Source organism: Falco biarmicus, chromosome 8, assembly GCF_023638135.1.
Source record: "Falco biarmicus isolate bFalBia1 chromosome 8, bFalBia1.pri, whole genome shotgun sequence".
In the NCBI taxonomy this organism is placed as follows: Eukaryota; Metazoa; Chordata; class Aves; order Falconiformes; family Falconidae; genus Falco; species Falco biarmicus.
This window is the reverse complement of record NC_079295.1, coordinates 36,711,333-36,782,459: the sequence shown is the minus strand read 5'-3', so window position 1 is coordinate 36,782,459 and position 71,127 is coordinate 36,711,333. Positions and strand designations below refer to the sequence as shown.

Here is a 71,127-nt window from a genome sequence, read left to right as displayed (position 1 = left end):
TTGTCACAATTTAGAAAATGTTACAGTGCTTGAAAAATTTCCCAGATTACTTAGTAGGTGCCAGTAACTGCCAGTTACTTAACTGCAACCTAAGCAGGTATTGGTATCTAACTCTTGACAGCTCTTATGAAGCTGCAGAAATTCACTTTGTGCCTGTTGCAGATCTTGCCTTGGAATTCCTAGCATTAATTCTGGTCAGAAGATACTTGCTCAACCTGTATCTTCATGCAGTGCAGGGTTGCTATAGGAGAAAAGGGAACTTTAAGTCATCACCTTGCTGTAAGACTTAAGAGAGTAGGTTGTCTCCCTGCCTCTTCTCTTCCCATTTTTCTCTTGGACTTGTACCTTCCTCTGCATTTGTTCGAGTGTATGAATTTAATGTATGTATTTTATCTAGAGGTAGAACAAGCTCTTGTAATTGTTTAGATAATGCTTTTGAATTGGGCAGGCTTGTTGGTTAGGTTTGGGGTTTTGTGCGTTTTGTAGGTTGGTATTTTTTGTCGGGGTTTTTCACCTTGGAAAAGTTTGTGAAGTAGTGTGAACTAGCTGAGAGCTGAGTTTGTGAAATAGCTGAGGGTACACATTTGGAGAGATGCAGCACCATTCATTTAATGGCTTAACTAAATGTCCATCAAATAATTTCCTTTGTCCTTCATCCAGTCCCAAAGATTTGATGAAGAAGCTTGCATGGGCTGGAAACATTTTAAGTTCCCTAGATGCTACTTTAGTTAAGAATGTACATACTAAATAATTTAAAATACCTACAAGAAATTCATACCAAAGGTAGCATTTAATGTTTAGAAAATGTAAATATTCTGAACAGAATTTACTGGTTTTGACTGGGGACTTGGAGTTCTCATTGTCTTTACATGCAGTAGCATTAACTAAGTGACTCCAAAATGGGAAAAAAATCAAGTTCATTTTCTAATACTTTAGCTAATACAATTGTAGGGGAGAGGGAATGTCTATTTCTTTTTCAAAACAAATGACAGCTCTGGAAAGCAGCTTTGTAAAATCAGTCTGACATAAATAATTCTTAGTCATGAAGCAGCAAAAACACTACTGTTTCTGAAAGAAAAAAAAATTGAGGATGCACTTGTTGCCTTGAAAATGTCACTTAAGATTACAATTAATATAGTACTAAACCAAAGCAGCAATTCGGTTTTACAATGCAAGTTCTTCGGTAATGCTAACAAACTGAAAATACATTTTTAGAATAATTGGCATACTTACTTCCAAGTTCAAATCAAATTTATTTTTTGTAGTTGGTATCTGCAGAAATGAAGTCCACTATTTTTCCTTTCATTGATTCAATAAATCCATAACTTAAATTTATAGTAAACAATTTGTAAGTATTGGTTTGTCTGTGATATTTACTATTAATTTCTACTTTTTTCCCCTCTCTTTTTGTTTCTTATTTAGGTGTATGATTGCTGATGAGGTAAGAGATGTTCCTGTTGCTTTAACGCCATTTTTCTTGTGTTAATGTACTCCATGCAGATGTGACTTTGTTCATTTGAGAGATGTGGGCAGAAAGGGTGGTAATGAAAGAAGCCTAATTTCTGTGATACTCAGCAGGTATTCTGAAAATATCTAAGTGGAGGAAAAAAAATGAAACCTGACATAAGCTTAAAGGAATCCTTAAAAAAAAAGGTTACTTTAAATTATATTTAGGTAGGTTAAATCTCCTGTATCATTAAATTTTAAAAATATTAACTCAGTAGATATTTTTTTTTTTAGCACTTCATAATTATATGGCTAGCTAATTTTAATGGATTAAGAGACATTCCTAGCCCAAAGAGTTGAATTTTGAACAGATATGCCTTCCAAAGATGAATTTTCTTAAATGCACTGGTCATGGTAATAGTGAAATTCATTACTTCCATACATTTTTAAATTTATATTTTATTTCATATTAGGGAAATTTGACTCCAGCATTTCTTCCCACAGATAACACATTTTTGTAATAGACTATAATGTTCTAGATGTATTGTCAGTATAAAACCTTACTGAAAAAGAGATAATGTTTGAGGGTTGGTATAGTCTTCCAGTTCTAATTTGGGTTTTCTTAAAACACTAGGGGGGGGGTATGCATTACTGGGATTAAAACATCTTCTCATACTATAAAAATCTTATTACAGCTGGAGATAAATATCTTGGCGTAAAATGTGAAATTTCTGGAAACTGTAGAATACAAAAGCATTTCGGGGAGAAGAAAAGGGAAGCTTGGGAAAAATCAAAATACCAGCAGTAGCTATTTGTTTATTAAAACAATGTTTCTTATTTCCTTCCCTGAATGCAAAAATAAACTGTGTATAATTATATTAGCAATAAAAAGTACTGCAAGTTATATTTATTCTGAGATAAGTAATGTATATTTCATAATGACAGTAGGTCTGGCTCTGGAGGACGTACTGTGTGCTGGTGCATATCTTGCACTTGCTGACATTATCTCTACAATAAGAAAAAAATGTTAGTAAAAGAAAGCATCCATATTGGGAACTTGTATGCAAAAAGAATTTATGTCTGAAAACTAGAGATCGTATCATTATTGTACATATACCTGGATAATGTAATTATGTAAGGATTAAAGTATAATAATAGTAATAACATCTTTTTGAAAGGTATTCTAAAAATATGTTGCCATTCTTTCTTGGAGTGGGGCCAAACAACATTTTTCTCCAAAAATTTCAGGTTTTCCATGTCAACCATTTCCATGACTGAGAAAGATGTGTTTAAATCGAAAACCAAGACCATAATATTTTCTACAGGTTTTCTTATCTCTCAGCATTCTTATGATCCAGACTGGTGATTAGCTATACGGGATCTAGATTCAGTTACAGGTGTGCTGCTGCCAAGACACTTGCCTTTTATTCCCTGCTCATTTCAGCTCAGTTGCCTGGATCATCACCAGTGAGTGACTGGGCAGTCTGAGTTAGGGAGACAACGGTGGCAACAAACAAAAAATGAATGTTTTGGCGTTTTTTTTTTTACTTGAATTTGGTTTTAGCTGGCTCAAGTACTAGTGGTGACATAAGTGGGGCTTGCAGGAAAATGTTAATGAAAACTGCAGTTTTAAATGAAAACTTAGTTATCACAGTAGTTTTCTAACTATTTTTCTTTCTAGTAATAGTAGAAATATTTATATCCTCAGTACTGAGTTTAAATGGACTGGTATCACGAGATTTCCCAGGCATAGAAGAAAATGTAACAAATAAGTTCTTCATTAGATCTGTACCATGAGTAGTTAGACAGCAGCAAATCAACTCAAAAGTCCACTGGACTCTGTGGAAAACATGAACAGACTATTCTAAGGCCAGTCTCTGCTTTAGTGCTTAACAGCAGTCTGGAACTCTCTCTTGCCATGTGAACAAGTAGAGAAAATAGCTACAGTCTTTGGTAAGATCTCAGGGGGGTTATTTTTTAAACAAACCCCTGAATTCTGAATCTTCTATTCTTCTGTTGTTATCTTAATTCGTAACTCATTAAATGGGAGCGTTCCTTCCTCAACAACATAAAGCAAATACTTTCTTGTTAAATATATATCTTATAAATTGTATCTTTACCCACCACCTTGTATGTAATTCTGAATTCTCTGCTAGGTGGACTTCCTCTTCTCTGTTACAGAACAAAGAGAAACTATTAGCTATGGTGAATGAAAGCAGTAGGTTTTTTTATTGACCTACTGAGTCAAAAGCAGAGTTCTTGATATAGGTCTTCCTTTGTTCTTCAGTTGCCTGTGTAGCTTAGGATAAAGCTGTCATTTTTATGTTAAGACGAAATCCCATATTTCTCTTTCCATTGCATAGTCTTTTTAAGATGTTTTTGGTAGCTTAAAAAGTTAAAAAGTTTGATCTTTATGGTCTACCCTACTAAGGCCTGGAACAGAAGATCTTCTGAAATGAATGGAAATACTGCTTTTAGTTTTAATGAGTTCACTACATATAACATATGTATTAATCCATTTAAAGATAAGAATATTCTCTCATAAAAGATGGTCTGTGGTAACACATGGATAATGAAATAGATACTGTCTAACTAAAGCACTTTGGTTTTGTTTCCTTTATCTGGTTCTGTCTTTGCAAAATATTTTTGGTTTTCTGAATGGAATAGGCTTTCTGAGCAGAGACTTCTGTTTTTAATGTTTTTCTTTTCTTTTTCTTTTCTTTTCCCAGATGGGACTAGGTAAAACAATTCAAGCAATTGCCGTTTCCTATTACTATAAAAACGAATGGCCTCTCTTAATTGTAGTGCCGTCATCTCTGAGATACCCTTGGGTTGATGAGATGGAGAAGTGGATTCCAGAACTCTCTCCAGATGATATTAGTATCATTCAGAACAAAACTGATATTGGGTGAGTAAAGTTTGTTATTTTTCTACAGAAAGGCTTGTTCAACATCCCCTGTTAAAGCAGGGCCACCTAGAGCCGGTTGCCCAGGTCTGTGTCCAAGCAGTTTTTTAATATGTCCAAGGATGGAGACCCCACAACCTCTTTGGGCAACCTGTGCCAGTGCTCAGTTATCCCTGCAGCAAAACCAAAAGTGTTTCCTGATGTTCAGAGGGAACCTCCTGTGTTTCAGTTTGTGCCCTTTGCCTCTGGTCCTGTCACTGGGCATGACAGAAGGGACCCTGGCTTCATCCTCTTTGCACCCTCTCTTCAGATATTTATATACATTAATAAGGTCCCCCTTGGGCCTTCTCATCATTAGGCTAAACAGTCCCAGTCAGGCTTTCCTCGTAGAAGAGGTGCTCCAGTCCCTTAATCATCTTCATGGCCCTTTGTTGTACTCTTTCCAGTACATCTGTGTCCCTCTTGTACTGAGGAGCCCAGAACTGGACACAGCGCTCCAGGTGTGGCCTCACCAGTGCTGAGTGCAGGGGAGGGATCATACTGTTCACCACCTTTGCTGCAAAGGTACCGTGCTGGCTTGTCTTCGACTTGGTGTCTTCCAGGACCCCCAGGACATTTTCTGCTAAGCTGCTTTCCAGCTGGGTGGCCACCAGCCTATATTGGTGCACGAGGTCGTTACTCCCCACGTGCAAGACTGTGCACTTCTCAGTCTTGAACTTCCTGAGGTTCCTGTCAGCCCGTTTCTCCAGCCTGTCAAGGTCCCTCTGGATGGCAGTATGATCCTCTGGTGTATCAGCCATTCCTCCCAGTTTTGTATTATATGGTAGTTACTCATCTTTAAGAGGTCTGGTTTTTGCAAAGTAGCAAGTGCTTGTCTGCTGAAAATCAATTACTTCAGTGTGTCTCAAATTGAGCATATACAGTTATTTCTTGGTTCTGATGAATTAGCTTTACTCGTTAGCTTCTGTAGAACATCTTGAACACATTTTTGGAAAACTGGTATATGTTACAAAACAAGAAAGTAATTACTGTTAAAATCCTATTTAGCGCACTGAGAAAATCTGTAAGTTAGAGTAAGTATTCTCTAAATAACTGAAAAGGTCATCGTGACCTAGGCTTTCTATCTTTAGACTTAATAGCATGAATCCATCAAAGAGAGACTACAAGTCTTGTGTGTTATTAGAATAACTGCTATTACACTGAATTACGAGGGTATTTTTTAGTCTGCTTTACTGTAAGTGACTTGGTTGATTTCATGGTAATGTCTAGATGTTGTTTTAAAGCTTCTGGAAAAGGGAGACTGATCTTCGTGTTGTCTGGGGAGTATCAGAAAGTGACTTGACCACTAAGATGTGCAGATGGGACAGTAGCTTGGAACCTTCCTTATGGTACCCAGAGAAATTCAACTGAAAATGCATGAATCGCATGCGAATAATTAAAGTTTAATCAAGGGTAGCTGCTACTGATGGTCAAAATTTGTCATAGGAATATAGGAATTAAAATAAGGCTCCAATGACCCTTTTTTTCTTTTAAGCTATTTAGCTGAAGCGCACGCAAACTTAATGCTTATAGTGCTGAATACAGAAAGGAGAAATTTGGAGTAAGGGAAATGGTGGCAAAAGTAAATGGCAAACAGAATTCTGTTCATTTTATCTCTTAAGATTTTTAAAAGGAGTAGATCCTAACCATTATCACTTGCTTTTATTTAACCACAACAGAAGAGGAAAACTTGGGTTTCTGCTTGTTTCACTCCCAGGAGACTTCCTAGCTATAAGTGAACTAGCTGTTGAACTAATTAATATTTTAACATTAAAAAGTGTTTTATGAATTTGCAAGAAAATGCAAATGCAAAAATACGGCTGCCAGACTTGGTTTAGCATTTTGTTAAATTCTGCTTCCATATGTTCAGCTTTAATTTCTCTCAGTTCAATACGTTGCTTTTCTTCAAAACTTCAGCAATGAAATGTATTGCTTGAATGTTGTTTAACTTCTTAATTTAAACAGGTTAAAATATATTTATGCATCAGTTCAGGTTCTTACAGTTTCTGACTGCATTTGAAATCGGATGTTTCTTGAATAAATTGGTTCCACTAAAAATAATTTTATTTGTAATTTTTGTTATCCACCCATCACAAAGGGGCAGGGGAAATTTTTGTTTTCCTGGATGCTACATTTATCTGTATAGTAACAGCCGTAGTCTGTAGTGCATTGACCACAGTGCCGGTGCTCTCTCTAACCGTTACCTCTTCTTCTGTGTCCAGAAGCATGAATGTGCACATCCCCATACTTTCTTTCTCTTAAATACTGAAGGAAGCTTCAACTTAGCGGTTATTGGTTGTTTTTATCTGTTGCTACTGGAGAACAAATAAAGACAGACTACAGCAGAGCGGTCGTGTTGGACAGACGGATAGACCAGCTATGACTCTCATTCTGGTGACTTGTCTAACAACTTTAAGAGTTCCTGTGCTTCTCAAAGGCTCCTGAAAGGCCACAGTGCTCTCTAGTGATTTTAAAATCAGTTTGTGCCTCCGGCCTATATATGTCTTTAAATTTATTGTAAAAAGTTCCTTTCCAATTAAGTACCAGTTTTTCATCTTGTGCCTTGTTGATTCCCTGCTTCCAGTTTTTTGTTTTCTTTATATTATGTTTGAGGAAAAAAGCTGGATATATAGCTCTGATACAAATTTTTTTTCAGGTGGTGAGGTTCAGCCTGGACTGTACTTTTTTTTACAGTACCCAAATACTCAGAGACAGTATAGTTAGTCATCTTAGTCTGCTGGTGAGGTAACTCAGTACACAGAGCAGTGATAGCTTGTATAGAGACATTATTACCTCAGGTGTTTGAGTGCTGTTTACAGAGCATGCTCACAGATCTGACTTGTGTGGGTAACTTTTTATCCAGAAGGTGGATTTTTCCCCTGTGATACTCCTGCAAAGGAGCATAAGTTGAAGCAATGCAACCAGATAAATTAACTTCCTTTTAAATGCAGTGTGTCTTTGGAAAATGGTTATGAAATGTGTGTGATGTATGAATGTGAGCTGCTAGAATGTTTTAAACATCAAAACCTGTTATTATTAGCCTGACAGCCCACTAATTAATCAATCCAAAAGGCGTCATGCTCACTTTCTCAAAAAAATTCATTTGGTATTAGTTTGCTATATTAATTTTCGTACAATAAAAATTCACTGAGAAAACTTCTGTATTTTCTCTTTTAGGAGAATATCAACCAGCAAAGTAACGATTCTGGGATATGGCCTGTTAACTTCTGATGCACAGACTTTAGTAGACACTTTGTACAGGCAGAACTTTAAGGTAGTTGTGATTGACGAATCACACTATATGAAATCCAGAAATGCGACCCGCAGCAAGATTTTGTTGCCAATTGTGCAGAAAGCTCTTAGAGCTATTCTTCTTACTGGAACTCCTGCTTTAGGAAGACCTGAAGAGGTATTTGACATATTGTGTTCTGTTTTCATTTTTTGTAAGGATGGTATCAGTAATAAATGAAGAATTTTGTAGTTTTCTTGAATGTATATAATTACATTTATTAATTAGGAACCACAAGTAGTAAGAAACAAAACCAATGTCTTTGAGTTGATTATATTGATGTTTTACAAACTTGTTTCAAACTCATGTGCAGGTGACTTGAGACAATGTTTCTTATAAGAAAATAATCTCGCATGTGACAGACTGACTGTTGGGGGAAATAGAAAATGAAGGAGCCTCAGTAAAGAACTATTTGTTTGTACTGCGTAGGAGAGTCCTTGGTAGACAAGAACTTGCACGTAATCTTATACTTCATCATCTAATACAGGAAGTCCTTTGTTTATTGCTGATCTTTTGAATATTGTATTCTTGCATAAGTGTTGTATTGCGTAAGTGGAAAAAATATATCCTGTGCTTGTTGCCGTCCAGAAAGACAAATTTTCCTTTGAAGGAATTTCAAATTGTGGAATTGGGGAGGAACAGAGAGGAAACAAAAAACCACTTGGGTTTTTTACTGAACTCAAGAAAACTGCTTTTATTTATCAAATGTAGAAATAAATGGAATGTAAGAGCTGATTTATATCCAGGGAATTTATAAGGGTTATATAAGTAATACCTTACGCTTTACAGTTTCTTGTTGTGTAAATAGAACTTATGCCCAAACCCTTTGAATAATTTAATTTTTTCAGAGAAGTTACAACTTGAGAAGAATATCTACTGTATGAAAAAGGGCTTGGTGTATCATAAATGTTTACTCAAAACTTTAAAATAAATATTTGTATCTATGGGTGTGGATCATTATGAAACTTCCTGCTCATGTACCAAAGACATTGCAACCAACCCTGGAAGAAGAATTGAAGTTAGAAAGCATTATACTTTTATACAGTGCATTGATACCAAGACCGGTAAGCAACAATGCTAAAGGTCTTCAAAGGAAATTCCATACAAACTGTCCTTGATCACAGTAATGGGGTCAAAATTCATGAACAAATGGAAAATAATTTGAGACATTTTTGTAGTGATACCAAGTTCTGCCATGGCTTATGAGGCAGAGTGTAGAAAGCATTACATCTCTTTAATCAGTTTGTGTCAGAAGCTTTCTGTGAAGTCTTTAAATGGGATATGTATAGAAAAGGAAAACAGTTACTCATTTATATTTATGTACATTTACAGCAAATAATTACAGGCCTTTCTTGTTTAGCCTAGATCTGTGTCAAAATACAGCATTTCACTTGGGCAATTAAATTGCTTTTGGTTTGGGGTTGGTTTTTGTTAATGCTGCTTTTGAGTTCTCTGACTGCTGTCTTGAAAGAAGCCTGTGAAGAATAAAATTAGGCTGTAGTAATTCTCAGGAGAGGTCACTAACATGAGATTAGGTAATAGGAAAGCTTAAAAATGGCAGCAGTGATGTACAGTAGACTTAAATGCATTTCCCTGCTATTCTCTTAGGAGACAGCCTTTGATATTACTCCTTGTCTCTATGCTGCCCCTGCTACCCCTCAACACTGCATCTTGAATCTAGTAGTGATCTTGGAATCTGGGAATTTTTGACAGTAAAATAGCTTGTGAAGCAAGATTCCTTCTGGCTAAGCTTGTCTAAACTGGTATTTACCTCCTGCTACTCAGCTGAGAAGAAAGGTGTGAAATTTCTGGTCTGCATTGACATTGTCTATTTTCTGAAATAAAGGCTAAGGATTAGCAGGTTTTTCATGTATTTTAAGCATCAGACTATTCATGGAATACCTGCAGTGGAGCTTTGTAGAAGCCCATGTACCCAGCAAATGACAAAAATCGTATTTTTAGGAATAACATCTTCTCATCTGTGTTTTCTTATTCAGTGTAAATCTTTTCCAAGTCATCAGCACTGTCATGTTGTTCAGGGTGCTCTGTTCTTTGAGGCCCTCCTACAACTGTCCTGTCTCAAGACAAGTGCATGCTTCTATGGAATGTCTTTTCCATGTGTGCCAAGCTGTGTATTTTTTGTGCAACTATTGAATGTAAACTTAATACAATAATCGTATAATTATTATTTCTGAATAGTGTTATATTTGCAAGCAATTTTTCACTATTGTTGTTTTTTTTATACAGCTTTTCATGCAGATTGAGGCACTGTTTCCAGGAAGACTTGGAACTTGGAGTCAATATGCCAAAAAATACTGCGATGCTCGTGTCAGGTATTACTGTGCTTGCTTATTTATTTTCCTATGAGTGTCTTTGATTTTCTCATGTGAAGTGAGAGAATCAGTAAGTGGTACTTCTATTGCTGTATGTAAATACATCTTGCTTGGAAACCCAGGGTCAGATGCAGTCTCCTCCATCAAAGAAGGTTGGGAAAAAAATTAAATTGACAGGAGACTCTATTTGAGGACAAAATTGGAAGCTATTAAAGTTTGAAATAAAGTTTAAGTGCCATCATTCTGTTCAGTAAAATGAAATTTACTGTCATTAATGTGAAATGTATAGGTTTTACCTTTAAAGCTGGAGTTTCAGCTACAGCTGAAACTTGGGAGTTTCTGACTGTATTATGGGACCCGCTCTTTATGCTATCCCTCCATACTTGGGTGGAAAAAAAGTCCAATGCTTGTTTCTATATTTTAAAGATGGACTAAGTAAAAGAGGAAAAAAGTCCCAAAAGCACAGTAGTGTGTAATCCTCTTTGAGGGACTGAATATAGGCATTGTAAATTCTTGTCCGCCGCCTTGCCTCCAATTTGCTAGGTAACATTGCTCATTACACATGTTTTCACACAAGTGCCTAATGAATTTTAACCCATTTTTTTATGCCTTGCATCTTTCATGAATTTGCATGTTTCATGAAGTTGTTAACTTAAGGATGATTCATTTCCCTCTGAATTGCTTCCTTAAGTTTACTTTAATTATTGGTTTCTCTAGCTATATTAAAACAGAGGGAGTAGAAGCAGCTCTGATTTAAAATGCTCGATTTAACTCATCTCAATCTATATTACAATCTGGAATGAAAGAAATTGTGGGAAGGGAAGAATCTTTGGAAAAAATTTTTAGCTAAAAAATTTCTTAGCTCCAACTTTGCATATATTTGAAACAATGGATTTTGTCAGCTAAATTGGCTAGCATTTAGATTTAATTTTTACAGTAATAATTACATGGTTTCATATAACTTGGTTTTCTCCCTCCATCATACGCATTTTATCAGCATTTAACTTCAAATAACATGGAAGAGTGCTGTCTTAATTTTCAGACAGAGAAATGCTATTTTTTCCGTGGTGTTTTGACTGAATGCATCTGTAATTTTCACGCCACAAGTGTGCGTGGGTACAGCATGGTTAGCTACTCAATCATAGATGATTATCTTATTTTTGGAATACCATAAATGTAATAAAAATCAAGTTCAGGGTTTGGCAAGCTTTCAATAAATAACTTGGTCTTCATGACTTGGCTGAAACAAAACATCCTGTGGTAATGAACTCGATAGGATTTTTTTTATGCAGCACTTTCTGTGAAAACGTTGTGGGGTTTTTTACTGAGGTGTTCATAGACACCTGTTTCTAAAGATGAAGCCCAAAGTATTTTTGTGAGGTTTTGCCTACCATTTCTTTTGTCCTCAGTGCTCAAGCGGGAGGGAGGAAACCTTTCTAAGGACAGCTATATAAATAGACCAAGGAAGGGATATGAGGGCAAGGTGTTGCTGTCTTCCATCTACATAGCATTTGGACTGTGTTATGCCAGTACTTCACCAGCATAGAAGCGAGCCAACTAGAAAACTCTTGATAAGCTCAGTAAGGCTTCACCTTCTCTAAATGATGTATCGTGGGGGTTTTTTTGTAAAAAAAAAAAAAAAAAAAAAAAAAAAAAAAGTTACCAGGAAAATTGCATGCTTGCAACATACTCTCCTGGCCTTGGAAAATGTTACCTGGGCTTTTCTCCAAAGACAGCAAAATCTGTCATGCTCTTTATTTTGTTATCTCTTGGCAATGTTGACAGAGAAAAGCTGCTGTTCCTGCTGCAATGCTTCCTTAAAAACAACAAAGCAAAGAACAAGGAAGACTAAGTTAATAAATTCTTTCTCTTTACGACCTTTAGCTTTTAAACCTTGAACCTACTTCCTCGATTTAACCTTGCTCATTCAATAATATTACATTTAATGACGGTACCTTAAGCTTTAAATCCTGTCTCTGACTGTAACTAGGAGGGAATTCTTGGGGAGGGAAACAAAGGAATATTAATGGTGATATTTGCAGCTTTCATGATAGCTTCCCTGTCACTTGTTTCCCCCTATAATATAATAAAGAGCATTCTCATGGTGGTATATTCTTCTCACTAGTCCACTGAAACAAGAGTTATTATACCTGAAAATTTTGCTTCCTGTGGAAAGGGAAACGTAGCTGGGATGAGAGAGAAGACTATGCATCTGATGGGTAGTAATGCCTGCGGGCATCGGTATTAGCTGAGAAGCTGAAACAGCTTTGACCTTAGCGTTGGAAGGAATCACACAGGAAGCAATCATCTCTGGTGTAAACAGGCAAGCCAAGTGGTGTTATCCAGCATGCTTTTGTATCTAATAGTGTGTTTTAAAATTAATTATGTACTGAAGGTTTCCATTGAATTTGGAAGAGCTAGTTTTTACCGTCGGTGTTGATTTTTCATTTTCAGGTTTTTTGGTAAAAGAGCTCATTGGGACTGTAGAGGAGCTTCAAATTTAGAAGAACTACATCAACTTTTAAGTGAGATAATGATCAGAAGACTGAAGAATGATGTTCTAACTCAGTTGCCTCCCAAAGTTAGGCAGCGTATCCCATTTGACCTCCCACAAGCTGCAGCTAAGGTAAATTTTCCACTTTTGCTAAAAGTATTTGTTAGTAATATCTATGCATTCATATGTATGCATTTATATTATATGTAGTTACAAAGAAAGTGCAAATATATAGCATAGCATCTCTGTTATTCTTTCTAAAATATAACATGAAGAACATGAATATACCAATTTTTTGGCATCAAATAATGATAAAATTTGCTCTAATTTTGGTACGATCTTCTTCCTTCCTGTCTTGCTTTCTCTTAGATTTTGAACCCTGCAGTTACTTTTAGCCAAATTTGACAGTGTTCTCAAAATTACTCAGTTCCTAAACATTTCATGCTTGAAATGTAGATGTTGAGCTAGAACACACTTTGTACTATGTATCTAACAACTGATCTCTTCTGCCAATTAGAACTTGAATACCATTTTTGCAGAGTGGGAGAAATTAATGAGAAATCTGAATTCAGATGCCACGGAAACCCAATTTTCTCAAGTCATGTGTCTAATCACACGCATGTATAAAGAAACAGCCATTGCCAAGGTAAGCATGGAAGTCTTTTCTTAGTATATTTAAAATATGCAGTGTGGTTTTCAACTTAATAAAATTAGTTGTATTGGCCTGAATTCTACATGAGGTTGGTTTGTTTTGTAATTGCAACGTGGAGAAACACTCTCTTTTTCCCTGTCTGTTTGTGGAATAGGCTGAACCCCGTTACAGTGACCTGAGCTAAGCGTTAAAACTGTGACTGATTAGATGTCTGCTAAGCCGGCTGAGACTGTCCAGCCAGAGTCTCCCAACAGCACTAAGTGCATCTCACAGACTTTAGGGATATACTGGAGCAGGTACTTCAGTGCCATACCTGTGTGTCAGCAGCTGCTGCAGCTGACCCAGGACGGTGCTGACACGGCCCTTAGGCAGACTGCGTTCTGTCAGTACTGGGTCTCACGGATAAATGTGGACAAACAACAAGCCTTTCTAGCTGGTCTCTTTCTGTTCTATCAGATAGGACCCCGTGTTCTCTACTTCCTCCTATAGTACTGTAGCTTAAGATGTAAGAAAAACAAGTTAATGACCATAATGTTTTACATGCCCGCTTCTTACCCTGTTATCTGGCTTAATTATGGTAACCTATTTTTAGAAGAGGATAGAAAAAAAAGCTCTGCAGGCTGCTGGAGCAGTAAGAGTTGAGACTCTGACTCCTTCACGTTTTTTTCCTCCTTCTCTTAAAAATATCACCGTAGTTCTGTTTCTTACCCACTTCTCTAGTTTCTTCCCTCTGATAATCCATTTTCAAACAGGAAGCCGAAACATGAAAAAGACATCTGAGGACTGATGCAATGGGTATTGCATTAACCATTGATCACTGATAAATGTTATTAACTGTCATCATTGCTTTAACAGTTTTTGTAAAAGATACTGAAAATTATAATTGATACAAAAGAATTCTATGAAAATTTAAATACAGTAATACTTTAGGATTATGGTATCATGAAAGTATCTAAATTATTCTTTCAGTTTTGATAGATTGCTTTATGTGGGTGCAGATACAGAAGTTCTGATTAAACAATACCTTGTCCATTTGAAGTATATTTGGGCAGAAATCAGTTTTGTAGTTTTTTAAATATGGCTTAAAATGCCAGATAATGATGTTGTAACTAAAAGGGGGTTTATCTGCATCATAATCTGGAAGAAGTGCAATGTAATGATGTGACCTTTTGAGGATAAATGTGGGGGTTTTGTCTGAAGGAATGAGATGGGTTTCTCAAAGACATAAAGTTGTGATATTTTTTCAAACAAAATTGATTTGAATATTTTATACTTAGCAATGGCAGTGTTTGGTAAAATATTAAATGGATAACAAAAAGTATGGAAACTTACCTTTTAGTATTACATGAAGTTAAAAGACATGAAAATAAGAACTGTCTTTTTGAATATTTTTTTACATCTAACAAAAGCTCATTCTCTTACTCTAGGCAGGAGCAGTAAAGGACTACATCAAAATGATGCTTGAAAATGACAAATTGAAGTTTCTAGTTTTTGCTCATCACTTAAGCATGCTTCAAGCCTGTACAGAGGCAGTTATTGAAAATAAGGTAATGATTTAACAAATGTACACACAAATTTAACTCCATGCTTTACAAATATGTATGAGCTGTGTTTGAATTCAGCAGAACTGCCTTTGTGTACAGGAATTTATGGATTTTAAGTATACGCAGATCAGTGCAACTGGATTAAAAGGGATAGTGTGTTTTTGAAGAACTGTTTTGTATTTAAGGGTGAAGTAGACACTCTTACCTGGTATGATACTATTATTGAATCAGTGTTGTAGACAGTTGTTTCCCGTTTTTCTACCAATATGTTTCTAACTACTTTTTTAAACTTAATTTACAGAACATTATTTCACCTGAATATTTAATTCAAAGCAGTGTAAGTTTTTGCAAACAGCCTTTGTATTATTTTGATCATGGACTCTCAACGATGGTGCTAGGGAATGGTGCTAACTTTGCTATTTTATATTGTTATGATTTTGCACATGCTTGGAATTTCAATAAATCCTGTCAGGGAAACTACGGATTCTTCTCTGGAGTATTCCATTTTAAGATCCCATATTTGTTCTGACTTCTCCTATTGTAAATGGTGAAAACCAAGTGTACACTTTTCTCTAGATAGATGCTTCACTGTAAATCAGAGGGCAAACGGGTACTGATGTATCCCTCTCACCATGAAGGAATAGAACAGATGTTTACTGGGGGACAGAGGGTGGTTGGGTGCAAAAACGGGCACTGATAATGTCATTTTCTCTCTATTACAATACATTATAGGTTCGCTACATACGAATAGACGGAAGTGTTCCTTCGTCAGAAAGAATACATCTTGTTAATCAGTTTCAGAAGGATCCTGATACCCGGGTTGCTATTTTAAGTATTCAGGCAGCTGGTCAGGTAGGACAAAAAAAGAAAATATATGAAATAAGAAACCTAAAGAATATAGGTACTAGAGTCATTGGTGACTGAAGTGATGTACTGAAGGCAATCTATCTTCATGCAGTATGTCTTTTGTAGACTCATGTATTCATTTTTTTGCACTAATAATGTTAATCGTTTTAAACCTCTATTGAAATGACTTGAGCAAAATCAAGATAAGCATCATCATCTCATTCTTGAATAATTACTAAAACTCCATTTCTCTAAAAGTACAAGATTAATAAGAAAATAAACGTTTACTTTCGTAACAAAAAGCAGTATATGGTCTTTGCACAGTATTCAAGTATTTTTTGAATCTTACTTACATCTATCTGAGGCCCAAGGAAGAAATTGGTGTAATAGGCCCATCTGCTATCAAAGTGGTTCCTCTTATTTCCATGTAAAAATGTCCTGTACAGCCTTTAGCTTTCTTTTACTTTAGGTATTCAGTTTTTCGTGTGTGGTATCTTTCTTTCTAAAATGCATCTACTTGTTTTGTTTAGGGTTTAACTTTCACTGCTGCTACTCATGTTGTATTTGCTGAATTATATTGGGATCCAGGCCATATTAAGCAAGCAGAAGACAGGGCACACAGAATTGGGCAGTGCAGTTCTGTGAACATTCACTTCCTTATTGCAAAAGGAACAATGGATACTCTTATGTGGGCAATGCTGAATCGCAAGGTACGTGTGGAATAGAACCAAATAATCAAGAGCTTGCTGTAGTTCAGACAGAAATTAAATGCGTGTGCCAAGTAACATGCTTGCTTATCTGGAGCACTGTCTGGCTATAAGACAAATTGATACAGCTAGAATTGCTTGTCATCAGAATGTCCGTGTTTGTTCTGAACTAGTCTTTTTTAGCTTTTTGCTTTACATTTCGGATCGAAAGGTAAACAAGGTAGTTTTTGCCAAGATGGATAGGATGGTTCACATTTATAGGAGAATGTTGGTTTATCTTCTAGCTTTTTTTCTGGTTGTTCCATTTACAATTTTAAGGTTTTCTGGTCACTCATAACAGATCAAGTTTGTGGGTTTTTTTAATCGGGTTAATATTGTGCCTTAACTAAACTTCATTTCTGAGAAGCAGAAGCATTCTCAAATAATTCTTCAGTAGACTCAAGATTACTGTAATCTAATCTTCTTGTTGCCATTTTCAAGTGTTACCCAGTCCTCATTAAGAAGAATAGTTCCATTCTGCTTGCTTTCCTTACTTGAATGATCTTTGAGAGTTCAAAGGACTAAGAAAAATAATTTGCCTGTCTTACTTTTGTCACCTTTTTGTAGCCTTTGACACCATTCATTAGTGTCTTGTTTTGATAACTGACTTGTGTTAGTGTTCAGCTCTTGTTTTCTGACATTTCCAGAAGTGCCAACATGAAGAATAACTGCCTTTTAAACTCTAGTTGTCAGAATCATTTGAGATTCGGGTTACAGAGGACTCAATCTGATGCAAATGCTGACTTAAGGTGGTTGTTCCTGCATTTGGCTACCCCTGTGCTGTAGTGGTTCAATTGATTGTGTCTGTACAGTTACTGTATTGAGAAACTGGTAACCATTTTTTTTCCCCCTGATAATTTCCTCTGCTGCTGAGAAGTAGTCACAGCTTAAAGAATCTAGGTACTGCAAACTGTATTTGACGTTCATTTGGGGAATGAAGTTCTGTGTTCTAATTCCTGTAGGTACCTCTGAAAAAATCTGTCAGTCTAGGATGTTGAAGTCTCCTTAAACATGGCACAGATAGGTCTCAGTAATTCATCAACAATTTGCCTTACAAGTTCTGTCACTAAACTTCTTCTTTCAATTAATTCAGTTGTTGCTTGCCTGCACATGCCAAGCAAAATGTGTTAAGACTGTAAGAGATGTACACAATTTATATATTCTCTTTTACCTTCAATAAATACTGACATTTTGTATACGATTTCACAAGTCGTGGTGTGCTAAATACTTACTGTTATTCTTGCAGAAATGGATGCTGGGAGAGAAATAATTTTAATCACTTAAGTTTGTTTCAATTACTACAGTTTCTTACTTTGCTAATGCTGAATTAAGTTTACAAGGGAGGCAAAGTTAGCAAATTAAAATTGTTCCAACACATGAATTCCTTGGAAACTTTATGCAATTTGTCTTTCTGTAGTCCAGAGTTACAGGCAGCACCTTGAATGGCAAGAAAGAGAAAATGCAAGCTGAAGAAGGTGACAAAGAGAAATGGGATTTTTTGAGTTTTGCTGAGACCTGGACCCCAAATGAAAGTCTAGAAGATCCCAAAAATGAGCTTTTATTTACACATGTAAGGCTCAAAATTAGGTTTTCCTGTTTCCTTTCATTAAAAAAAAATGTATAGCCATTGTTTGCTTAAGCTTTCTATGTACTGCAGAATTTACTAATGGAGAAACACTAAATAAGTGGGAAAAAGTAATGTAAATTATGATTTTAAAGTTAGGTGAAGTTGGGAAAAGTGCTCTGCTGGGTATAAATGTGATCTGCAGGCTTCCAAGGGGCCCTTATGTTATGTTTAGGTGACTGACCCACCTCAGAGTCAGATATGACCAAGTAATTTCTGTTAAAATTAAATCTATATCAATTGTACTGAATTTAATTGGCTGGTACTTTAAAAACAATGTTTAAAAGCTTTTCCTTATAATAGGCGTGATCAAAAAGAGGCATAACAGTTCTGTGTATTTGTTTTCTGATAGTGTTGTTTCAGAATTTTCATGAGAATATTGAAGAGAATTTTTATGAAACAGAAGAGGAATGTTGAATTGCTTTTTCTGCTAGCTGTTTTTTCTTAAAGGAAGATCTCTTTTGTTTCCCACTCCAAAGCAGAAATAGCTTCTTGTATTAGAGAGTAATATCAATGGAGAAAAATCATTATTTTAACAGCTTCTGTTGCAGTAATTACTAAGTGGGGTTTACATATTTCTTTCCTCTTTCCTAGTTTGAAAAGGAAAGACAGCATGACATACGTTCTTTCTTTTCCCCAAAATCCTCCACTGAGAAGAAACGCAAAGTATTTTCTGGTAATGAGTCATTACATAATGATTCAGAGTTTTCTGAAGTCACAAAAGAGGAGGGTGCAGAGAAAAGCAATGAAAACCTGGATTCCTCAAGAATAAGTGATGTGGATACGGTTTGTCATGAAAGTACCTACGAACCTGAAGCTAAAAGAGCAAGAAGGAGAAGTGGATCTACTCCAGTCAACTCCAGTAAGAAAAAGACAGAATCTTTGACTGGAAAAAGGCCCTCTTTGCTTTCAGAACAAAACAATGAAGTCCTTCCTTGCAGCTCAAATACTTCAAGCAAAAGTAAATCTTTATTGGAAGTTTGGCACTGTAGTGTTTGCACATACAGTAATAATGAATTGGTCCCTTACTGTGAAATGTGCAATTGTCCTCAGAGCAGTAGTGGTAAGTAATATGTAGTGCAGAGAGAAGCGTGCATTTTTCATCTCAGTTGTGATTTAGTTTCAGAAAATATTTTTAAATATATGACTATACAGAAATCCAGGCAAAATATGAAGAATGATGTCTTTACATGTGCAGATACGAGTTAAGTGATCCTTCTTACTTTTGCTTTCCCCAAGGATCTTTTATGTGAGTCTAATTTGAAACAAATAGAAAATTCACGTAGATGTTAACAGGATATAAATTCTGTAAGGAAGAATATATGCTCAGCTTTCTTTGCAGCAAATGTAGCTTTCTTTGAGGTTTGTGGTTATTCTGAATTCAATTAAATGGCAAACTTTTCCTTTCAAAACTAAATGATGTGGTATAGATGCTTTATTAACTTTTATTAACTTGTTATTGTATATTTGTCGTGAGAGACATTACCCAGAAAATACGGTATTTCTTGCTCCAACAGGTCAGAGTAGATGTCTTTGATTAAATAAATTTAATAAATCTGGAAACTTAATAACACATTTTTATAAATCTGTCCTCATATTTGCCATTTCAGTTGCAAAGGAAAGAGTAAGGTTCTCTTTTTTTTTTTTTTTTTTTTTCTTTTGGTTTTGTTTTTTTAAATATATTTTATTTACATCTCTGTGCTTGTTTCCAAGTAAGAACAACTTCTGAATTACACAGGTATAGATCAATGTCTGGAAACCTGTGTGTTTATGGTATGCAATAACTGTATATAATATAGAATTGCTAATGGCAGGATTTATTGCATATATTTTGACATTAAGCTGAGTGCATGGAATTTCAGAAATGGAAAACTTTTTTTCCATGTGTTTATAGCTAACTTTAATATTAGAATAATAGTTTCCTAAGTGGTTGCACCATAATAATATTAGAGAATAAAATGACGTTTTTGTATTTCAATTGCACAGTCCTGTCTCCAGATGTGTATTCATTAGGTAGCTGTTTGTACAGGTAGCATAAATAATCACTTCTCTTGTTTCTTTGTTTATAGTTGAGAGAAATTGTGAAGCTCCCACAAGCCAAACTGAGGAAGATATGTCAAAGGGCTCCAGAAGCAATCAGGAGAAAGCAGAGTGCAATGCTGAAGATAGAAGAGAAGATTTTGGGGGAATGGTGACCCAGCAATCTGTTGAAATCTGTGAACAAGAAACTGTCAAAATTGAAAATGAAGAAAGTGAAAGAAAGTGTGGAGAAGGTAAAGTGGGACTCCTGCAAAAGAGTTATTACATCCTATTTCAAAACTCTATTAAATGCCTCTGGCATGGAAAATAACTTTTAAATAAAAACCTACACCTAGACAGAAGTAGATACACTAGCATGTGACTTTATTGTTTGAGCCTGGGATGTTTATTGAATTTTGATGATGGATAAACCTGGCTTTTCTGTACAACTCCTGAAGCCATACAGGGTTTTTGGCTGACTTAAGAACTATGTCAAACTCGCAGCTCTGAACCTGTATAGTTTTATTAAAACTTAGAATGGCATTTACTTGTGTTCAGGATAGCCACGGGCAAAACAGATGATAATTAATTCAGGAGAAACAAAAAAAATAAAATACACAAATATTTTAATAGCTTGCTGCTTGGGCTGTATATCTTATTATGTTGTTCTGGAATTAGATACATGTGTAATACTATTTTTAATGGCTGAGTAGACTGAATGAAATGAATGACGAAAAACACTTTAATGTCAACATTTTTTCTCTTTGTATGAGATGTAGATAAACTGGACACATTCCACGTATATGACAGGCTTATGTTCTGTGCAAGCAGAAATACTGACAGAATTCACCTTTATACGAAGGTAAACCTGAAAATATGCATGCATTTATATCCTTAGATACATAATTTTTAATGCTTGGCTTACGAAATGGAACTGATACATTAGATGTATGCTCAGATCATCTGTTAGAAATGCAGGTGATAGTTGTTCAAGATTCCTGCATGGATCTGCAGTGGTTAGGGGAGTACAGAAACCAGCAGTTGGTAGTTTTCTGGATCGTTTTTCAAGAGGGAGTCAGGACTTTGCAATTCCTTCTTTTAAGGGATAGAAAAGTTCACTGAGAAAGGTTTCTTCGAAGCTACTGTAAGAGTCAGTGTATTCAGGTGCAACTGCAAAGCATCTTAAATAACTGAGGGCAAGTCATTGAAATAATACATTTCAATTAGGCTGATAGAGCGGGGGAAAAAGCAAAAAATGAGTGTCCTCTTCTATCTGAAAACATCTTTAATATGCTTAAAGTGTACACTGCTTCCTAGCTTCACACATTTTATTCAAAGGCAAAGATGCATTTTGGATGGTATTTGGGCAACTGTATGGGTTGGTTTTGGCTTGGATAAGAGTTTCATTGTGCCAGATACTGCACAAAATCTTTCTGCTGGATGGTGAGACACCAGGGAGTTCTGCTTTGATTCTCTCTTGAATGTTTGTGAATTGTCAATAAGTTCCTGGGTCATATATACCCACTGGGACAACTTGTTCCTTAAAAATTAAGTGGAGGAGAACTTGATCAAACATTTTTTTAAAAAAACCAAAGTTTACTAAACAATGCTCTATCTAAAATTCTGATTTTAAATTGCAATGAATGACATTTTCCAATCCACAAACATTCATTTCCCTTGGAAATTCAGTCAAGAGGTTGATAATTTCTGTTTCTTAATTTAAGGCAGTTTGTGTGTCTGAACTATCTGAAAATCAAAAAAATAGCAGATATATTCAAGGGTTAAATTTTCATGCTCTTTACTTTTAGGTATATTAACACTAATCATATTTCTTGCATCTGTGCTGTTATCATACATCTGTGGCTTATTGTTTGTTTCTGGAAAAATCTTACCTTGGGGGACTAAATTTAGTAGGAAGGGAGGGTAACTTGCTTGAAACAGATAATTTTTTTTCTAAATTGTGCTGCACTACATCTCTAAACAAAACTGTTTCCTTGTCTAGGATGGTGAACCACTGAATCATAATTTCATTCCATTGGACATACAGCTGGATAACTGGGAGGATTTACCAGAGGCTTTCCAGCATAAACAAAATCGTTCATTGGTAAGAACAAATTCTACTGGCACAGTAATACAATATTTAATACAGAGGGCTTTGGCTTGTGTTTTTTTAAAAAATTGCAGAACACTTAGAGGTCTTGGGATCTAGGCACAGTTTCATCAATGCACGCAGATCTTCTAAATGTTGATGAGAATATTAATTATGCAGTCTGTTACTTTGGCAAATTATCATGCCTCCTGTTAACATTTCAATAGATGGAATCAACCAGGCATCATTTAATTTCTCACTTACAGGATTAGTAACTAACATTCATAAGTCAACAAAATAGCTTTTTAAAGGTTATGAATTAAATGGGACATGTAATGAACGTGCTAGATTATGTCAGAGCTGCAGTTCCGAGCAGGCCTGCAGTCTCATTTCTTCCTTTGGTCTTCTAACAATTTTCAAAGCAGCATGGGGCACAGCTCCACCGAGATGTGTAGCTTCCGTTAATTGCGTAATAAAGATCACATTCATAATGGTGTTTGAGACGAACATTAACACTGTAAACCCAAAGTACTCAAGGACAGACATAAAGAATTTAAATTGGATGTGCTGTATTATCTGCTGAACGTAGTTTTGTTAGCTGTTCTCTCCATTTAAAGAGAAAGGTAATTTGGAAAAGCAGATTCTACAGTTTCTTAATTTAGTGTTATGCATGTATCAGAAGGTTAGAGGAAAGCAGAAAAATTGTCCGTAAACACAATTATAAATGTGGTTCAAGTACTGGAAGCAAACTTTCTTTTTCGGAGAGACCAGCTGCAACAGGAGGATGACTGCTGTAAGCAGAAAGCTCCTTTGCACCTCTGGTTTTCCCACCAGCAAAGTCTTGCTTACACAAGAAATGTTTACCAGAGGCTTTTTCAAGAAACCTTTATCCTATGGCTACACCTTAGATTAGTAAAGGCCGTTTCTGGCCTTATTTTATACCTTCTGGATCAACGCATGTAGCAAAACCGTTCTTGTAGTCAATGCCAAAGCTGCCAGAGTTCTTGAGCAGGGTGGGGGGTTGCAGCTTGTGGGAAAACTGCCTTGAAGGGACCATCTCTGATCACACCGGCTGTTGTCATCCAGTTTGGAATGTATTAATTCACAGCGCTCTTGTACTGTGATCAGAGGCTTCTGTGTACTGTCTGTCGTGCTGCTGACAATAGCATTCTTTGCCAGATACTGAGGTTTGTGAAAGAGTGGAGTCATCTAACAGCGATGAAACAGAAGATTGTCAGAAAAAGTGGTCAGATATTTTGGAGTCCTATTCAAGCTGCAGAGGAGCTGTCTAAAAAACAGTCAGTGGTCAGCAGCACAAAAAGGTATGTGGCTTTTAATTCTGCTTCCTTTTTACTAATTGCTGCAGGAAGTTTGATATATTAAGGGAATTTCAGTGGAATGATACTGAGACTAAGCTGGTCGTTTGATAATTGCTTGTTGCGTAGTGACAAACATAGGCAACCGCGCATGCCAGTCAGCCTGTTGGAATGGAAGTGCCGCTTCCCTGTCCGGCACCGCTGCATTCAGCGGCTGTTCAGGCTTTGCTGCACTGCATGTTTAAACACCTGGAACTTGCCAAAGAATTTTGAGGAAAAATTCTGACCTCAGGGACTCAACAGAAAAGTAAGGTCAAAGAATCTTGTTTTTTCCCCACCTGGAAGCAGAAATAAATCATTAGTTGCCATCAGTGATATAGTGGGGTATTCATAATTTACAGCATACTCCAGTCTTATAGTAATTTTTTTTTTCTTTAAACAGTTCTGTTCTCTGTGGATGACACTTCTCAAAACGATTGTTTTCCTTGCTGGGTGCCACTGAAAAGAGCTAGTGTTTAATCCTGGCTAAAATCTAAAACTACCTCTCTTCCACTTTCTTTCCTTTTTGTGATGCACTGCCTTGCGTGACAGACATTTGTAGCTTCGGTGCTGTCATTGCTCTCCACAAAACTTCTAATGTGTCCAGGTTAACTCACCAAGGTGCCTCTGCAAACTACCTAAAACCTTTTTATTCCTTTCAGTCCCTAGTGTTAAATTCTCCAGGGTGACTCTTCAGCTGTAGGTAAGAATTCAAAAATAGAGTTTGTAATTCCAGTAATAAAGAAGCAGCAGGTAGTAGGAGTTTCTCAACCTGATCGTTGTTCCTGTTGCCTGGTCGTTGTTGTTCCTGTTGCCTGGTCGTTGTTGTTCCTGTTGCCTGGTCGTTGTTGTTCCTGTTGCCTGGTCGTATCATTCCATAAAATGTAGGAAAGATTTAACTGAACCAGGTTAGAAAACTTACGGCAACCTACAGTGGCCTTCTAAGGTAGCGTATAGGGTTTGGTGTATGTATATTACGTACAGAGAGATACACTTGTGAGAAGTTGTCTGAATAGTGGTTTTTGGAAGCATGATCAGAGTGAAACAATTGGAAAGCCTTACTGAAAAGCAGTGGTAGTTGGTGTGTTTGCACATGAAAATGAAGTGAGCTCACATGTAACTGCAAGGAGTCCTCCAGTGCTCGGAAGGGTTCCTGGATTGTCTGGAATGTCAGTGACGCTTCACCCGATGGAACAAAGCGCTTTCAGATTTCGCTGTCAGGCAGTATCAAATTGCTCTCATTTTTTAATAGTTATATACAAAACAACTTGACTGCTTGCTGGCTAGAGCTGAATCTGGTTTTAGAAAAAGGTGTCTTAATTAATATGGAAGTATTATGGTGAAGGATGCTTTCTCAGACTTGAAACTCATTTCTCTTCCAGGAGATGAGGAACATTTCAAGACAATATGCTGTACCGATCAGAGTGAATATTCTTTGAGGGAGACTGTTCCCTTTGTAGGATATTGACAGCATTTTTAATTATTTTAGGTACGTGACCAAGGAGGATGTAGCAGTAGCCTCACTTAACAAAGCTAGCAGCAGTGGGGGCAGCATCCGCCTCATCTCAAAAGAAAGCAGAGTTTGTCTGAAGAATGAAAATGCTTCTATTGAACAGTTGGGTCATTCCACAAAGTAAGTTTATTAATGCAATAAGGTGATTAAGCTTTTTCTGCACAGATTTTTTTAAGATAGTAGAATTATTTGCTATGAGTGTTTACCTTGGTGAAGTACAGTGTTTAGATAAGAAACTTACTGTAGTGCTCATAAGCTGTGGTTTACTCTTGTAACAGTTTAGATTACATCTGTTGTCTGCTGATATAGCTGGTAATTAACTGTGTCTGATTAAAATGAAACAAGAAAATAGTTATACAATTCAGTTAAGGAAAAAAGACTGTTAGCTCAGGCCTTCTTGTGAGGTCAACAGTAAATTAGGGGCACAAAACTTTCTTGTATTTTGCCTCAAAATTTAGAAAGAGGGAGAAAAGAACATTAAAATTCTAGACATAAAATGCCCTTTTAAAATAACGTATTAAACTGGCAGTGTGGATCCTGCCCGGAGGTAAGCCTGTTTGGAGTAGGGAACCAATAGGCAGCCATGAAGGTTGCATGGGGAAGTCAGGATGCTTCCTTTGACTTGTTAATTCTGTTAAAGAGGGAGCTGAAATGTTTCACATTTATATGTCTACATGCCCGGGAGAAACCACCGTTTTATAAATACAGCATTATTTCAGCTAATAATTAGGTGTGCACTTGTAAATGTAGTAAGATGTGCAAAAGAAGAATTTTTAACATGGTGGTGTTAAATTGTCAAATTTTGCTGGAATGGAAATGTAAACCAAGTAGATGATTTGCCCTGTGCAGGTATCAATCTGAGCAAGATACTATTTCAACTAAAATTTGTATTTCAGAGCATAAAAGGTAGCTAATGGAAATAGTGTGTAAAAAACCTACTGCACTGTGTTGCTGAATGCCTCCTTTATGAAGAGCTGTCCTTTGTTTTCTGCAAGCAGGTTGCATTCAGAAAACCGAAGAGGTCCATCAGCTCTGCATTCAGAGCAGACTGAAGCTGAAGGCTCCTCCCTACCCAAAGGCTATTTGCAAGCCTTGGACAGCCAAGGGAACCCCCTCTGTCTGCGCTGTCAACAGCCAACAGCTCAGCTTGAGCCGGGCTGCCAGAGCCAGGCTTGGGACACGCGATTCTGCTCTCATGCCTGCCAGGAGGACTTCTTGATTCGCTCTAGTCAGAGCTACCTGCGGACTAAAGTGTTTGAAATTGAACACGGCGTTTGCCAGTTTTGCAATCAAAATGCCCAGGAGCTCTACCTCAGCATCAGAGATGCACCCAAGAGTGAGCGTAAGAAACTTCTGGAGAGTTCTTGGATGTCTCACCTTCCACTTGGGCAGGTAATTGTACTGGGGTTTAAGCCATAACAGCTAATCTGTGTATTCCTGTAGCAGATGGTTCAGAGAAATCCAAAATGTTCTAGATTTAAGATAGAAGGTAAACATAGTGCCAACGACAGAATAAGAAAAAACAAATCCTTAAAAACCAACGAACACCAAAGCCAAACAAAAAGAAATAAAGAAGTCTCAATGTCTTTTGCACACTTCTCATCTTTAAGTCATAGGCATGAGACTTCAGATTCCTTAGGAATGGATGTAGCCTTAGCAGTACTAAGTTATTCCTACTTTGCAGAATGTTTGGTAGGAGCTTAACAAAAGCCAGTTGTCACAGCTCCTCTTGGTCTCCTCCCAAAATGCGTTACTAACTGCCACCATTCTTCCATCGCTGTGACTGCTGCTTCGCTCACTTGAAGGCAATGCAGCAGGGAGGGAGAAGTCCCTACAGAAAATGGTGGGTTTATTCAGAAACTAACGTATTTTCTGCTGCAAAACTGAAATCCTGCTTCAGAAGCAACTGGTTCTAAATTGTGTGAATTGATTCTGCAGACAGCCGTTGAACCCCATTGCAGAATTAAAAAAAAAGGTTAATTTACCATCACTGGTCATATGTATGAGATCTCCTTTGTTGCTTGCAGCTTTTGAAAATATCTGAAACATTTAAAACACTGAGATGGGAAGTCTTGTGGAGTGGGGGTATCTGACAGCCTTCTATGTGAACACAGCTCCGTGCTCAGTTACATTCTTCAGCTTTTTGAAAGCTGATGCAGGGCTTTGTCACCTAAGGTTTCTCAATGCCTGCCATTACAGTTATACTGACTTGATCAGAAACTTAACAGACCTAGATAGTCTTTAATTTTTGTGATGGGACTATAGCTACTGGACCCTTTATATTTGTGTGTATTTAATAGCAGCACTTGACAAAATGGCATTGAGGATACCTTACTGTACCAACCTTTCATTCTGTCTGCCCTTGGCCCACTGCAGTGTGCTTCAGCATGCTGCAGGCCAGGTGAAACATGCCAGCTAAAAGTACGGTTGTTCACTTGTCCAGTGGGAGTAACAAAAAAAAAAGCTAAAAACCTACAGCTTACTTCCTCTTGATGAAAACTCTTAAGTAGCTACTTCCCTGAATTATTTTCTCATGACAGCAGAACATCAGGACATACGTGCAGTGCAGAAGTATCTGACGTTTCCAATGTCATGTCCTCTGTTTCCGGCAGCTGAATGACATTATAACAAACCCGACGGAAGGCCAATTCTGGCAGGTGGATCACATCAAGCCCGTTTACAGTGGAGGAGGACAGTGCTCCCTGGAGAACCTTCAGACGCTGTGTACAGCCTGCCACCGAGAGGTCAGTCCAGTGCTGCCACCACCACTCGCCCCCTCACAGGGAAACCTCTGGAATGGGCAGCCGGGCAGGATTTATCAGAGATATTTTGGGCACTCCAGGAGGTAATGCAGCCTCGGCCCTGGGCTGCCCCACAGCCTCTAGCCCCAGGCAGCGCCTGCCCCCCCTGCGGGTGAGCCCGGTGGGAATGCCCTGAGCAGGGGGAGCAGGGCGCTGCTGCCCCCCTTCCTCCTGCCTCTTCTGGCAGCGCCAGGCTGTCATCCAGCTCCGCAGCCCTGCTGCCTCCAGCTGAACAACCCCTGTGCTCGCAGCCTCTCCATCCCGTACAGCCAAGGTGTCGAGGTAGCATTAAAGGGTTACAACAGTTTCCTCAGGATTTGGGAAGATGTCACCTTAAACGTTTGCATTTCATTATGCTGTCTTCTGCAGAGTTAGACTGAAGTTTAACTGGGGGCTCAGGCTTTCCATGGCGCACGCTGTTGCCAAGTAACACCGCTTCCTGACCAGACCTACCTTTCTCTGTTGCAGAGAACTGCCAAACAGGCCAAGGAGAGAAGCCAGCTGAAGAGACGTTCTTTAGCAACCAAGTACGGCTGTGATATCACAAAATTTTTTGTGAAGATGTAAAATATATTGCTACATTCTAACACAGAAACCGCTATAGTTACACAGTGTTCCTCATGCACGGATTTCAAATAACAGCTTTGTAGTCAATCATGCTGTCGGTAGAGGGAAGAAAATATGGAATTAAACCCACGGAATCATTTATAATGCTGATTGTCAAAGGGCCTTTGGTAAGTGCGTACAAGCTACTTGATCGTGGTTATATTTTTATGACACTATAGTTTAAAGCTAAATTTCTGTGTGTAACCTTAATGCAATTTGGAAGCATTGCTATTTTCTTATTACAGTGTAGTTACAGCTGCAGGAATTTGACGAAGTTCTGTTGAAATTTTTCTTGGTCTTACAGAGCTCAGGGTCCCTACAGGACAGGAAGGTATCTTAGTTTAAAATACTTTCTTTGTTCACGTATCAATTGCTGTAGAAGATAGAGGCTCTGATATCTATTATGACAGAAATCGCAAGAGCTGAGGGATTAGTCTCAGAAAACGGCCTTACACGCTTCTGACCTGCTGTGAAAGGCCCGCTGTTGGCACTGGTGACTTGTCAGAGTCTGGCACTGCGAATTAATGTCTGTTGAATTCTGGGTTTACTTAAACCAGCTTGTATTAAAAACTTAATTGGTAATATTTGTTGTTCCTTATCAAAATTATCTCTAAGGTAGCTTCTGGGAAATGCTAGTCACTTTCTCCTTAGAGAGCTTGCAGAGATGCTGATTACTTCAAATAAACACGTTTCTTTCCATGCTTTGTCTGTCTCTCCCTGAGCCCATGAATGCCATAAAGCAGTACTAAGTTCATAAAGCACACCTGTATGCTATGTGTCATCTTTGGAAAGTCCACAGCTGCCCTTTTCAAGTATATCTAGTTAAAACAACGATAACCCAGAAAGCTTTTCAGCTTATGAGAAAAATTCTTCAAGTTCTAAACATTCTTTTTCTCAGTTAACAATGTAAGACAAGGTGGTGGTGTGAGTGCACCATTTTCTGCAGAGTCAAACTAACTGGACTTACCCAGCAAAGACACCTTTGGGTACCTACCTGACAAAACCATGACACGATGTTTGTGTTCTCTAAGGATGATCAGAGGAATCATCGCTTCAGCAGTTTGAAAGATCAAGTAAGAACAGCCTGATAAGCAAGTGAGGGGTTTTCAGGTTCATACAGCCTTTCCGAGAGGCCCCACTTAAATGTAAAATGTCATTTAGGCAGTCAGGAGAGGAGGAAGCCAAGAGTATCAGGGAAGAAGTTGGATTACTTAGTAATGAGCCTCGTGCCATTTCTTTTAAAGACGCTAGACAGTTAAACGACAGCTAAATTGGTCTTTGTCTTTTATCAGAGGAATTTGTCTCAGGTAAAAAACACACAAACAGCCTGGAGAACAAATTCTGTGACAAGATTTTCTCTGAAGAAGACCTAATGCTTCTTTACCTTGAATAATGTATTTCTACTTGATACAGCTCTGAGGGAAACGCTCCAACCCCTGACGCCTGTTCCCCTCAGCGAAGTTTCAGGGTAACTGTCACTATATATATATGACTGTATATAGTCACAGTCACAAGTGCTGCTCATCCAAAAATGACATTTAGCAAGTATTTTATAAAAACCATGACTGGTACCCAAAGAAGCCTGAAAGCCAGTAAGTTCTGATTTATTGAGTAATGTCACCAATACTGTAGCTCTTTTTACATTTCATTTTGTAAAGTAATGCTGATCTTTTGCCGATTCTCACTGAAACGAAGACCACTGTAAAGCAGCATTGGCACACAGACGTCATGGTGTCTGCACGATAGCCAGCGGGTTAGCTTCCAGCAGGCAACACAACTGCTCTGTCTTACTGGATCAAGGACAGATCCTGTATTCAACGGGTCTCTACAAACCAGTGCCTTGCTTCCAGTGAAATGCCTCTGTGTGTGTCATTTACATCCAGCTTTGGCCCTTGCATGCAGGGCAGGATATAAAGTAGCTTTAAGTGGATCGCTGACACGTATCAGGCTTATGGTCCACTTACAGCCCCACATATATTTATTTCTGTTTGGGAGAAGCGGCCAAAACAAGATCTTTTTGGACAACTGCTGCAACGCTAGGAGAGTTTACCATGAGCTAGACCGTACTGTGTATTTTAAATGAAAATAAGGATAGTTTAGAAGTCATTGCAACTTCGTGATTAACCAAAAAATACGATTAGCAATAAATACAAATTACTTAATGTTTGCACATCAATTTCAGTAACTAATGTCACTTGATAAAATCTAATTAAGAACCATAGAGCAGCACATTCTGCATGAATTTCACCATGAATTATTTGCATACAGCTCATTCATGTCCATTATTCAACAAGCTAATGCAAAAAAAATATTACGCTCCCTTTGGACAGAGAGGAGATAGCCAAACTTTCTTCCCCAAAGATTCTGATTGAAATGACTTGTGAAGCTGCTCCAGGCACCCTGCTCGGCTGCCCATTCAGCTCTGTGCCTGGGAACATGACACTCTGTCAACTAGCAATGACTGTATTGTCTCCTCACCACAAGCCCATCCCTCTGTAACAGTAACTTCCCTGCAGGAAAATGAAGAGCACGCTGGTTGTGAAGACACCCAAGATGACCACAGGTGGTTACATCAGAAGAAGGTTGTATCTGCTGAAAAGGCACCTGCAAGTCGGAAGTCTGCCTTGGTCAGCACGCTGTACATGCGCTGGGGTAACGGTTTGGAGTAAGGTGCAGGGCGGGGGACAGTTGTGCGCAAAATCACCTCACGACCTGTGGGTGGTGGGAAATCTGAAACTACCCCCGTGTTAAGCCTTCGCTCCTCCGATGAACCCGATCTCCTCAATTCTTCATCAAGCGGAGGCACTGCAGCCACCTTAAACAAGAGCAGAGGTATAATTACAGGGCAAGCTGTTTCTTAACGATAGGGTTCAGAAAATGTTTCTGAGGAGGAACAGAGGAAGATTAGAAATGGTGAACACATCAAAAGGCTTTATGTGCACACAGAGCAGAGCAAGACACTAATGGGATGTTAAGAAATCAACTGCACACAATCGGATGGAAGAACCTTCACGTGTAGATGGTGAAGCTCAGTCTAGATGAAGCTCCTGATTTTTTGGTGTGAAGCAAGGGTTCTGACCACACAAAATGCCCCCTTCTCAAGCAGGAGGGCCCTCCCCTCCACTCGCTGTGGCTACATGAGGCCAAGCCAGCCTTCCTTTAAAAATCATCAGTGCCGCTACTGGAGTCTAGACTAATTGTCACCTGCCTTTTCCAACTCAAAATACTACTGCAATATGTGTGTTCACGGCCAGAGAGAGGCTTGCCAGCATGGCAGTGCAGAGCGAGACACTGCAATCTCCACAGTTAGTCTTTGCCTCAGAGCTGGTAAGCAGCAACACTAACATCTGAATACTGGAAGAAGGGCTGACATGCTGCAATCAGCCCTGTAACCATTCCCTGATTGCATACACGTATGTGTACACACACCCACCCCCAAGTAGGGCCCTCATTTAAGTGTACACAACTCAAGACTGGCAGTGTCCCCCTGAGGTGGGGCAGAATCCACTGGACGACCCTCGTGGGCCACACTGCACCTCCGCTCCCACCCCCTCCCCAGGAGCGGGGCCCTGGTACCGCTCTGCAGCCTGTGCCACCAGAGAAATCACCAGGGACAAGTGCCGCTTGATCCTACAAGAACAATTCTAGGAAACTAACCAAGAGGATGTTCCCTGGGCTACACTTCTGGCAGTTACCCCAGTTCTTCCCCAAACATCTACCTCTGTCCAAAAAGCCCAGTAGTTTCAGGAAGCCCTGCTGTCTAGATTGCAACATTCAGGTACCGTCCATCACTGCCTCCCGCCCCAGATACCTGGCTGTTCAATAAACAAAAAACAGTGACAGCAAGAGGGAAGAATATAAAGTCATGGCCACATATTTCAGCATCAGAAAATGCTAATAGTCACTTGAAGAGGTTTTTTTTTCCATTTGCCTTGGAATTTTGGGTTTTTTTAAAAAAAGATTTCTCTCTCTTTTTGCTACCTGGTAGGCTCTAAAAACAAACTATGAATGAGGAAAAACCATTCTGGAAACACAAAATTATTTTTATGCTTAGTATGTGAACAACAGCACAAACTAAATCAGGCTGCTGTACTGTATCTACTGAAAGGTTCAGCTCTATGCAGCTAGGGAAAATGAGTGGGAAACAAGGGACAAAGTTGGTTACCTCATCAGAAGACTCAGTCAGCTTGGAAAGGGATGAGAAAAGAACCAGTGATGAAAGATAGAAACAAAGGCAAGTCAGAGGTGGCTTACAAGAGGTTAGAAGGAGATTGTAGGTTTAAGAACATCATGCACTCTACTTCTGAGAACATGCATTTGCGATCATAATTTTCCTGAGAAAACTTGAGAATACAACAACACATTTTACACAACTCACAGAGATGAGTCCAGGTTCAAAAAATAATGAACAAGGATGTCATTCCACTTCTATTTACCAATCAGGTGTCAACTGAAATAATTCATGGCAGATTCAACACCCAGCAGGGGCCTGTAGCAAGTTAGCTCCTGTCCTACTAAAGTCTTAATTAACAGTGACCAGCTACTAGTGGAAAGTTTCTGTAACCAAGCTTCAGTCACTGGTATCTCAAAGGAAATAAAACCCTAGAAATGTACATACATCTTTAACACTGACACTAGAAACTCTTACTCCCCTTTAAAAACATAGTGCCTCAATATTAAAGAGACAAGCGCATACGCTTGTGTACACTTACAGGGCACAGTCCTGGGCTTCATAGGGGAGCCTGTAAGTAAGGCTGGTTGACAAGTTGAGATCTGCAATCAGATTTTCCCTAGAGACTAGAAGGATAAAATAAATGTTCCGATTTTCATTTCTCAGAATAACAACCATGGGCTATTTTCAGAATGGTCCTTTTTTTATGCTGACTTGCAAAATACAGGTTATTACAAAAGCATCCATACCCTATTAGAGTTTAATACCCAATCACAACATTTTTATAGCAATGATTTTCAACAGGGTTTCAGGCTCTTAAGATGTCTGCAATACTTACGCTAACCTTGTTATTACCACTGTATTTACATTTTAGTCAGATAATTTGATGCTATCAAGAGGTGTAATTCTGACAGAAACTGAAGGCTGACTGCAGTCCAAGAAGTTTGGAAATCAGTACTTTAAGGCTAATTATTACAGAATCTGCTTAAGAGAAAAAGGGAATATCTATACCAATAGAGGCTGGGGAAGGGTTTCTAGAGAACAGACGCAACACTGGCAATAAGTGAACTGCATGTAGAGTTGTACTGAAAAAGAACTGAAACTTCCCTAAGCACACTAGTTTCCACAGAAGAAAGCTCAAGTATAAGCCTCAATCTAAAAAGTTAATTCCTCCTAAAATACTAAATGTTATGACATGTTTCTCTGCATTCCTATGTGAAACAATCAACACACTTGACTGCTCTTGCTGTGATGTTGCATATATTGTGTAACTTGAATAAAGCTGAAATTTGTGCCATAATGGATTAGTGATGTCACCCTCTGAAGCAAATTAAACGTTGGTGACACCTTTATCTACCTAGCTGGCTTTGACTGTTTTAACATCCCGGGTCACTTACTCTTCTTCCATCTTGCAAGGCTCTGTTATTGCCAAAATCATGTCGGAACACCACAAATGTAAAAAAACCTCAAGCACATTTATGACAGTACATGCATATATGCAGACAAAATAAACTGGTATCATATGATAAGTTGCTGCCTCATACTGCTTACATCAGAAGTGTCTGCAAAGCAGCCAAGAGCTTTCTCTTACCCTCTGAGCGTTCACGAACAGCTTGTGAATAATGCTGCCAGCAGGTCCTCTTCCTGCACCAATAACTGATACTTCTGGCTGCTCCAGGAGACAGTTTACAAATCTGGTGGTACAAATTATTGAAAAGGAAAAAGGGATGTTTAATTCTCAGCTAACCTCAAACCAGAACTGTTTTCTGTGAGGAGGTCTCCACCTAGCACCATTTGCAAAAAGCAAGACAACCCTGACATTTCTCAGCATCCCACTCAAACACCATCATCACCTTTTCATCCCTTTACTCCTCTCCCTCTACCCTAAAGACTAAACCCCCCCTTAGCCTTCAGTTGTTCCTTCCTACCTTTTGCTCTTTCTTTAGTGCTAATACAAGCAGCTGTTCTTTCATAGGTTACGTAGGTCAAAACCGAGCTGAACACAGCGGCCTCCCACGTCAGGTCAGGAGGGGCAGAATTCTAGAACCATTTACCATTGCAACCCCAGCAACAGGGCCACTTAATGCAACTCAGCCTCTGAAAGGACTGCTTCTCTCAATTAACCACAAACAGAACCCAGGCTCCTAATGCAGATGTGTAAATTCAACATGAAAAGCCGTCATGGTGTTGGCCACACAGTAGTAGTAACAACATGACTATTTTTTTGAGCACAAAGATACTGCTTTGGTCAGACACCGTTCCTCCGAACTCCCAACAGGTATTATAAAAATACCAATCGCTCCCTCTCAGCACCGCAGCGAGAAGTTAACATGGTTGGTTGGGTTTTGGTTGGGTTTTTTAACGGTACATGTTAGCCATCTTTAGCAATAAGTAAATAATCTGATAGCAGGTAGTGAAGCAATGAAACCTGGCTTGTTGCTTTTCATTCATATGGTTCCTCAGTAATATGTTTCCCATAGTAAAGAGACTAGAGTAAGAAAGCGTAACTTGGGGGGTGGGGTGTATTTCATTCCATAGTAGTTATAGAAAATACTGAATTCCTAGTCCTTCTAATTTCACCTCTGTTGTAACAAAGTTAATCAAATATACCTTTTACAAACATGAAAAACTAAACTAAGTCCCCAGTGCTGTCAAGATAAAAACAAATTCCATTAAAACAACCTGTATCACGTGTTTTCAAAGAGATGGTTACTTAGAGGAGCATTCTGGGTACCCACATACATCTCTAGGTAGCCTACAGACACCTAACGTTTATAGCTACTACACATGACTCCTTAGTATTCTGTATTATCACCACTTGAATCTGTCCTAAATTTTGAAACTACATAAAAAGGGCAACAGAGGAAGAGCAAAACAACACTGGGCGGGGGGGGGGGGGGAGAAAAAAAAAAATCAGCAGTCACCTTTGCAGGTCGTCTTTCTCCTCCTCATTTTCACATTTCTCTACCCCAAATTTTGCTTTCAGAGACCTTGCCCTGGCAATGATAGCTTCCACACTCATGATCTGAGCAATGATTTCCTGCAGGAGTTTAATAAAAGTGAAAATGAAAAGATGTTATTTTAGCACTCCTGTGAGCAGTGCAAAAGTCTGTCAGGTTTTGAGCACCCGCCAGTTAAAAAGCCTTACTTCCAACTTCTTGTCCTCTGGACCAGGGAATCGTAGAACTTTACTGGAATGGGATATTATCTGCTTAATAATCTTCTTAACTGAAGATATATCTTCTAGTGCTTCTATTTGGAGGAAAAGAAACAAAGAAGTTGTAATTATCGTATCAGCGTTCACCCTAAAATATCTTAATAAATTATGAAGCATTATTTACCTTCTTCCTTTACCTTGAGTACAGCTGCATGGATGATGCAAGGCAAGAGATGCCTTGCAAGGTCAGCTGGTTTCTGAACTGCAAGGTAATGAAGCACCTAGAACATTAGAAAAATCAATATATTGGTGATCAAAACTACTTCCCAAAGATAAGGTTAACTATGAAGGATGAGCACCTATATGGAATAATTCACAAGAAGGGAGCATCATTGTAAGAGAGGACTCAAGTAGTTTTGCAGGAATTTTCAGTGATTACAGTCTCAACAGGTTAGAATGAAACTAGAAATAATTATGTTTTAGGAACACTTCAGTTTCCTAACACATACATGCAGATAAAAACCTGTTTTATTTACTAATAATTCAAAGAAGGACCTAAGTAATACAGCTTGTGAAGTTACATTCCACACACTATTTTAGATACTTCAAACACACTGTTATGCAGCGGCAAGAATTTCTGATTAACCTCGCGCCATGCACAAAAAGTTTAGTAACTCCAAGAACACAGTGCAATGACTTGTTGATGTTTAAACCTTGCAGAAGGAGGAAGAAGAAAGGGCTGCTGTAAGCATTACACAGATCAGACGATCACTAGCCACAGTGCTTTTTACCTTCTCTGCCTCTCTAGTGTCATCAAACAGTCTCTTCTGCCTCCGAGCTGGGACCGGTTTTGCTGTCTCCCAGGCCTCTACCCACATGTTGCTAGGAATCTTCATTCGGGCACTCAGCTCACCCTTAATGACTATGTTCCCCTTCTCATCAACCACTTCTGCTTCGATGTAATCCCGAGGGGAGTACCACCTCACAAAATCCTCCAGACAACAGCCAGGATTAGCTGCCTGGAATGAAAAGGAGATAAAATCTGTGCCTGAAAAATCCTATAAAAACATGATAATCTGGGTAGGAAGGCAGAGAACAGGCTAGGAACCAAAACTCGAATTCTGTCCACAGTCACCAAACTGCACACTATGAAAGAGAGCTGGCAGAGTGAAGGAACAAAGCATAAACCCAGACAGTGGCAAGGGGTAAAACCCACACCATCAACAAATACAAAGAAAGCTTTTTCTTGCCGCCCCAAATCAATACATTTAACAGTTATTTCAGGCAAGCTCAAAATTACGCTGTTAACCAAAGCTGCTGTCTGGTACGTGATACATGCATTAAGTGTGAACTTTAACTAATTTTTTATGTATAAGCTTAGACCAGTAAAGACTTAGATGAAAAACAGCCTAAGCCCAAAAGAATCACTGGGCTGCATAAATAACACTTTCAGCATCAACTTTCCGTCTTTTAACACTCCAGTAACAAAATTAATCTTTTCTTCTTCCTTCAAAAAGAAACTTGAAAAATAAAATCTCCCCCAAACAAAAACAATTCCATTTTTCATAGATGCAATGTCAACACAAATAAATACATCCACAGGTCTAGAAGATAAAAGGAAATCTGGTTTTCTATTCAATGTATCTATCAAGAGTGCACTTCTGCTTCCGATTATAGTTCTATATTATTGAGTTTTTAGATCACTTGCACCATAGAAATAAACCCACTACCTTTATTTAATATGACAGGAGTCGCAGCTAATAAACTGATATTGATATAAATACTCTTACTCTACAGTACATATATGTACCCTTTTAGGGAAACATTGCCATTATTATGGCAATAATTAAAAAAAAAAAAAAAAAGAAACTATTTCACAACAGAATCACCAATCTTTTTAGAGTTTTGGGATCCTTTGATGACAGTTGTGTATGTGCTCTTAGCTCCCTCTGCAGAGCTCCGAAGAGACATGGAACAAATTACTCAAAACCACAGCTAGTCCAATCCCAATTTGATGAACGGCTGTACAAAGAGAGACTTTTAAGTAGTGGTAACTTACCCTCCTGCTAAAGAACAAAACATCATTAACTTTACGTAAAAAATTATGTCCACCTCCCCAAAGTCCAAATACAAAATTGTGAACATGTTAATAGATTCTTTTTTTCTTTTACACCACCTTCATATTCTATCCATTTGAAGTCTGATTAAAGGTGCATTTTAAAAAGCTAGACACAGTGAAAAGTACAGGTAAGAGGCACTAAATGAAACCTACAAGTGGTGGGAGTAAGAGACATGTAATTTTGATTCAGGACTTTGATGCTCAGTTATCTCCTGACATCATTTTGCATGGGCTGGTCTGCATTTTAATTCCCAATTTATGAACTGTATGTTTTGTGGGGTTTTTTCCCTTTCCACAATCACTGTGCAAATTTACTGGAACGTTACAGCATAACAGGCTAGATAAAATATTTCAAAATCTATGAGTAAGAGCTTTACCAATAGGTCTTTATTTTCAACTTCAAACTATTTTGAAACTGTTTTGTGGAGAAGAAAAAAAAAAAACTGTCAAAAAACTTCAAAATTTTTAAACACAAGCAAGAGAGAGAGTTTAAGAAAGCAGCCTCACAGAATTCTTCAAGGAGTACTACCTTGAAAGACTCCATATCTGACAGCAAGCAGGCGCTCTGCATGCGTGCCCGAAGATGAGCACCTTCTGCCGATGTCCCGAGTTTTGCCAGTACCTCAGACTGTTCTTCCAGCAAATCTTCAGTCATGGGTGCTGGTTCCTGTAACGTGGAAAAAAACCAAGCTGACAAATAGCCTCTCCGAGACTTAGCCCTGATTAAGGAAGGAGTGGAAAGCTCCCTGTCACCAAAAGTTCATTCTACTTTATTTTGTACTCCAAGGGAATAATCGTAACTCTTTACTGCTTAAACTGTTTACCATAAAGCTATGCATCTGAAGAAGACACTAAAAACAAGAAACTACAGAGAAAACAGCCTGAGACTGAAGTAACAATATAAGGACATATTGTTAAAATGCCAAAATCCAGATGAAGTCCAGGAAGTGTTTGACTGATACTATTTTGTTGTGATGGTTGAAAATCTACCTAAAGCAATGCAGAATTTTTGCCATTGATACTGTCAGCGCATAATTAATTGACAACATTTGCCTGACTACACTCTGCTAATACCTTTTACCCACGCAAAGCAATATTCATTAAAAATAACTTCTCTGAAGTGAATAAAAAATACTGTACTCCTCATGCACGGCTGATTTCAAACTACTTCCTCCAACACCACCACTTCCTATTTCCTCCCTAGTCACTCCGCAAGGCAGTCTGTGTCAGGTAACATTTCCAGTAGTTTGATGATACTGAAAACTGGTGACTTTTGATGCGAGTTGAAAAATCTTTCTCTTAGAAGAAGGAAAAAACAAAGCAACAAAAAAACCAGCAAAACTGATCCAGTACTCTGATCAGTCAGCTAGGAATTCTCCTGGTAGAAGAACCACAGCAGTTCCTGCTTTACAGAAAAGAAGAGTTAGGAGGGGATGGAAGGTGCCTTAAGAGCTGGCAATAAAAAGAATCCCGGATTTAAGGTACGCAAGGCAGCTTAATTCTTGTTTAAAAAAAACTTGGTTTAAGTGAAATTTGGTAAGGAGACCCATTCTCAAGTAAAACAAGGAGCATGTGAGATTTTGGTTTAACAGCCTCCTCAAGATTTAAAAATGGAAAACAAGGTCCTGGGCCAAAACCACTTAATTTTAACAACAGACTATAACCTGCAAACTATATATAGTTTCACAATCCTAGGTGTAAAGCCATATTGCATGAGAGTCATATTGCGCATCTGGCTCAACTCTTGCTACCTAACCTGTGTTATTGGAATGTAGAGGGGCTCTCCTGGATGCAGCAGCATCAGCTTTCCATGTGGATGCAGACGACCTTCTGGTTTTAAGTTTACAGACTCTTTGTTCCCTTCTTTTGGTCCTCCCTTCTTTCCATTTTCCTGTCCATTTCCTTTAAGATCTTCTGTGTCACTTAAACATTCAAAAAATTCCTCTTCACTGTCACTCCAAGATTCCCAAGACTTGCCAACTTCTTTTTCCTTATCAGGGTTATCTCCAGAGTGGTCTCCTCCTTTTCCAGTATCACCAGAAGCACCCCCAGGTGAACGATCAGACACGCTCCCCCTCTTCCCCTCATCTCTTGCTTTCTTTCTTTCAATGCAACAATTTAACATCTAACAAGTTAAAGGAAAAAAAATAATTGTTTAGCAATTACTTCTCTTATGGAAACAATGTTACAGAAAAACTTGGAGTCACCAAAAATTTCTTACATAAATCTACAAGATAATAATTCCATCAAACTTGTTGCTATAACAAAGATCTTCCCAAGAAATGAAGTCCACACCCAAAATTACAAGAACAACTACATCTACAACAACATATTTAGCTAGTAACCGCTATAATTTTGACAGTTTCCTTAGAGGAAAAATAATTTTTAAATTTGGGATATTTACCTGAAGTTTCTGATGCAGCAAACAACATCTCAGATCAGGAGGGCCGTTAGCTAATCTAACAAAAGGTAGAAGTGTAACCATTATCAATTATGAAATTGAATCTTTCACACACGTGCTCTTAAATCACATGAAATGCAAAAGAGGGGCAAATACCCACACTGAACCCAATCCCACCGTTAGAACTACACAGCTCTTCTACGGTCTCAGAAGACAAGCTCATGACTGAACAAGCCCAGAAGTTAAACTACATTTATTTCCTAGAGGTCATTTCTGAGAAAGATCATTGGCACCAGAATGAGACGGACACACCCTGCATTTCCTGGGCAGCTTTCCATTTGGGAGTTAAAAGGGTAACTGTTTTCAAACAGAAATTAAGCACCTTTGACTTTACTTTCAAAATTGCAATGATAGAGTCAACTTCCATTTTATGTTAGTGTAACCATTTGAAAGGACAAACCAGTGAATAAATGGCCAGTCCATGCCATTTAAAAAAAATAAAAAAGGGGGGGATGGGGGCGGTGGGGTAGGACAACATATATTCTTGCTCCACATTGATATCTCATCCTGACAGAATCCTTCATTTGCTCTGCAACAAACTCTGCTGCAGCGGACGTAACCTGGAAGGGCTGGACTACTTGATACAGCATGAGCTGCCTGAAAGGCTGTTACGCCAGCAGGAACTTGGAACAGCTCCCTTAGTAAAGTGGCAAAACTACACCACAAGGTACAGCTGTTTCTCCCTATATCAGCTCCTTCATTTTTATCTAACAATAAACTAGAAGCCAAGCTTTTGGATAAGCTCCCTGCCCTCCCCTTTCATTCACACAATGGAGTGCTCTTCAACTTGAGCTTCCCAAAGCATCCTTAAGTTTTCCAAGGAAGACACAGATGCTCTTCCCTACTCCCTATCCTTTCTTGCTTTAAGGAAGTAAGGCAATAAAAACAGAACATAGCATTTGAAATTTAAAAAAACCCAAACAGTATGTTTCAAAGTCATAGTGAACTCACTCTGTTCCTGAAACAAAGAACATTTTCTATGACGAAGCAACAAAACAAAACAAAAAAAATTACCCTGGAATAAGGTAGTTGTTCTCCCATCTGTAGCGCATTTCTAACACAAATTCTTGCCAAAGATGTGCCACTCCTTTTACTCCTCCATGGTAGAAGTTTATCATACAAAGGCATAAAGCTAGTTTGTACGTCAGACTATCAGAAGGAGCAGATTTAAACTGACCGAAGAGATTCTACGTAAGAAATAAATGAAAGCAAGAAATACAGAAAAAATGGCATTTTTTCCAAAATGATATGATCTCTTTCATGCTTGTCAATATAAAAGGGGCTAATTAAGTATAAGCTACCAAAAATGACAATCTTTGGAAGAAAAAAAAAAGAAAAAGAAGAAATTAGAAGGGGGAAGAAAAAAAAACAAGCAGCACTATTTTTACCTAGAGATTCCACAAAGGTAAATTCCCCTTTCCAAAAATTGTCTATTACAAGACACAGTGTAAACACAGCAAAGTCTGTATGAACACACACACTCAAAATTGCTTTTTATCTCTCAGGAGTGCCAGTCAGTAAAACTTACATATTCTTCAGTCTCTGGAGGAGGATTGTTTCCTGCTGTAGGGCTAGTTCTGCTTTCAAATCCATCTGCAACTTTGTCAGCAGCATCAGGAAATAAGAACTTGAAAAAACAAAACCAAAAAAAAGTTCAACACTTCCATCAGTGTGTTTTTCCTGATTTTTCCCAGCTTCTCCGTAAAACTACTGCTGGCTACATCCCAGCAATCCCTGTAATTAAAACTGTTAGCAGAGTTCATTTTCAGTCCACTTATATTGCACAGACTTGTAATGACTTTGGCTGTTTCAAGAAGCTGATCAATGCAATTCAAACGATGGAGCTAACATCAGACACTTTTCTTTATACTTCTGCTACAAACTCTAAACCAAACACATCAGTGGAACCATGAAATCTATGTTCTATATGAATTCAGTGTGCACAGACAGCTCACTTACCAGGAGAATAGTGTTCAGAACTTCATTGTTTAAAGGTGATTCATCCACTCCTCTGTGCTTGCGAATTTTTTTCTTTGCACTGTGAACCATATTTGTGACTGATAATTTATGGATTGGGACTGGTGCTGGCTCTGTGAGCTTTGACAAAGCATGGCTAATATCAGCAACGTCTATAAAACAAAATAAAAACAATTAGAACAAAACAAACACAAACACAAGATCATCCCTCTTTAAAAGCTCACCTGTCAACATACAGTCTGTTTATCTTGTATTGATTTTTAACACCCTGTTAACCAGAGCTACACCCCTGTGCTGTCAGGTTCCATACCTGATATTCACTGCTCTTAGCCACAAAGATAAGCAGCAGAATGAGGTCACAAAGGAGTCACAGGGTCCTTGACTTAATTTACTGAATGCAGTCTGGACTGAGTTGGCTGTAGTTAGTGCCTGCCACCTACTGTAGTAGTAATGCACACTTGCAGACAGTTACTGGCAGAGAAAATAAACCCAGTATTAATCGCTACATATACAACCTTACATTGTGTAAACACTATTCTGTTTCAGAGCCCTCAGGTAAACTCCTCAAATCAAAAGATTTTTTCCAGAGTTGCTGCTGGTAAACTTTAAAATGAATAAATACTGTTAAAGAGAGGGCAGACAAATTCAAGTAAAAAACTACCAGCAGCCTGAAAAACCTCACCTTGGCAAACATTTCAGGAACATTAGAGATAAGGAGGGTTAAAGAGACTGCATGTCAAGCACTAGGAATAACACACGTCCTACTCAGTCTAACACCTTTTTAAGCTGACTAGCGAGCTCCATCAAAACTACGACCAAGTATTACCAAAGAAAATACATCCATACAGGCCATATTTGGAGGGAAGAGGTGACGAGGCAGGAAGGAAGGGAATGTTCACCGTATACAGCAAGAAAAGCAAAAGAAAGGGAAAGGGACATCAAAAAGATGACAGTATCTATACTGCTGGGACAAAGTCTGACCCATTGGTCAGATAATTCTGGTTTGTTTGGGTTTTTTGTTTTTTCCTTAAAATACCTTAAAACAGAGAGGATAACAGCAAAGTCTTTCAAACTTAAGTTTAAACTTTCAAACTTCCAGTTTAAAGACTCTTTCAACTGGATGTTGAAACATAGAATACATAGTACTTAAAAAAGGAGAAAAGAGCAGAGAAAAAATACATAAAACAACATGTACAAATCTGACGTGTGCTCAAAACCAACTCTTGCACACACTAGGAAAATTTTAAACTCTTGTATTCCAGTGGGAAAAAAAACACCAACTGTAACAGAGGCAACTGTCCTCTGGGCTTTGGGAGGTAAGCTGGCCTAGAATTCATGAGAAATTGTACCATGTAGCACTGACCAGAAAATTCGTAGGAGCAGTACAGAAAATGCCTAACAGTTAGAAGTATAAATACTGATCGATCTGCAGTCAGGAAGAGGGGATAGGGAAAGTAAAATAACATGAAACAATTTAAAAGAATTCACACAAATTAACAAGATTTTAGTTTTACCTTTTCCTTCCTCTTCAAATGCAGACCTTCCAAGTATCTCATCAGTTGACTCCTTCCGACGGCAAAGCTTGAAGAATTCAGTAAGAAAGTCACCTGTACAAGAAAAGAAGTTTCTGAACAGCTACTCAGTTAAAAATCTCATTGAACAACAAGCTAACTCTCAAAATTATGCCTGAGGGACAATACATTTTATCTTTTAATCTGAAAGAACATGATAATTTTTCCTGAAGCACAAATATCTTTAAACCACACAATTAAAGCTTAGAGAAATGCACACTTAAGACAGCTATCAGCCACCTCTCCAAAGCACAGTTCTGCATTCAGTTTAACTTACTTCTTCACCCAAAGCAAGGTGAAACTTGTGCAGCATGTTAATTTTTTTAGTTTTGAAGCCTTTTTCCCCACAAGCTAAAAGGCAAGAACAGACAACAGTACAGCTCTCCAGGCATAGCAATCCTGCCTGTCAAATAGATTGATGCATCTAAGGAAATGGATATATGCAAAGGGCACTTAATAGAACGTAAAGATTCTCGGAAATCTAAATTTTCACAGAACACACAGAGTAAATGCTTATTCTCTGGAACGTGGTGAAGTCAGAACAGCAATGAAGTTGATGGTACACAGATGCAGAATAACCTACAACAGAAACGTCTGTTTTTGCAAAACTTGTGTTCTTGAAGAAGCAGCCCAAAATAACATCCACTTAAAAAAAAAAGGCTGTAAGGAAACAGAGGTCAGCCGGTAATCATCCATGCAATCCCAACTTCACAACAGCTTAGAAGTCGTAAGAAGATAGGGAATTCTTATGTCTTACCCAATAGACACTGAGGATTATCTGCTTTTCCGACTCTCACAGACCACTGGGGTGCTTGAATAGGATCCAAGTCACTTAAAAAAAAAAAGTGTCATGTTGTCACTGTATGCAAGAGATGAGTATCAAATTCTCGATAAATGTAATGTCATAGCCAGTTAGGCCACAGAAGCCATAATATACACATTACATAGGAGAACATGACACTCTCTCTAATATGCAAACAAGAGTCCCTGTTCTCATGTACCTACATAAGAAACATGAGAACAATTCAGGTAGAACTAAATTGTCTTCCTTTAAAGTGTACTGATGTTGAAAACTCATTTCTGCATTAATTAAAACAATAAACCACTTTTTTTCTTCTTTCTTAAGTATCAGGATACACTGTTCTTTAGGAGGCTTAGCAGAAAACCTGGATGACAGTTTTTGGCAGAGGGATGTCAACCAGTTAATTCTTTTTGCTTTCCACATTCCACCATAATCTTTTTCAAGAAATATGCAATACACAAAACTTAAGTCTAGCATGGGAATATGCCAAAAAAAGGAGGTGTATGTTCTGTTGAGATTACGATACAATAATATTTTCTCCCACAAAAATGCATTTAGAAAGGTGGCATTTTCCCAAAAGAGATGTTCTATCAACTGACCTTAGCGTTCCTCAGAATGAGTTCTCTTTCACACACAAAGCCACACACAATGTTTTAGATGTTAACTACTGTACTTAAGCAACAGATAAAGTACACTTCTAGATATTTGCAATTCAGACAAAATACTTACGAATAAACATCATTGTCGACAATAATACCTTCTGTTAGGTGAGGCCATGTAGTAGCTAAATGAAGCTCACTGAAACAAAACAAGATTTAAATCTTTCAGTGCTAGTAGAAAGTGTTCCTTCCATCACAGTTAAGATCTTGAAAGGTATTTGTGATATTCATATTTAAGCCCCTCTAGGTACTCTGCAGCTACAGCTACAAACATGCATGTTTTCCAATGAGTTTTCTCGCTGCATACATTCTGTTGGTTATTCTACAGCACATCACCCACTACTGCACTAAACTTTACTAGTACCTGGCACACAGGACTCTTCCACAACTCCTCTCTACGAAAGGAGAGACTGCACACTGTATTCTAGGTATCCAGGTACAAAACAGCTTTCACGAATTGCCTACAGCATTAACCACCAACACATCAAAATGTTTCCTAGATTTGCTGAGTGGTAATGGGATGTACAGGAGAGGACAGGGAGATGTAATAACACAGTTTACAGACCCACTTTATTTTAAGTCTTCTACAAATGTCAAAATTAAGATGAGAATAAGTCCAACCCTTTAATTTTTAAAGTTTCTCGCTAGTTAAGGTATATTTCAATGTAATAGTTTCAGACATAAATGGAGTACTCCAGAAGTTTACGGCAAAAGGTTTACATACTAGAACTCTGATTATCATTAGACAATTTTGCAAATGGTCATCTTTGCTATTAGACCATTACTTTTCACTGATGTTTCTTATGTGCTTGAATAATTAAGTATCTGTTAGAGGCACGCTAAGCAATAGGCAGGCAAAGCTAAGATTTGAAATAACGTACCTTTAAGCCCTCCATTAAGGAAGCTGTAAAACGCAGTTTTCTCAAATCTTATCTTACCTAATAGGATCCTCACAGGCACCAAATGGTAACTTCCCAAACTCAAGGCCTCCAACTTCTCCCCCAACTAGAGCATCTATATCTGAAGACAGATCGATAAATTTTCCATACAGAATTTATGGAATATTTTAAGCAGCATATCATCTTAATTTCACAGTAGCATGCAGGATGACCAGAGCACAGCTGAGCAGCTAATGTGACAGAGCTATGAAAACGTAATCCTGGCATACAATCGAATTGTTTCCAGCAGAAACTGAGAAGTAATCACACAACAGGACATTCAAAAAGACAGATAAAATTATAGTAATCTGTGTTGAGGGAAGGTTACTTTCTTCATACTGGCAAAGATGGTAACTATAAAGGCAGCCTTAAAGAGTAAATGCTGACACAAGAACAAAGATACACAAATTTGGCAGAAAAACATTTAGGCAGGAAATCAATTCCAAGCAGAAGAGGAAGACTCCAAAAGAGCAACTCTGGAGAGTGAAAAATCAACCACTTCTAAAAGGCTGACTATTTTATGAAGAGAGTGATATGTTACATCTCCTATAGTTAAAGATATAACCCAGTGATCTGGGAGATTCCTTGTAATCCCAGGTACTTAAAGATGCCTCCCAGCATCCTCAGCCACTTCCCATGCTACATCCTTCAAATATATAAACCAAAAATAGACAGCCTTCACTGAACAAAAGTTTAAAATGGGTAATAACATATTGGAATGCCATTATAATAATGCTATTACAGCATCTGATCCTTAATTTTAGATGCATCTGGCAAACTATTTACACACAAAACAAGCAAAATATTAGAGCAGATGAAGTACTTGGATAACTTAATTACATAATTCCTTCTCCAGAGAAGATAAAAGACATTTAAATTCTTTGGGTTTATTTGAGAAGAGCTAAATAAGTGAGGGTAATAAAGTACAGGTCTAGTTTCTCACAATGAATGTAAAACCACAACTGCATGTAGCAACAGCAGTAAAAATGATGTTCATTTCCAGTTTCTGCAATACACTATGCCACTAGCTCCCGTAACCAGAATCCTCTGAAAGAATAGCATTTTTTCAAACTGCTCAAATCAAGAGATACAATCAGTGGTACAACTCATTCACCTCAAATCAGGGATCCTGACTTGATGAATAACTATAGCAAGGCAGAGAGCGACTACAGAAATCACCAACTTCTGTGTCTGCAGAAATAATAAAAATTAAAATCTGTAGAACCAGCTTCCCAAGTTCTTTATGTAAACTTGGTTTATCTACAAAGAGAAACTGTCACTTAAAAGAGCACTGACCTTCTCCGACCCTAAAGAGCAGGATTCTCTTTAAACATATTTTCAACATTCCTTAGGTACAAACACAGAGGGATCAACTTCATTATAGGCTTCTTCAAAACATACCTTTGATTACTATAAGAAAGTATTTTTTTGAAAGCCAAGGAAAGCCAAACAATTAAGTAACCAGACCAAGGTCACACAGGTTTTGTCTAAGTGTGCCCTAAATACTTTAAACTTGTTACATAAAACTACTACAAAGTCCAGAAGAACTCAGGCATTTTAATTGCTCCACCACCCTGTGCCTGAAATACCACACCACTAATAAAATCTATGCTAAGAAGGAACTAACAGCTACCTTTTTCCTGTACATTTGTTTCCCTTTGAGCCAAGAGAAGTTTATAATTTATTTTCTGATGCCATCTATATAGAAATTGTTCTGTTAAAACCAAATCCTTGATACCCAAGCAAAAACGTGTTAACACCAAGCAAGCATATGAGAGTTCACTGTAAGAGTACCAAGCCAGCAAACTCACTCTGGTTTCCACAGCATCACTATGACATAAATTTATCAAGTCTGGTGCGTGTACTTCAGATTCAGGGCTATACATTACTTCTCCCCTTTTTCCCCTTATACAAAGCTATTAGAACAAAAGGCTTGATCAGAAAATGTTCCTGCATGAAAAAAAAATAAATCAATCAACTCCTTGGCTTACTTAGCATTGTGTAAAAAACAACAAAAATCCAAACTTTTACCTCAAGTGAGGTCCATACAATATTTTCTCCCTTTCCCATTGTTAATACTCTTAAATAGGGAAGTATTAAAACCAATTACTTCACGGAAATACTCCTGTAAAGTATTAGCACTACTAGAACCTGAATCCAAACATTTTCCTAAGGAATTCAGGGCAGAATTCTTTAGATCCACAATCAGTCACCCTTTCCTCTCCTACCATTTTAGAAGTCTCACTGTATCTCTAAATGCTAATAAAAAAAGCATATTTCTAAGCACAGCCCTAACCAAAACACCTGTCTCAACCATAAGCCACAGACATGATTTCAGAGCAGCTTTAAGCTTGCTAACCTGTCATAGGGAGTGGGATGGTACTCAGTTTTAACTGAAGCCTTTCCTAGTAATGCAGAAAATGTTTTAATTCTTCTGGCAAGATACGGGAACATTTTCTTCAGCACTGACTGCTTATCTTAAAACAAGTTATTCTGAGGACATAAACCTCCTACCTGGTGGCTGCTGTGGCCAGAAATACTGCTGCCAGTCTTGAAGCACGTATGTAAGCCGAATAGCCATGCTAACTGGAGGCAGTGGTGTTAAAGGGCATCCCTTAAAAATATTACAGGAAAAATTCAATGTAAAGAGTACATCCTCTCAAACACTCCAGGCCTCCAACATAAATTAGTTAAAATAACTTGTATTAGAGCTGATTTTATCAGAACTGCAACACCCCAAGTATTACTAGTAAAGCCATTATTCAACAAGACATTCACAGATAAAATGCATGAGACACTCATATGCTCCATTTAACTGGTAATTCAGAAGTAAATCTGACCAGAATGAGTTAGGTTTTCACTAAGAATTTTTTTCCCCTCAGCGTTTGGATGAGATTGCCGACTACCAGTACCAGTTGTGAAGCATTGCAGTCAGCCACACCAGTCCATAAACAAGCAACTTCCCCAGACTCCTGGTATTTCACCAGGCTGTTTTTCACTCTTAACTTACCTAGGAGAGCTACAAAGCAGCGGAATTAAGAACCCACCTCAACCCTCCCTTCTCTTAAACAGAAGAACAGTTTGTTTTGTGGAGGGGTAACAGAGGATTGTTGCAAGGAGACTGTAAAACACACACTCCCTCACATGCCAGTGGAAATAGCAATGGAAGAAGGTGGTAACATTTGAGGAACAAAACCTATACCAATTTTCCTTCTTTATCGCTAGGTACTGGTGATAGCAGGAAAAAGATTTTGTTGGTATCAGCACTGTAAGCCTCATTCTTATTAAAAAAAAAATATATCCCTAGAAGACAGAAGCGAATCCACAAGCAATCAGGTAATACAATAATCATTCTTAGTATCAGTTATAAATGTTCAGATGCACTTACAATCTTCGATTTGAAGATATCCAGTAAACCTGATAAATGAGTATACTGATTTGGCACTTTGCGAAGATGAACCATTTCGAAGTCAGTTCGAACTCCTGGACCCTGACATTCTCCAACATACATTCGTCGCCATTTCTGATGTATTTGCACAAACAGTGGTACCTGACTATTAAACGGGAATATTTCAGATTATTTGAAATGTCACACTGTCTTCTAGTCTACTAGCTACATCTTTTAACATAATTTCAACATTATTTCTTATTCTTTAGAATATATTCTCTCTTAATGCAACACAGCTTAAAATGGTTCATAGGAATCAAAGAAAAATACTGTGAATTTCACCATTAAATGGAACGCCTAACAAGCTGACATATATGACAAAAATGTCATAAGCACAGCCCTATCCATGACTTCAGCTACCTAGTTTTTAGTCTAAATATTTTTTGAGAAAAATTAGAAAGTTACTGATACCATGTATAGGGAACAAATCCTTTCAAAAGTTGTATTTTGTATACCAGTTATTCCAATAACTTCTAGCAGCTTTTAAAAAGCCTGTAAGGTTTTTAAACAATAATGAATATAAACAACACATGGAATCAATCTTATAAAGTTTCCATGGGAAATTTTTTTAAATCTTTTTGTAACAATGTTATGGTGCAAATGCAACAAACTCTGAAAGTATTTTGCTAACAAATTAGTACTTTTTCCTCACAATAGCAGTATGCTAGAGTTTTACCTGGACATGTAAAAAGTTTATGCTTTCGCTTACCAGCCAGTGTTCCCCAATGCGATGGAAATGGAACTCAGCAAAAGGTTACACTTGGATTCACTAAGTACCCCATCATTATTTGCCGTCGGAGCAATAACCACAAACTCACGTAAGCCATACCTTAGAGAACGAAAAAAGAGCACGTTTGTGTTTTTTTAGCAAGCCAGCTAAACCACACATTTTTTAGCAATATTGTCACCTGAATACAACAGACTGTGGAATCTGTTATTTCGATGTGAGCGCCTCTTTCAGAGAGGTCAAGAAGTGAGTGGGCACAGAGTGCTGCGGAGTGCTGCAGATTCTCAAATCACAAACCGCTGGAGCTTAACAGCACTCAAACCCTGTACTCAAAATCATGTGAGGACTTCCAGATCTAACAGTCCTGAGGTTTTTTACTTTATGTTAATAAAAACTGTAGCTATCTATACACAAAACCAGTCTCTCTAGAACAATGCTATAACGTGCTCAAGATTTGCATTAGTAAGCATATGGTTGTCACAGTTTCTTAAAATGCTGCAGCTTTCCTTTTTCAGAATGCGTCTAAACATTATCAATATAAAAGCTTAGCTCGTCTATGAAAATTAGTCTAAGAAAACTAGTCTATGGTGGGCTTTTTTTGCACTCCTTGCCTGCGTCCAGTATGAGGAATCATTTTAGTTAAGCTTTAACTTCCAATGGCAAAAAATACAGATGTGATTGTGTCAACTTCAAATATTTTTCAATTGCTACGCTTATTTGTATTAAAGATGAGAAGCAGCATAAGTACCATCTTACGAGACAGTGAGCTCTGGGAGGAAAGTCATTGTTCATGCACAGCAAGTCTTGCATAGGCAGAGGAAGTGCATCTGTGAAAAAAATTGATAGAGAAGAGCATCAGCATCCATTCAGCTGACTTGTAATTTACTTATATAAGCAATTTGTTGACTGCAAAGCATACTAAAAGCGTGTCAGATCACACCCATCTGATCCCAGAAAACTTCACACAGAAGCAAATCAACACACTGTGAATTTCACATTCTGAAACTGCCTTTTGTAGTATCCTTACAGCTATGTAAGTGAACTATCAGCTACCTTCTACCAGTTCTTCTTTCCCATCTTTGTCACTGGGTTCTTGTACAAGATAATGATGGGTAATTGAGAATTTGAAGTCTGCAAATGAAATTTCATCTGATTTCTCCTCCCATGCTCCTGTGGTATATACACCCTGCATATAAAAAAAGATACTATTTGATCACATTCAGTTAACATTCACAAGCCTTAAAAAGTATACTGCCCACAGGATCCATAATATTTATTCATCTTTTTCTACTGCTAAATATTTATTCTTAAGCAGCTAAACACTGTTTAACTTCAAAAAAAAATTCTCAAAGCACTTCTTTATAATGGTAGCTGAATGCTCTAATTCGTGTTGCCAATAATCATGTTCATCTCGAGGACCAGATATCACTGAGAAGCATTCAGAATTACACTGCAATAAAGTGGCAGATATATCCTCTCATACGCATCTATGCATCTTAAGCATATGCACCCTGAACTTTTCCCAAAGACAGAAGCTTCCCACCTGGTATTTTATCTACATCATTCTTCTTTAATATTTACTTTGAATATGCTTTCACTGATAAATGAATTTTTATCTGTAATTTGAAAACTTTATGTATGTAAGGATAATTAATTTTTAAACAAAAATAGAGCATAGGAAAGTTACTAGGAAAAAATATTGTACAGAATTGTGTGTTTCTAATAAAATAAAGCAACTTGGACAATCCTTTGATCTGTATAGGGTGTCTTCTCACTAGAAATCAAGAAGAGAGGTCTGGTCTGGAAAGACGACATGGAGGAATACACTGACAGCTAAGGTGGAAAACTAGTTTATTAGATAATTTAAGTTTTTGTTGTGAATACACTATATCCTGACTAAAATTAAGAATCATAAAATTCCTCTGGAAATATAGCAGCCATTCAATCTGAAACAGCTGAATTTATCTGCAGCAGCATGCAGAAAAGTTCAGCAATTTCCTCTGCATTTTACAGGACTGAGAAAGCACTACAAATGCCCTAATTAGACTTTGAAAAAAATATCTCTCATCTACGAAACATACTGACTCACAGATAGTACTAGGCAAACCTCAACCATAAGCGTCTGACGTGTGACAATGGCACAAGGCAGGGCAAAATGAAGCTCCTTAAGAATTTAGAACAGCTTCAACCATGTTTCCAGATTCAAAACTAGGAATAAAAAAAAAATACTAAAAAATCACTAGGCCCTATATGAAGATCCAACTTTACCAGGGAAACAGCCTGTTTGGCAGACAGCCCACCAATAAATTCACAGCAACTGTTTGTCAAATTGCCACTTTCGTAAGCAAAATTCCCCAATACAAAATCTGCCACATGTAAGAAAATGGCACCCCATGCAATATAGACGTGTATTCCTAGTCAGTAATTAAAATTGTAAAAGAAAATTCAGAAGCAGCAACTGACCTTTTCTAGAGCTTTTCCTGAAGAAATCCCAATAAGTTTCCAGTCATTCAATACTTCTTCTATTTTTGAAATAAATCTATTAAGGAGAGGAAAAGGCATTAACATCTGCTGAACACTAAACTTGTATTGTAACTCAGCCACCAAAAAGCAGGCAATATGTTGTCCTACTATCAAATTCCTTAAAACAAACCCAAAGAACAAACCAAGAACAAAAAAACCCCTCCCAAGTATCAGTCTAAAACTGGAACAACTGCTTCCTAGTACAACTAAGAAGGTCCTCCTATGTTTACATTTTAAATGTTAGTTACTTTTAGCAACTGCTACAAGCATGTTCAAGCCGTGACAGAATCTCACCTTTTTCTGGTACTGCAGCATATTACTTCTAACACATACTGCTGTTTCACTGTCCACAGACAAATAAGCATCTGAGACAAAATTATAAACTAAATACAGATTTAAAAAGCAGTGCTTGGAATTGCTGTCTCCTGTCACGGACACTGTTATGGGAAAAAGCCTTTTAAAAAATAATGCATTAAGAACACAAGAGCATTCTTCACCTTACATGTACGTTCACAACCATGTACGTTGTTCTACTAACTTTGAAAGGCTCCAGCTATGAGGCGACTACTTTAATAACTGGGCGAGTACTTTAAGAAAGCACATAAGCTTTCGAGATGTTTACTCTAACCCCCTTCAAGGAGATATTAAGCCAGACCTTTCACTAAGCTCAGAAACAGTTTGCCTAGATCCTCTTAACCCAACTCGGTAGCTGCGGCCTGAGCCTCGGCCGTAACGCCGGGCCCAGCTGCGGGGGCCGCCGCTACCGGCCACCGCGGCCTGACGCTTGGCGAGGCCGGCGGCGGCGCCGAGGCCCGGTGAAGGGGGATGGGCCCGGTGAGGGGGGAGCCCGGTGAGGGGGTCCCTCAGCCCCCCTCGGCGGCCGCGGCGAGGGGAGCGGGGCGGGCGGCAACGCCTACCTCTCCCACTCGGAGGCGGTGGTGAAGTCCGTGATCTCAAACACCTCCGACTCGGGCTGCAGGGAGAGAGCGGGAGAAGCAGTGAGCGGGGAGACCGCGGCCGCCGCGGCAGAGCGCAGGGGAGGGGAGCGGGAAGCGCTCACCTCACTGTCCGCCGCCATCTTGCGCCGCTGCCCGGCCAGGACCCCCTCGCCCCGGGCGCAGAGGCTCACGGGAAGGCGGCGGAGGGCGGTGCGCGCCGTCCCGCCCGCGGGCCGCTCGGGTTCCTCTCACAGGGCGGCGCGGCCGGAGCCCTCCCGAGCCTGGCTCCCCGCCGCGGCAGCGGGGCCTCCCCGTTCCCCGGGCATCCTTCTTCCTCCCGAGCCCTCCCCGTCCCCCGGGCGCCCTTCCCCGTGGGAGGGGACACCCGAGCGGCCCCCCGCGCTGGCGGCTGGCTGGAGGGCCTCACGGGCGCCGCCGAGGAGGCTCCCGCTGGGGCGGTCACCTGACGGCGCGGCGAAGCTGAGGCAGGGGCTGCTCCTGTTAGGGATAGCCCAAGAGGGTAAACGGAGTGCCGTACCGCCTGGTCCGCCGTGTGCCTGGGGTACCGGGGCCTGGCTGCGGTCACCATTAGCCCGGCGGTGCCCGGCGGGAGCTGGGGTGTCCCGCGGGCCCGGGGACCCTAAAACAAGGCAGCCGGCGGCCGTCCCGCCGAACGGCGCCCGGGGCTGCCGGCATCCAGCACACCCGTGCCCTTCAACACCCGGACAGCTCCGCTTCAGCCCCAGCGTCCCTCCCGTATTAACCCCTAACACAGCCTGCTACTGACAGAAAAAAAAAAAAAAAAAAAAAAAAAGTGGAGTCTGCTGCTTAAGGCTGCCAGAAAGGAGATGAAAAACTATTCACGAGTAACGGAGCGTTGAAGTGAGGGCAATGTCAGCTGAATGCAAAGTTAAAAGGACATAGAAATAGATAAGATACTAAAAGCATGACTGGAGGTAAACAGAGGAGAGGAATAACGCTTTGCTTTCGGTGCTGGGGGAACCGTCTTGTGATTAAAGCATAAACGCGGCTCGGTTGAGCTGTGTTTGCTCTCGTCGGTCACCACGGCTCCGTGAGTTAAACCCGCCCAGCAAACTGCCCCCCCGGGTGGGGGTTGCCTCGGCAGCGTGGTGTAAACTCAGCAGCCTCGTGTAGCCGGAGCTGCCGGGAGAGCCTCCCCCAGGAACCAGCGCTACTGCTCCGCAGTCAGGAAACCGTGCCGAAAATAGAATCAAAAATAGGTAATTGCTGTTTGGATTCCTTGCTGTCCGGCAAAGGAAAACAGCTGTGAGCTAAAAATGCTCTTTGGGTTGCTGTGCCTCTTTCATACCTCGCTGCTGAAGCGCCAGGTAAGAGTGGCATACGTATGAATTTATAATAGGTCTTGAGATTAAAACATGAAATTTATACCTTGTTGATGTCACTGAGATTTTTGTTAATGTCTTCAGTTAACTCAGTCTGGACATACTGGCTCTGTAGAGAAAAACGCCATGCCCAGCTAAGTTTTGAGCATACGTTTAAAACTAGACTGTATTATGGGACAATTGCTTCTCAAAATACTTTAAAATTACTTACAAAGTAAATTACAGACTGCTCTGAATTTATAGGAAGATTCCAGTTAACTTCACATTTCTTTGGAATAAGCTATCAAAGAGATTTGTTGAGGCTGCAGTGTACAAGCTCTCCTGTGCTCAGAATATTTTGGATGTTGTCCATCTTTTGCTGAGAGAGAGTTTTGACCAAGTAGAGAAAGATATAAATTTCATTCGGATTTGGTTTCTCAATAATATGTTAAAAATGCAATTGTCTCCCAAATGTGAAGTGTTGGCTTTCTGGCCCAACAGTAAAACAATACTGACAGCTTTCATGTCTTCTTCAACATAGCATAGGTTGAGTTTTTAGCAATAAAAACTGTGTCTGGACTGTTTGGTTCTGTGTATTTACAGGACAGGGCACTGGATGTTAAGTTAAACCATAACATTTTTAATAATTTCAAGTACTTTAAAAGTGTTGCTTTTGTTTCACTTATATGAAATTCTGCTTTGTACATGTGAATTGTAAATCACTTAACGCAACATTTTTTTCAGGTTTCCAGATCATAATACATTTAAGGACAGTATGTCTGACAACCACCAAAATAAGAGAAGCGAAGAAAGCAGTCTAGCCAAAGTTTATACGTATAAATTGTAACATGTGGAATCTGAAGGAGAAAAAGGGCAATGTTAACATGAAACTTGGCTACTTGCCTAAACCAAGCAACCACAAAAAAAAAAAAAATGTAGCCAAATTCAGAGTTATTTTCCGCCTTTGAAAAGCCCTAAGATTTGTTTTGGTTTTAATAGCTTTCCTATTTTTAAATGCTCTCCTTTGGTAGAGTTTCTGTCAATATTTTTTTTTTACATTCTGTGTTCTTATTTTTTTTTATATTCTTGTGTTCTACTGAAATAGGAGCTGTAACTGTAATTTTTCTAGATGTTTTTTGCTTTATAGGACCTTGAATCCATACGCTTACCTAAATAACTACAAATTATTTGGATTTATGCATTCACATTTCCAAAAATTATAACAGGAAGTATGTATAGGGGTCTTAGACAAATTAAACATGTTCTTTTTTCATGATAGTTACTTTCTGTATTTCTTCATAGTGATATTATTAATGCCCAAAAATAACTGCATTTGCATTGTGTTACTGGTCAGTGAATCATACCGCTTTTATGCAAATACTAATGTATTGTTGCAGGTCATGGAAGTGTTGTTACTCTTCAGAATGAAGATAACATAATGAAATAAATGCATCAGTCATACAAAGCTCTAGTTAAAAACAGGTGAATACTATTACTATTTTAATTTGCAGTTGGGTATGCAAAACCAGTGACAAAACAGGTAGTAGTCTGGTAGTAAGAAAAGATTTCCTTAATGCCAGACATTATATACAGCTATATACATTGTGTAGTGTTTCTGTCTTCCCAGCATCAACTGTTGGCCATTGCTGGAGACAGGATATTGCACTAGATGAACAAATTATTTGGTACAATGTGAAAAAACATATGGTATATGGTTTTACATCAGCTCTTGACTTATTAAAAACAGACAGGTTTCCTGCATAGAGCTTTGAGATTAATTTAGACTCTGTACCTCTTTTCAGACACAGTATTTATCTTTGTCCATATTTGGATTTTTCATTCTTCAGAAACCAGGTGGCAGAAATCCGAGGCTTGGCCACATAGCTGCTATTCTTTTTAGGCAGGCCATAGTGTATTTTCTAAATAACAAATGCACATCTGGTCCTCAGAATTCTTCTGACATGCTTTCCTGATGGTTCATAAAAAAATACATACTGGAAGCAATCAGTTTTTGTCAAGAAGGAGAAGGTGGACAATATGTTTTTCCATTCCTATTGTTGCTTGGTTTACATTGCTTGTCATTCATTGTCACGTGTACTCAACCTTTGGCATCACAATCAGATTCTTCCAAGGAGAGCCACAACTTCCCAGATGGACGAAGGAGGAAAACATACTTTGGCATTCCTGGATCTTACAAACTTCTTGTTCACATTATTCTCTAGTTGTATGATTATTTGAATTGAGCAGGCTCCTTCCACATATTTTCACACTGTATTTTGGTTTTTTGGTTTTGCCTTTTAGCCAAACAGCACCAACATTCAGACCATGGCCAGATCAACAAGTAGCATGTTTTCCAAGTAAAAACCGGTTAGCATTGCAGATGAGACATCACACTTCTTTACCCTTCTTCCTGAAGAAAGAGAATGTAGGGTGTGGCTTTGACTTCAGCTTTCTGCTACAGGCCTTATGCCCAGAATCTAACATTTCAAAATCATGTATGGATTTAGATGCTTTTCCAGATAATAAAAGCACAAATACAACAAAGTAAGTTCAATTTTAAAAGTCACAACTTTTAAATAGTTATATATTGCTTATCAAACTAGATGGGAAAGCCTGAGGAGTCCTTTTTCTTTAACCCTTAAGTTGTCTTTATGCCTGTTTGACTTCTTTGCATAAAGTAGACCAGCCATGTTGACCCTCTTTTTTAATTATGTGTGTGAAGAGAAGCAATGATGGACTTCATCGTTCCTGTTACTCTGTATAATGGAGCTGAGCCCACAAGATGTAAAGTGTAATTCTCTGTAGCTGGAGTGGGGCCATGATGGCATCTCTTTCACTGTTTTCCTCATATTGGCAATATTAATGAGCCATATATTGAAGTTAGCAGACGTCTGAAATTGAGGAGAAATATTTCTTAAATTATTAGAGTAAAAAAATATTTTTAAATTATCGTATTTTATAGTTTTCTGTAGAAAATGGAATTGTAAAGTTCAGAATCACAATTAAATTTCAACTTAAAACTTTCCCCTGCATAGCAGATTTATAGCATAGTCCTGCAACCACACATCGGACAGATTCTTGTTCCCCAGAATCCCACAGTTTAAAATTCATTTATAAATTAAAATTGTAGCCTGTTTAAGAATATCAAATTGACATTTCATTTGTTTTGATTTTTAAGGGTTAAATACAACACTGCTAAAAACCAGCAACAAGAGATCTGAGGTAAGATGCTATTATGTATAAAACTGAACACGGTTAAAAGTATTATATGCCTTCAAAACCTTAAAAATAGAAATACAGAAGAAGCGTAGGTATATTTCTCTGCTTAGTCATCATTTTTTTGGATGAACATGAAGTATTTTTACATATATTTTATATATAAATATATGTGTGTGTGTATATATGTGCCAACAAATCTTTAGATGTATATCAACAAGATTTGTCAAAAAGGTGTTACATCAGGGATTTTGGGGGGTAGAAAGTTGGAAGTTCAAAAAGATACAAACCCGTTTAAAATAAAAGCATATAAGTTTGTTTAAAGTATGCACATCCTATATGTTAAACCTGTTAAATGTCTACTTTTGCCAAATTTTAAAAAAACCAAACCATTTTCTTTTAAGGAGTGGCAATTTCAAATTGAAGATGAATTGAAGAACAGTCTTGATATTAAGATGATTGCAGAAATTTATTGTGTTAGCAAATAAAAATTAAGGTCTTTGGATTTAACATATTTGACATGAAATTTTTTGGGAAGTGTAAACAGTACAAAACTTCTGTACTTACAAACAAGCCAGCAATTTTTGGTGGATTAGTGCTTCACACCACATGAGCCTTAGAAGTTATAAAAGATCAAAGATACTATATTAGAAAAAAGAGAGTTTGGTCTTTATGGATATTAATTAATATCCCTTTGTACAAAGGCTTGAGTCATTGAATCAGCTGTACACTTTAGTGAACGACTACAGAATACAACAGCATTCACAGGAAAAAAAAAAAGTATAGAAGTAATAGCAAGTTCTCACAGAATACCATAAAAAGGGCTATGGAAAAAACATTTCAAATGGAAGGAAATGTTTAAGAAAAATAATTTAGCTGACCTCAGTGTGATTAAATACAGCTTGCTTTCATGTCTTAGGCTCTGATGATTTCTAGAGGCATGTCATTTGGGATAAACTGAGCATTCATATTAATGCCATGCAGACTAGACAAAGCCTTCAGAACTGTAAATTTCACACAAGCATGCATTGCTTTTCCTGGCACATTCAAACCTCAGTTAGCCTTTGGAATGCAAACAAAAATTTTCTGCAGATTGCAAACTGATGTTGAATTTAGACATGCAAATGAGTACTCAGAGCATATGACTGTATGATTATTCCTATTGCATTAATTTGCATAAGAATATACAGCATATTTAAGTGGGGTTTTTCTCTATTTCGTATAAAATAAAGAACAGAAATTTTATTTTCAGAAAATTATTCTCACTGTTCATCTGAATAATCACAGCAAAGTACTCAAAATCTTAGATCTGTACTTTTTCAAAGATACACAGTACCTTTCAACTAATGGGATGGGAAGAGAAGGAGAGAGGGAGGAATAATAAAATACATCCCCCCCACAACAGACTTGTGTGTTAACTGCCATATGAAAACGGTCTTTGGGTAGCTATCCATGTAACTTCACTGAAAGTGAAGTGCAGACTGTGCTGTCTTCCAATGTATGTAAAACTCTGAGCTGAATCTGTGGCCCATGTAACATGGTTTAGGGAATATTATAAGACTACACTAATCATATGGAAGATCTATATGTTTAGATTTATAATAATGTCTTTTAAAACCTATAAGTAGTTTGTAAGGATTACTGTCTCCATGGATAAAATAGCATTCTGTTATAACAGTCTAGCATTTACTTTTTAAAAATTGCTTACATGAGGTCTAGTTCCGTTCAGAATATAATTACTTGTGTCAGCACATTTTGGAGAGTTACATAAAAGGACTTTAAATGCAAGCATAAGAGTGGTGCTCTCACTTGGTGAGAGTGCACAGCAAGAAAGAAACTTTGGCACATGAAGCCACTGACCAGGCTTTGAATTTCTGCAGCAAACATGCTATGTGACATAAGACATCGTTAATAACTGACAGCAGATGATTTGTATGTGTGGAAAAAGCTTTTTATTTTTAAATCATGGAGAATGACTTATGACTTGTAGCAAAAGATCCCACTTTCTGTCTTAAGAAATAATTCTAGAAGTGAGAAAATTTATGTACTGGTGTGAGAAAATTGATGTATTTCCTCAGGGGGTTGATATTGCACTTCATATTAGGTTAAATATGGGAATATATACAAAAGTAATCCTTTTCTGATCTTTTTTCTTAGTCCACTTGTTTCTCAGTGATTAGATTTTAGCTGTATCTGTTATGTAGCACATTATTAATGCTTTTCATGGAAATTACAGTTTCATTTGCCACCAGTGACAGTTCAGCCTGTAAGAACAATTCATCTTGCTCCTCTGGAGGGTAATATTGTCAATGAAAGCACCAACTTCAGAAATATTTTGAATATTATGAACTCTATGCCTACAAAACCAGTTACTAAATTTTATCAGTATCAGTTAGACTATCTATTAAAAAGGCACACTGAAATGTTGTCAGAGCTGATTGTGGCTACTATTTCTGACAAGTTCACTCCAGTGAAAGACTTGTACTACTTCAGCGTGAGTAACTATTTTAACTACCCTAGCAACAAGAAGGAAGAAATTCCAAGCAATTTAAAATGGAGGGAAGCTGATGTAGCTACCCATGCTGAAATGAACAACCAGTTGAAGAACCAATTTTCAGTGACCCAAGCCAGTTTCTACGATGGTGGTCATCCCTACTTGAGCTCAAGTAATGCTCTGAATAAACTGTGGAATATTTACAGCTCAGACAACATTTACAATGTCAAACAGAGATGCCTTGAGAGCTGGCAATAAGGAAAGAAGAGCAGAGAATTGCTGTAGAGCTGGTCTAGAAGAAGGAACTGCTGCAGAGATGATACTGGATTATAGACCACATGAAGATGCTGAGAGTGCGAATTTGGTGCTTGACAGTCATGACTTAGATTCTTCTTGTAAAAGTGAAGTGGTAGAGGCCTACCATGCCTTAAAGGAGAATTCTGTAGTTGCAGTAATTCCCAGAGTAGAAGTACAAGATCCTTCTGGAAAACAGACAGAAAATAATGTTTGTCTTTCTGAATTTGAAATGGGAAAAGAAGCAATGTCAGAAGCAACTTCAAAAGACCGAAGTGAGCCTGTACCTGTTGTTCATGTTACTTTCTCTGAACAAGAACCAGCTAGGGAACCACACATTGCTAGACAACCTGTCACAAGAGTGTAATTCGTAGCCTGCCTCCCTATGTTACTCAGAGCTTCAACATTCTTGCTTGCAAAGAAAATGACCAAAGTAAAATAAAGATGAATAAAAATAAATATTCATCAAAATCTAAAATGAGTAGCAAGATAAAGATATCTGAAGACTTAGTTGTTTCTGATGAGACCTCCACAAAATGTAATGTTAAGAGTCAGACTTTTCCATCTTTGGAACTGCCACACGTGGAATCTGAGACTCGCCTGAAGCATCAAAAAAAAACCTCAAGCAGACAAAGACCATTGTGCTCGGAGTGCTCAGAAACTTAAAAAGCAAAGATTCTCCTGCAGCTGCAAAAATTCAGGTATCCTAAAGAAACCTGTTACTCCACTTTCTCTACCACATGCACAGTCTGCTTCAGATTTTGTAGATCTGAAATACAGTGACATGTTCAAGAAAATAAATTCAAATGACAAAGGCCTGTGTATTTATGAAATGTTTGGAACTCCTGTCTATTCCCATATGTGTGAGCTTGATCAACATGAGAACAGATTTTATAGAAATGTTTGTTCTGTTCCATCTGGGAGATGCACTGCTAGCACCTGCAGATCTACCTGCAGTAAAGGGAGAGAGAGCAGCCAAACAAGAAATACTCAAAAAAGAACATATTTTAAGCCAAAGAAGACCACATCTGGCACTAAACAAAAGCAGAAAAATTTAACTACAAAGGATGGAAGTACCAAGCTGACTGATAGCAACACAGATCAAGATCATGTAATCAATTATGATTCAGATTTTCAAATAAACACTTCAAGGAGCATGACACCATTTCATGAAGACACAGATCATCAGCTTATGTGTTTGGAAAAGCTTTCACAATCAACTAAGCAAAATAAATTTTTTTCAAATTCAAACTTACCAACTATTAAAGAAGTTTCTTTGGAGCAGTCTTTAGGCAGTTAGGATATATCCAACCATCAGAGGACTGCTACCTGTAGCCAGAATCTTCTGCAGTTCAGTGATAAAGACTGTGTTGCTCTAAGTAGCAGTCTAACAACAGACCAGAACATTTGTGTACCCCTGTGCAAGGTGGATATGGATGGCTGCAAAGGCCTGGAATCAGACCAGGTCTCCTTCAAGACTATAAATAAATGTGAAGCATTGCCCTTTTCAGAAAGACCGATGTGTCAATCCCCTACAATAAAATTAAATCACAGTTGGGCCTACACACCTCAAAACGGCGGTTTGGCAAATGAATTGACTCAGCCTTCAGTGATTCAGACAAGAATTGTTACAAGCCCCAGTTTCCAGACAAGTCAAAACACGTTGTCCTGGGCAGATAATAAGGATGTGACTGATGAGTTGCTTTGTTGTCTGGCTGAAGAATTGCTAGTGCTTGAAGAAAAAGACATCAGCTCTTCAGAAACAAAAAATACAGGTTCAAAAATGCAAAATATGCATACTAAAGGAGAAGAAAAAATGATGAATGGAGATGGAGTGATAGTAAATAGTTCTCTAGAGAGGGTAAAATTAATTTCTTGTTAACTTGATAGCTGCTTTGAGTGATGCTTCAATACACGTTTGGATGAAAGACAGGAGATACGTGCTCATTATCAGGTCTCCTTTCCTTGGGCCAGCTGCCCACTGATTCTTCCAGTGCTTGGTTGAGTATACCCATGGTAGAGGCTGCATGTCAGGGCACATGCCAAACGGTACTAAAGCATGACAGGAACAGCCATCAAGGCTTTTATGAAGGGTCAAGATAAAATGAGAAAGATAGTGAATGAAAAAGTTAACTGAAGAACATGTATAAAAAGGTGCTGGGGCAAGACAAAAGCTCTCAAGATCTTGACACCTAAGGAATATGAAAAGATACTACAAATGGTTGTTGTATATCCAAAAGGCAGTTTCCTTGAATCTCAGAGTGCAAGCAGTTATTTTTATATGTATGAACTATGAGTATTGGCTTATCAGACAGACTTAAGTCTGTTTAATTAATGTTTGATCAAAACTTCAAGCTCAGAAGGCTTAGATTCTGGTCCCCAAGTCAGTTAAGAACCTTCACCTACTAAGGTGCTTATCTACCAGCACTGCTTCTCCTTGGCCTTGTTAGCTTTTTGTCTATTTAAATTACAAATTTATAAGGAAATTTCTTTCGCTACATGTTGATACGCTTCCTTATACTTCTGCAGACGCAGGTGCCAATTACACCTCCATTCTCACTTCTCCTAGGGAGATCCATGCCTAGATGGAGTAATTACTACCATATTTTTAAAATAGTCTCTTCTTCATGTGAATTCATATCCAAATTATTTTCATCAGACTTAGCTTGCATATCTAGAGCAAAGTGGTAGTCATATTCACCCTTCAGCTTAGCAAACTGTACCTATGTGAGAAAACAAAGTAGTAAGCAGATGTATGTCCTGCTCTTCTAAGTGTTCCTTCTGCCTGTCTTCCTATTAATGGAAAAAGACGCCATGCTATGATCTTCTGCTTATGCACTGTTGTGATATATACTTGAAAATATTTACATAGTCTTACTTAGTATATAATTGTATTGATGAGCTGGGTAATGAGGGGGGAGAGTGAGAGGAGTCATGGCAGGTGAAAATTACTCCTTATAAAAAATGTAAGGCTAATATGAAACCTTTCTTTACCTCCCTGCTTTCTCCCCACACCGACCATCATCTTTCAAGCAGAGTTACAGTGAAGCCTTTTTGGCACCAGATGAAGAAAGTGACTTGCTAAACTTTGAGGAATCTACTGAATTACCAGGAAGCAGTTTAACTAACGAAGATCCTGTCATGTGGACAAGAGGTGAAGTCCTTGGAAAGGGAGCCTACGGCACGGTAAGTTAATGTCTGAATGTGTTAAGAGATGCACTGGTCATCTTTGAGCTACATCTTACCTTATAACTCGCTGTTGTCCTATTCAACAAGTAAGTTAAATATTTTGGATTATGCAATGAGACATGAAACACGACAAACACAAAGATACTATTCAAACTAAGTAAACACTCAGTTTCATTTCATGTTTCATTTTAATAAATGCTAGTTTCATTGTCGGTATACTGTGGTCTGAGAAGCCAGGGACAATTAGTAGCTGTAAACCAGGTTGTTTTGGATACGTCAGATCGACTTACTACAAAAAAGGAGTATCAGAAGTTTCATGAGGAAGTCGATCTTTTGGAGACATTGAAGCACGTCAATATTGTAACTTATTTAGGAACTTGTCTGGAAGACAACATTTTAAGCATTTTCATGGAATTTGTTCCTGGTGGCTCAATTTCTAGTATTAGCTTTGGTCCATTGCCAGAAATTGTCCTTTGTAAATATACAAAACAAATCCTGCAAGGAGTTGCGTATTTACATGACAATTGTGTGGTACACAGAGATATCAAAGGCAATAATGTTATGCTCATGCCAAATGGTGTAGTAAAGCTAATAGACTTTGGCTGTGCCAGGCGTTTAGCTTGGGTAAGCCTCAGTGGCACGCAGAGCAAGATGCTCAAGTCTGTGCATGGGACTTCATACTGGATGGCACCAGAAGTTATAAATTAATCTGGATATGGAAGAAAATCAGACATCTGGAGTGTTGGCTGCACCGCATTTGAGATGGCAACAGGAAAACCACTGCTGGCTTCCATGGATAGGATAGCAGTCATGTTCTATATTGGGGCCCACAGAGGACTGATGCCTTCCCTACCTGATCGATTCTCCAGCACTGCAGTGGATTTTGTGCATGCATGCTTAACCAGGTATGTCGATTTTTAACTGAAAAATGAAAGGAAAAATGCAGATAGTTTGTATCACAGAGATTGCTGATGGGAGCTTATGTTATCTCTTACATGGTACATGTGACTATTGTAAATGCATGGGTTTTTCAACATCTCAGGAAAAATAATAGTATATGTAAAAGAACCTTACTCTCTATAATGGTATAAAGAAACCCCTCACAAATTATATTTTGTAGGCCTTACTGAGTTTTAGACAAAATGCTTGATAAATTTCTTTGCTGTGCCTTGCTGTTCCGATATCACATTGGCTGAGTCTGGCCTATGTCAGGCAGGTTGTTTTGAGGATGATATTCTGAATGAAAGAGCTTTCACTTAATTCTTATCTTCTGCAGTAAAGCAATCTATTATCACTGCCAGTCCAGGAAATACATACTTATTTGAAACATAAAGTTCTGTGTATAAAAAGCCCAAAACTAGCATTCACCCATTATAAGAATTATTTTTCTGGTGCTTGTTATATTTTAAATATCAGTTTTGTCCCAGATGTTTAAATGTACTATTGATTTCAAGAGTTCAGTTCCTGACCTCTGTGGGTAGACTTCATAAAATTATTAGCAGCCTTTTACATATCTCTAAACACCAGATCTGAGCACTAGAGAGAAACATGTTATTTAGTGGGTATGGCCATGGTCTCAGAGGCACGAAATTTCTCATCCTTGGATTAGAATTGTTATGGTATGGTTACGGTTCCAGTGGACCATATAACAATAGCCAGAAAAATTGTGGACTGTATATAGCGACATCCTGTGTACTTTGTTTCAGGGAGAAGAGTGTTTAAAAGGTAGAAGGAAACATACAGATATAAAGCATTAAACTTTTCAAATAAAGCATTTCGCTTTTCAAAAGTCAGGATGCACCTGTGCCAGCAAAGTTTTACGGTATGATCTCAGCATGTTCCTTGTCCCATCTTCCCCGTTCATTTATTATTTAAGAAATCAGCGTCCTTGACTCCTTCCCCTGTTTTTTGTTTCCAAATCGAGGGCTGAAAAAGCCTGAAGCACTTGACTCTAGCAAGCCAGTATTGTAATTACAGTACGTAATTCCATATGGGCTCCTTAACATGCATGACTTTGATTGGAGATGACAGAACAGCCTGTCATACTGATAAACAAGTAATTATCACCCTCCTTAAATGCATTTTTGGTACACCTGAAACAACCGCATTAGCAGAATTATTCAAAGTTTTGCAAGGAATTTAAAGCAACATAGAATGATTTCTGTAATAATAATATTTCATTTTTATATTTCATAAATTCCAACAGTCCCTTCACATAAATCCTGCCTTCCTTTCTACCGGCTTTATTAAAAAAAAGCACTAAAAATGAGTAACGACTAGAGAATGAGAAAAAAAAAGATTAATTTTGCATTTAGATTTTACAAACAATTACATCACAGGCATGCATATTCATTTTATGTACTGACTTTTCAAACCCTCAATGCAGAGATCAACATGAATGCCCTTCTGCTCTGCAGTTGCTGGACCATCCCTTCGTGAAAGGAAGCCAGTGAATTTTTCAAAATTCTTGCCAAATGAGTATACATTATCCATATAAAAATTTTCCATTTGTGGAAAAAGATCAGAAGGAACTGGATTTAAAAGTGACAGCAGAAATTACTAGAGAGCAATTGTGTACAAAGGGTTTATTATTAAGATGGCAGTACGATTTAAGTAACATCTTTTGCAATGTCTGTGCTCACTGGAGCAGGCATTCCTTCACTGCGAACACGGGGCCATGTTTTGTTGTATTTGCTGAGACTGTAAGAGAAGAAAGCACACATCGCCATCACCGGCATGTGCAGGTGAGGTAAATTGGAATGCCAATTTGTCTGTGAAAACCTATGGAATGTATGCTGCTGGCAGAAAGTATTGCAGATGCTGAAAGCTCTGCGGGAAGTGCTACTCAGACTTGTAGATAAGTCATTAAGTGTGCCTGTGACAATCTCACAGGAACCCCAAACCATAGAACTGTATCAGCAGAAAACATACTGAAGCTTTTGTTTAGCTAGATGGGCCCTTTAATTTTTAGCTGGTGGAAAAACCCAACTCGTTTTTGCATGCATATATCAGCCCCTTGTTACTGAGGTACTGTATGGCTACAAGATACTGCAGTGATCAGAACGAGAGAAACCCAGGTGTACATGTGTGCATCTTTATTAAGCTTACATCAGGATCTTTTCCTAGTCTGGCTAGAATTATGAATCTGAACTTGGTGACTGTCTTTTCCCCAACTAAGTAGTGCATTTTATGGACAGTTTCAGGTCACAGAATGGCTGAGAATGGGCCTCTGGAGATGCTCTAGTCCAATCCCACTGCTCAGAGCAGGGCTGACTGAAGCAGGGTGCTCAGGCCCTTGTCCTGCTGGCTTTGAGTACCACCAAGGATGGAGACTCCACAGCCTCTCTAAGCAACATGTTCCAGTCTTCATCCGCCCTCCTAATAAAAAACATGTTTATGTTTGAACAGACGGTCTTGTATGTCCGGTTGTGCCCATTGCCTCTTGTCCTGTCATTGGTGACACTGAAGGGTCCAGCTTTGTCTTCCATACTGCCCCTGTTAGCTATTGGTACACATCAATACAATTTCCCCTGAACCTACTCTCTCATCATGGAGTGGCGTATTTTCTGTGTTCAGTGATGTGTCGTAATACTCACCCTTCTGTTTGCTGATACAGAGCAGCAAAAGCATAGGACTGTTACCTTTCTCTTGCTCACAAAGGCTGTAAAATAGTGTTTGAATCATTGGACAATCTACTGCTCTTTTTCAATATCCTTCGTCTGAAATAGAACAGCAAATTTGATTCTGAAACTTCAACCGTTCTGAGGAACACCTGAGTGAGCACTGTGTAATTAGATTACATGCAACAGTCTCCATCTGCACTGTGAAAACAATTTTTAGTTAGTTAACTAGCTACAGCTAACTGCACAAAATGAAATAGAATTTGAAGATTATTATATATTAATAAAGCAAAAAAAAAATCAGGTATTAATATTTAGATTGTCCTCTTTCTGTAAGGCTTCTTCCCGAGTATTTTTAAATTTTAAAATTTCAGGGGAATGAGCCACTGTAGAAATCAAAAAATTGGTTTCATGTTATCAGAATGCAGTGAACCTTGTGCCTTTGTCAGGACCTGGGCGCCAGGAAGATGCAGTAAAAGTCAACCCTACAACAGCCAAGGGCTGAGCTCTCAAGAATGCAGAGACCCCGATTTCAGTGCCAGTGGTAACGTGAAAATAAGTTTTACAAAAGGGAAAGAAGTAAATTCTAAATTTTATATAAAATCAACTTTCCCCAGAGTGCTAAACGTTTTTGTTACTTAAATAGCTTTCAAACTTGATGTTATTCTAGTAGCCTGACTTCAGAGAGTTGGTCTAAACTGTATAAAAGCAAAGAGAAATCAGTACTTCTAGCAAAGTTCTTTATTAATAGTTTCTGTAGGTATAATGTCACATAACAATGACAGACCGTTATGCCAGTATAAGAGAAATCCTAACACCACAGTAATCTTCAAAGTTCAAACAGTTAACAGTCCCAATTTGAGGAATACCAGTTGGTCCTCATGCCAAAAATCCATGGCAATTTCACGTTAAAGTATCTTCACACTAAAATATCTTGCAGAATAAAGGTAGGAGCCCTGGTATATGAACTCAAGTGGGATGCACATAATTCCATGGTGTGTATTAATTCTTCTCAGATTAAGGTAGTGTCTCCAACAAAGCTGCAAAGTAAATATGAGGTTTTATTTAGCATGAAATGAAACTGAGATGATGGTCATAAGCAGGGAAAGAATGGGAATGCTCTAGGATATAGTTCACTAAAAAAAGTCAGAATTACAACACCCCCCCTTATGCACACCTTGTAAGCGAAACTAACATCTTTTGTTAAAGTCTGAGTTCTCCGCTATTAAGGTTATTGGTTATTTGCAATTTCAATTTAATATTTAATCCAGCTAATTAAACTAAAGTTAGTCTTCAACTTAAAGGTTTGTAAAACTTGTTAACCTGAGTTTTTCATCAAACTGCGAAAGCACGTTTTTGCTTTTGTTTAACCAGACTTGGAGAACGAGGTGGTTGTTTAAGGCCAGCACTTGAAACAAGGGTATTTCAGCTTAACCCTGTGCAATTGCATCCCAGCCCTGTGCTCAGCACAGCTACACCAAGTAGTACGTGGGTTTAGGGTGCCTTGGGTCACTCTGCTGTCTAATGGAACATTCCATAAACAAGTCTAACTTTGCATATTTCTTGATGGGACCACAGGTTTTCACATCAGAATCCAGATAATTCAGACACCTGTAATAAGGTATCTAATGTAATAAGGGGAAAGGGTGAGAAACCTTAAAAACCTTGGTTTTCAATGAGAAGCGACTCACACAGGAGGGTCACACTTGCTTAATTATTTATAGTATTTGAGCAGAGCAAGCCTTACTATTTTAAAGAGTATAGTCTTCATTTTGAAGACAGCTAAAGAACCTGTTACAAAGCATGCAGGCTGCCAAGTAGTAGGTGTGACCACTTTGCTGATTCCAAGTTTCCTCAAGATTTGGAGCTTAAATTTAAGAACCTGAAAACACACTGTCCTTTTATTATTGGAGGGAATACTGCGTAAAAGAAACACTAGGTAATATTTAAAGCTTGGAGTTATTGCTCAAATCTCTGGAAAAGGGAGGGTTCACAGGCATGCCAACCCAGCTGTTTTACACTGGTCTTGAAACCACCACCAGCAATAGGACACAAAAATTTGCATCTCAAAACACATGCATCAACCTTCCTTCTCAAGGAAGCAGAAATAAAACCCAGTCTTTTGAGATTATTTGGGTTCAAAATTAGTGCTTTTTCTCAAAGTTCAGTCGGAACGGGTTCATTTTCTACAACCCTCCTGTCAAAACTCTGGTTCTTGTAAATGAGTGAAAAAACCCAAGAGTACTCCTGAGGAAGGGCTTCCAGTACGCATAGTGGAGTACCTTTTCCTCCTACTTTCCACCTCCCATGGGACCTGCACCATGAGACAGCTTCAGAAAGTGCATTTTACAGATGTTGACAAAACCCACAATCTTTGAACTATGGTAAGAAAAATAGTGTCATTGTAAGTACATTGTAGTGTACATTGTAAGTACAGGGATACAGTACAGAGGAATCAAACCCAAGTACTGAAATTTAAGGTTAAAAAACTTGATTTGGGTTTTGGAAATCCACAGTCATTTCCAATAGCGATGTGACACCACACTCCTGGCATTAATTACATTTTTTTTTTTAAGGTATAAGGAGTTAAGCATTTCAGGGAAAGGAGAAATTAATTAGCTAGTTCAGTTTGTCATACCTTCGCAAGTCTTTTAAGACATTTATTTTTAGACCCGATTATGGGAATGTGCATTTACATCCCAATTAAAGAAAGCAAATGCTCAGTCCTCTTCACTGCAAACCAAGGATTGGGAACCTTTCCTCCTAAGGTCTCACAAAGATCCTTGGCATGCTCTTGTCACCCACCCCCTCACCCCTTCCCCCCCACACTTCCCACTGCTAAAAAAAAATTAAGAAATAAAAATTTTAAAATTAAATCATTAAGCATGGCCAGACACTACACAACAAAATTACGAGGGTGCAAGCTCTCAACGCCAGGGTGGAGTTCAGGTGCAGCTTAAGATGGCATAAAATGTCTAGAATTTGCTTTTCAGGTATCATATGCCTGATCACCATAATAATGTAAAGGAAGCAAAGTAAACATATTAGACTTGAGACTTCCAAGCATTCCGCTACTTAACTGATTTGATAAAAGCCAGCAATGTTTTGCCAATAACTGAAAAGGGATCTTCTTAGTGTTTACAAATGAAGTTGGAAAATTAAACGTAGCAAAATGGGAT

At 38.3% G+C, this 71,127-nt stretch overlaps 3 protein-coding genes across 16 annotated transcripts in view; 2 read left to right on the top strand and 1 right to left on the bottom strand.

The window, feature by feature from the left end:
* The window catches only part of ZRANB3 (zinc finger RANBP2-type containing 3), a 51,233-nt gene extending 22,432 nt beyond the window's left edge, over positions 1 to 28,801 (top strand). For 3 of the 10 annotated variants that reach the window (XM_056349541.1, XM_056349531.1, XM_056349532.1), the window contains exons 3-21: positions 1,423 to 1,441; positions 4,176 to 4,354; positions 7,568 to 7,799; positions 9,927 to 10,012; positions 12,467 to 12,638; positions 13,024 to 13,152; positions 14,586 to 14,705; positions 15,435 to 15,554; positions 16,079 to 16,258; positions 17,712 to 17,864; positions 18,513 to 18,981; positions 19,988 to 20,191; positions 20,711 to 20,799; positions 21,940 to 22,041; positions 23,206 to 23,348; positions 24,871 to 25,014; positions 25,890 to 26,286; positions 27,507 to 27,638; positions 28,164 to 28,801. In XM_056349541.1, coding sequence (XP_056205516.1) covers positions 1,423 to 1,441; positions 4,176 to 4,354; positions 7,568 to 7,799; positions 9,927 to 10,012; positions 12,467 to 12,638; positions 13,024 to 13,152; positions 14,586 to 14,705; positions 15,435 to 15,554; positions 16,079 to 16,258; positions 17,712 to 17,864; positions 18,513 to 18,981; positions 19,988 to 20,191; positions 20,711 to 20,799; positions 21,940 to 22,041; positions 23,206 to 23,348; positions 24,871 to 25,014; positions 25,890 to 26,286; positions 27,507 to 27,638; positions 28,164 to 28,262 — 3,169 coding nt within the window. In that variant the 3' untranslated portion in view covers positions 28,263 to 28,801. Of the gene's footprint in view, positions 1 to 1,422; positions 1,442 to 1,500; positions 1,675 to 4,175; positions 4,355 to 7,567; positions 7,800 to 9,926; positions 10,013 to 12,466; positions 12,639 to 13,023; positions 13,153 to 14,585; positions 14,706 to 15,434; positions 15,555 to 16,078; positions 16,259 to 17,711; positions 17,865 to 18,512; positions 18,982 to 19,987; positions 20,192 to 20,710; positions 20,800 to 21,939; positions 22,042 to 23,205; positions 23,349 to 24,870; positions 25,015 to 25,889; positions 26,287 to 27,506; positions 27,639 to 28,163 lie in introns of all 10 variants that reach the window. The other 7 variants (XM_056349539.1, XM_056349536.1, XM_056349535.1 and 4 more) reach the window with 7 other exon arrangements.
* A 1,088-nt stretch (positions 28,802 to 29,889) lies between these two features.
* RAB3GAP1 (RAB3 GTPase activating protein catalytic subunit 1) lies at positions 29,890 to 54,103 on the bottom strand. 5 transcript variants are annotated; one of them, XM_056349543.1, is made up of 25 exons: positions 53,915 to 54,100; positions 53,772 to 53,827; positions 52,795 to 52,870; positions 51,385 to 51,517; positions 51,080 to 51,158; positions 50,314 to 50,433; positions 49,545 to 49,710; positions 48,671 to 48,770; positions 46,157 to 46,238; positions 45,289 to 45,357; positions 44,515 to 44,588; positions 43,701 to 43,793; positions 42,169 to 42,338; positions 41,738 to 41,836; positions 41,224 to 41,396; positions 40,153 to 40,207; positions 39,505 to 39,873; positions 38,278 to 38,415; positions 36,421 to 36,648; positions 35,814 to 35,910; positions 35,621 to 35,724; positions 35,397 to 35,512; positions 34,064 to 34,166; positions 32,467 to 32,487; positions 29,890 to 31,116 (listed from the first exon to the last, which is right to left on the bottom strand). In XM_056349543.1, exons 1-25 carry the CDS (start codon positions 53,930 to 53,932, stop codon positions 30,874 to 30,876), a joined length of 2,982 nt encoding a protein of 993 aa, XP_056205518.1. In that variant the 5' UTR covers positions 53,933 to 54,100; the 3' UTR covers positions 29,890 to 30,873. The 5 variants fall into 5 exon arrangements, with proteins under 5 accessions (XP_056205518.1, XP_056205520.1, XP_056205519.1 ...); XM_056349545.1 differs by lacking the exon at positions 53,915 to 54,100 and adding an exon at positions 52,421 to 52,539 and having other exon boundaries at positions 53,772 to 53,833; XM_056349544.1 differs by lacking the exon at positions 32,467 to 32,487 and having other exon boundaries at positions 53,915 to 54,096.
* A 635-nt stretch (positions 54,104 to 54,738) lies between these two features.
* MAP3K19 (mitogen-activated protein kinase kinase kinase 19) lies at positions 54,739 to 67,733 on the top strand. The gene is given in 13 exon segments (XM_056349146.1): positions 54,739 to 54,748; positions 55,888 to 55,950; positions 56,533 to 56,617; positions 57,437 to 57,647; positions 57,649 to 57,679; positions 58,314 to 58,357; positions 60,588 to 61,028; positions 61,030 to 61,492; positions 61,495 to 61,762; positions 61,764 to 63,000; positions 64,173 to 64,329; positions 64,531 to 65,233; positions 66,715 to 67,733. Coding segments are annotated over 13 exon segments (3,780 nt in total). The 3' UTR covers positions 66,782 to 67,733.
* The last annotated feature ends 3,394 nt before the right edge of the window (positions 67,734 to 71,127 follow it).

What these genes read in the sequence shown, in the direction of transcription:
- RAB3GAP1 (XM_056349543.1), bottom strand. An exon ending in GAAAGAAGAACTGGTAGAAG is followed by an intron (nt 51,159 to 51,384) that starts GTAGCTGATAGT and finishes TTTTTTTCACAG; the next exon opens with ATGCACTTCCTCTGCCTATG. An exon ending in GAGAAAGACGACCTGCAAAG is followed by an intron (nt 34,167 to 35,396) that starts GTGACTGCTGAT and finishes TTGTACCACCAG; the next exon opens with ATTTGTAAACTGTCTCCTGG.